Here is a 68,918-nt window from a genome sequence, read left to right as displayed (position 1 = left end):
CAAGATCAAATACAAAACCCTCTATTTAGTGTTCAAAGCCCTTCATATCATGGTTCCCTCCCACTTTTCTTATACCTTATTCCCTACCATGAACTCTTTTATCCACTGACATTGGACTCCTTGCTGTTGAACCCCCATCTCTCAGCTCTGGGCATTTTCTTTCTGGTTATCCTCCATGCCTGAAAAACTCTACTTCCTCATCTCTACCTCCTGGCTGCCCTGGCTTCCTTCAAGTTCCAACTAAAATCCCATCTTCTACAGGAAGTCTCTCTTAATTCCAGTGGCTTTTCTTTCCTCTTCATCCTGTATGGAGCTTGATTGTATGTAATTGTTTGCTTGTTGGAGACCAGGGATTGTCTTCTGCTTCTTTTTGTATCCTCAGTTCTTAGCATGGTGCCTGGTCCATAGTAGATGCTTAATAAAGGCTTGACTGACAGACTGATTCTAGGCCCAGCCTCCACTGTGCCATCTGGATGCCTTGGAGTGATATCTGAGCTCTATCTAATGTGAGTTCAGCTCCCAATAGAGCAGAAAAAGCCTAAGTTCTGGAGACAGGCAGAGTACCTGGGTGAATCCCAGCTCTGCCACGCAGTACCTGAGTTCTCTTGCCATGTCAGTTAACATCTTTGGGCCTCAAGTTCATAAATATAATAATAGTTAACATTTATACAGTGCTTATGATGTGCCAGGCCCTGTGCTAAGGGTTTTACAAATATTATTTCATCTGATCCTCACAATAACCCTGGGAGGTAGGTGCCATTATTATCCCCATTTTACAGATGAGGAGACTGAGGCAAATAGAGAGCAATTGACTTGCCAGGATCACACAGCTATTAAGTGCCAGAGGCTAGATCTGAACTTGAGTCCTCCTGACTCCAGGCTCAGGGTTCTATCGATTGTGTCACCTAGTTTCCTAGCTGGAACAGATATTTCATCATTTATAATATCAGAGAGCTGGACAAGATGACCTTTAAGAACTATTGCTGCTCTAAATCTGCCATCCTAACTCTATTCCTTTCTCAATAGGGTTACTATCCTGGCAGATTAGGGGTATACCAGAGATAGCCAACACAGAATTTGACAGGGAGAAATGTGGGATAAGCAATAGTACTTAGGTATATTTGAACTGGTTAAATAATCTCATACCATGAACGCTAATCAACGAATCAGTGTCAGCCCAGCAGAAGATCTTTAATGGCATTCCACCGGACTCTATATTTGTCTCTGTTCTGTTCCATCAGTTACTTGGATAATGACATAAGAGACACGTGTTTCAAATTTACACACATCTGGGACAAAGAGCTAATGCAGTAAATGACAGAATCAAGTTAAAAAAAGATCTCTTCAGACTAAATTAACCCATACTAAGGAGATGAAATTTAAATAGATGATTCTATGATGTTCTTCCAATTGCACAGTCTTTGGAGCCTTGAAAAGAGAGGAGGGGAAGAAGGATATAAGAAGAAAGCTGTGAACCCCCTTGCCACATTCTGGACTCTCAAACCTAATTTCTTCTGAGTAAAGTGAACTGCACACAGGGGCCTTGAGTTATTTGTCAGTTTCTGTCCCTAGGGGGATGCTTTGGGAATGGAAGGGATACTTTACAGGTAGCTGATTCTACTACTAACATCTTAGAAGAGACAGTGGCTCAAGCCAAGGCTCATAGTGGCTGGCTTCCATCAGCAGTGATTGCTTAGAGGTACTATACAAGTAGGATTTCTGGTGTATCTCACCCCTCAAAGCACTCCTATGGTCTGTCTGTACCTCCTCCAGAAGACCACTAATGACACTGTTCCTACTGGACCAAATGCAATATTACCAGGCCCTAATTGTTGTTATTATTACAATGTTATCTGAAGAATTGCTCAAGCTAGTACCACAGACTTTAGATAATAGATCCCCTCTGGAATCCACCCTTCATTTTGCTGCCAGAATAGTTTTCCCTATGCATACAGGTCTTCCACTGTTTAAAAACCTTCAGTAGTTCCCTATGGCCTACTAGGTAAAGGTTGAACTACATTGTCTGGCACCACCCTAACTTTTCAAGCTTACTATGGTTTAATCTCCAGGTATTCTATGCTCCAGGCAAACTGATCAACTCTCTGCCCCTCTGAACAGGAACTATTCTTTCGTAATGCCTTGCCTTTGTTCAGGCTGCTTCTTAGACCTACAGTGCTCTCTCTTACTTTCTTCACAATGAATTCCTCCCCAACCTTTCAAGTCCAGATCAAGCTCTACTTCCTAGAAGAATCCTTCTCTCATCAGCATCATGGTGATAGGACCAAAACTCAGAGTGGACAGGATGATGATAACTGTGATAACAACGAACTTCATATTGTTTGATGTTATGGTTATAGTTTGATATTATATTCGTAATAACAGGATTCCAATATGAAGTCACTTAGGCTAAGTGGTCCTAATACCCATAGAAACATATAAGCAGAACAGACATTTTATCCTTTTCCACTGTTAACTCTGACAGGAGGATAAGGTTTGCAGCTTTTGATTGGATGAACTCTTGGCCTTTTTCCAGGGCCTTGAGTCATTCTCTTTCAGCTGTCTGAGACTGTTAATGTTAAATCCTCTTACAGTTTGTGGTCCCAATAAAGAAATTCCCCTTACCCAAACTTCACCCAAGCCTGGCATCAATAAGAGACTCCAAGAACTTTCCCACCACATCTGGGTCTAATTAGGCATTTGCCTTCCTACGTCTGTCATCAACTACTTGTTTTCAACCAAGCGCATTTTTAGCACATATAATCTTGTCTCTTGAACCCCAATTTTTGATCCCCAACACATTTACCTCACTCTCAGGCTGAGGTTTATTTCTTGTATGTGGGAGGAAATTTGTCTGTCTATATTGTTACAGTGCATGTATATGCTTTGTTAGCCTGTTTGCTGCATCACATAAAAACAAATCTCATGATTATATCAATTGTTTTCTAGAAATCTCAAACACAGATGTTTGCTTTAACCTGAGCAGTAAGGCCAAATAAGTCAATAACTGACAACAAAGGGCAGCAGAGCTGTTCAAGTCTGATTTTGCTTCTTTTTTTTTCTACCACGGAAAATTACCTTTGAACTAAAGAAGACAGACTACATACGGCTAATAGAGTCAATACATATTTGTTTTTAGGTGTGTATGTTGTATCCTCTACCCCCGCCCCAAACAGAATGTAAGCTCCTTGAGAGAAGGGATTGTTTTATTTTTGCCTTTGTAGCCCTAGTGCCAAACACCATGTCCAGCACATAGTAATTGTTCAGTAAATACTTGCTGGTATATACACAAAATAAATGCAAGGTTGGGCTTGGGAGGGGGGGAGGCATTAATAACTAGTGGAGGCAGGAAAAGCCTTTTTGATAAGTAAGAAATCATCTACTTGATCTTGATAGATTTGAATCACCTGGACCAGATGAATTTCACTTTCAGGTATTAGACCTACTGGATATGATTGCTAAGCCACTGTTAGTGATTTTTTTTTATTTTATTTTTTTAATAATTTTTTTATTTTTAGTTTTCAACATTCACTTCCATAAGATTTTGAGCTTTAAATTTTCTCTCTCTCCCTCTCCTCCCTCCCCAAGACAGTGTGTAATCTGATATAGGCTCTACTTATACATTCATATTAAGCATATCTTCACATTAGTCTTGATGTACAGAAGAATTAAAACTAATGGGAGGAACCACAAGAAAGAAGAAACAAAACAAAACAACAAAAGAAGAGGAGAGCAAATAGCATGCTTCCATCTGTCAGCAATGTTTGAAAGAGCCAAGAGCACAGAAGTGAACCAAAGGACAGGAGAAGGGCAAACATTTTCTCAATTTAAAAGAAAAAGTGAAGGTCATCTGCACATCAGACCAGTGGTTTTGATTTCAATTCCTGACAAAACTATGCGACGTATTATTCAAGACATTGTTAATGAATAGCTAGAAAAAGAAAACAGTAATAACAAATAGTTCAGATGACTTCTGCAAAAATAGGTCATGCTAGACTAGCCTTATTTTCTTCTTTTGATAGGGATACTGAAGGTGGTAGGTCAGGGGAATGCTATAGATAGTTTACTTAGATGTTAGCCAAGCATTTGTTAAAATATCTCATGCTACTGACATGGAAAAGTTGGAGAGATGTGAGTTAGATCATTGACCCATATGGGGTTGTGACCCACAGTTTAAGAAATACTGAAGGGGTCTCGAATGAAAAAAGTTTAAGAAGCCCTGGCTAGATGATGGTCTAAATATAAGGATTCAGATCTGGTTGAATGTCAGAGAGTAGACATCAATTATTCAATGTCAATTTGGAAACAGGTCTCTAGTGGAGTTGCCTAGAGATCTGTGTTTGGTCCTATGCTGTTTATTTTATTTTATTTTTAAATTAACAAGTCTTTATTCTCTTTATTTCCATCGATTAAAAATGAAACAAAAACAAAACCATTGAAACAAATAAACATAGTTAAGCAAAACAGACTACTGTATTACCATGATGAAAAGCATATCTCTCATTCTGCGTTTTGAGTCCAATCACCTCTCTACTAGGAGGGAGGTAGCTTTTTTCATCATCAGTCCTCTGAAATAATGGATGGTTAAGTCTTTCAAAGCTGTCAGATTTATAAAATTGTTGTAATTTTGCAAATTGTTTTCCTGGTTCTGTTCAATTCACTCTGCATCAGTTTACACAAATCTTCTCAGCTTTCCCTGAAAGCATCTGTCTCATAATTTCTTACAGTACAATAATATTCCATCACATTCATATAACATGATTAGCTCAACTATTCCCCAATCGATGGATACCCTCTAAGTTTCTTAATTAAAGGTACAGATGACAACTTTGCCAAATTTGTGGATGGCACAAAGCTGGAAGGGACAGAAAACAAACTGTATGAAAAAGTAAAGATCCAAAAAGAGGTTAACAGGCTAATAAGCTGAATCTCATAATATTGAACAGAGATAAATGTGATCTTATACTTGGGTTTGAAAAATAGTTTTTAAAATATGTGAGTGAAGAAGACTGATTAGACAACAGTTTGACAAATATCAAGAAAGGTGATTGGGGGCCTGAAAGCTTGAACAGAGTCAACAGTATGAGATGACAGTCAAAAAAATTAAGAAACTGATAGCTTCCAGGAATTGGAAGTTAAGACCACACCTACCATACTGTGTTCAATTATGATCACCACAGTTTAGGAAGGACTTGTGTGGCCCTGAACGAGTCACTTAACCTCTCAGTGCCTCAGTTTCTTCATCTGTAAAATGGAGAAAACCAGAGCCCCTAATGCCCAGAGTAGTCATGAGAATAAAAATGAGATAAAAAATGTAAAGCACTTTGTAAACCTTAAAGTGCTAATTCTAGTTATTATTACAAACTGGAAAGTGGCCAAAGGAAGGCAATCAGAATGATGAAGGATTTGAGTTCATGCCTCATAAGGATTTGTTGGAGGAATGGGAATGTGTGGCCCATAGAACAGAAGGCTCAGGGAGATGATCTCTGTTTTTAATATTTGAAAGACTGTCATGTGGAAAAAGGACAAGACTTGTTCGGCTTGGCTTCAGAGGGCAGAATTTGAAGCCGTGGATGGAAGTTGTAAAGAATCAAATTTAGGCTTGATATCTGTCCAAAATAGCTGCCTTCAAAGGCAATGGATTCACCTTCACTAGAGATCTTCATGAAAATATTGTATGATCCCCTAACAAGTGTGTCATGGGGGATACTTTTTCAGAGAAGAGTTAGACTAAATAGTCAATGAATTCTGAAGTTCTGAGATTTTGATCTGATTTAAAGAGTGATTCTGGGCCATTATGTGTGAAACATGATCTTAGCAACTCCTTACTGCTATGCGCTGTCAAAATATTCTCTAAGGGTGTTTTTCCAGGGCATTCTTCCTCCTGCCAATGTCCAGATTCAGGTATTAAAGGAACTTGCCTATAATTCCAAATTCCTATTGCTATGCATTTCCATAAGAAACAAGGGCATATATGCAAATTAGGTTTCAGGATAATCGCTGAATACCTCCTAGTTCCTCATAGTAGATATGCCAATTGTTGGAGGCAATTTAATGCTATCTCTCTCTTTGTTCAGGTTTGGTGTTGGGATGAAATGGAGTACTCATAAGTCAATGAACACTTGATAAAGGAGATTTACTTTGCACTAACACAGCAAGATAATGCAATGAGGATATAGTGGAACTTACTTAATTCCTTTAGGCAAGGTTTCTCCTTGTCTCCATATGGAAACTTGTCTGGTTACCAGGGTAATAAGTGGTAAAAAAAGATGGTGATTCAATAGTTTTCATAAATCTGCCACCTTGGAAGAGCCCTGACTGCATCTGGTGGGATTTTTGATGCCCTTAGGTAACCAGGAAGCTGCATCAGGGAAACAGAGGCCAACTAGGGCCTGTGACCACTTCTCCTCTTTTAAGCGAAAATTAATCCCTGTTGCAGGAAGAAAGAGGGGTTGGCCTTATCCATGTTTTAGGGAAACCCTGGTAGATATTAGTCTTATCACATCAATTAACTTTATTGAGAAAGACAAATGACAACATGGTATATGTTGTGAATTCAATCAAGTTTTCTTATGTCTTCAAGAAATGACCATATCTGGTTATTTGGCCTGGATAGATAACTAAAGAAAATTAGAACAGTATTCCAATGCAGTAAAATTCCTCTCTACAGAAATCGCCTTTTATCTTGTCAATTTTTTATCAGAACTTTATGCCTCTCTTATGGTCATATTCTACTCATAGTGTCATAGGTTTAGAGCTGGAAAGATCTTAGTCTTTCAAGCCCAACTTCTCCATTATACAGATAAAGGAAACTGAGGCACAGATTGGTTAAGTGAGTTGGCTAGGGTCACATAACAAGTAGATATCTGGGGTGAGATTTGAACCTGAGTCCTCCTGGTTCTAAATCCATTACCTTATCCGCTAAACTATATTGCCTGTCTTATTCTGAATTGTATTGATGTATATCATTGCATCTCTGTGTGTGTGAGAGAGAGACACACAGAGAGAGAGAGAGAGACATAGAGAGAGAGAACAACAAATGGCCTGTAAACTCCACAAGGACAGGGGACATGTCTTAATTACATAAGTGCTATATAAAATAACTAATATTGTGAGCAACTACCATAGCTATGTACCATCCATAGCACCTAGCCCATAGTAGGTGCTTAATAAATGGTTGGCAAATGAATGAAAGTAGTTGTCTATTATTTTCTGTGCATTGCCATGCTCTGTAGGGCTTTTAGGAAATCTCTTACAAAGAAAAATTTATTCTGAGTTCTAAAAATTGCAGCTCTCTAATGCTCTTGAGAACAAATCTGACAAGAGCATGACTAGCAGATGATTACTCATCCAGTCTACTCAATTCAGAGGGTTTCTTTGAAGACACGGTTTTTGATTGAAAGCATTCATTTGAGTTTTGGTGGGGAAGGATTATCACATACACACACAAGGATTTTAATGCCATAAATTAACTTGGTACATTCCTGTAGGACTCTTAAATTAACTAGGGGGAAATGACATTTGAAATAGCTTCTTCAATATATTGATGGTTAAGTCTCATCAATGTGGGTACTCCCTCTAATGGTACAAAACATAGGTCCATACCCTTTTATCCTGAATGTCTCTTGTCAATGTCCTATAATTTTTCCATAGTGGATATACATAGAAAAATAGATATGTATAGATATACATGTATATATATGAATATACACACATATATGTGGAGATATATATACACATAAAAATTAGCTAAGGCAGGTACAACAATTTGTGGACCTTAAATTGCTAAATAAATGTTAGCTATTATTACTATTACTGAGAGGCAGGATTTTCTCTAGGTCTTTTGCAGCCCTGTGGGAGACAATTTCAGAAGAAACTGGGAAGCTCCCTATGAAGTGAAACAAAGCAAAGTGAGCTGAACTAGGAAAATGATTTGTGCAATGGCAATACCATTAAAAAAAAAAAACTTCTTAAAGACTTTAGAACATTGAACCATACGATGATAAACCACAAGTCCAGAAGACTGCAAATAAAATATACCACCCACCTCCTGCCAGAGAAATGAGATTAAAATATAGAATGAGACACACATGTATGTACACATGTATGTATAGGTACATACAAATATGTATAGATACTTATGTATGTGTGTATATACACACACATATATAGAGATGGCCAGTGCTGGGCTATGCATGTTTATTTATTTTTCCTTGTTTTTTAAATTGTTCAATGGGGGGAGAGGAAGCAGAAGGGAGATATAATTAAATCTATCAGCCCTTTTGGGCTGATTAAACTATCTGTTTAACTAATTAATTAATTTAATTAATTAATTAAACTATCTGTTAACACTCTCATCTTGCTAATTTGCCCTATCCACCTCTATTTCCAATCATGTATTTACTGGATGATATATTTTACAGCTTTTAAGTACTACTGATGTTTCATCATGATGTGGAGATGGAGGTTTCCAAAACCTCTATTTGCAGAGGGTAAGTTCTGGTGATACCTGCCCAGTTAATAATAATAATAAAAATAACAATAATAGTAGCTAACATCAGCACCTAGCTCTGTGCAAGTGCTTTTCATCACTGGATCCTCACAACAATTCTGGAAAGTAGGGGCTATTATTATCCTTCTTTTACAAATGAAGAAACTGAAGCAAACAAAGGTTAAATGACTTGCCCAGGGTCACACAGCTAGTGTGTGAGGCTGGATTTAAACTTGGATATTCTGACTCTAGGCCTAATCGTCCATACCATAAGACCCAGCAACACCGACTGAAAGGAACTTCACTCATAGATTGGAGATTGATTGGATGATAGATTCTTTTGGTCATGACAAACCATGAATTAAAGAAAAAAATTTAGTACAACTTTTAGTCCTATGTGGGTCTTTTCTTCTGTCACAGTGATGGTTACAGACTGGAAGAAAAGGGGCTCATAGGGTGCTAAGAAACCATTTTAAAATCATCCAGACTGTCTAAACTCTAATTTGGTAATCTCATTAACCCTCATGGGTTCAGTTATCATCTCTATGCAACTGACTCCTAGATCCATGTATCCAGGCCCAATCTCTCTCCTGTGTTGCAGTCCACTGCCTCTTGGACATTTCAAACTTATGTCAGTCAACAAGCCTTCATGAAGTGCTTACTATATGTCAGACATTGTGCTAAGCACTGAGGAGACAAAGAAAGCTAAAACAGGTCACCTGCCCTCAAGAAACTCATACTAATGGAGGAGATAACATACAAATAATTATGCAGCATATACAGATAACATACAAATAATTATGTAGCATGTATATAGATATATAAAGAAGATCTATCTATCTATGATAATTTAGTAATTTTAGGAAAGAAATCTCAGAAGAAACATCTCCAGTAAATCATGCTCCAGACAGAACTCATAATCTTTACACTCAAACCCACTCCTTTTCTGAATCTCCCTTTTCTAAGTCTTGATGACACTACCATCCTTTTGGTCTCTCAGGTTTACAACTTCATCATTACCTGTGACTTCTTACTCTCTTTCACCCCATATATTTAATCACCAAATCTTACCATTTCTATCCCCACATCATTTGGCACAGCCATTCTGTTCTTACTATTTGCACAGCCAGCATCTTAATGTAAGCCCTCATCCTCCCTTCCTTCGACTATTACAAAGGCCCCCTGACTCCCTGCCTCAAATCTCTTAATTCCAATCCATTCTCCACTCAGCTGTGAAAACAATTGTCTTTAAGCATAGGTCTGCCACTCCCTTACTCAATGAACTCAGTAGCTACCTGTTGCATTTAGGATAAAATAACAACTTCTCTGCTTGACTTTTAAACAGGAGCCTTCATGACCTAGCCCAACCTATCTTCCCAGCCTCACTTTATGTTAGTTGCCTTCCTTTACTCTATTGCTTGGTCAAACCAGCATTCTGGTTGTTCCTCACATACAATACTCTATCCCTTCCTCCTGCAAGGTTTTTTTTTTCTCCTTACTTCTGCCTTGAAGAACCTCTTCCTCCCTTCAAAATTCAGCCCATTGTTTTCTACATGAAGCCTTCCCTAATCCTAACTATTAGAGCTCTCCTTCCCAAAACTCACTTGTGATTATTTTATATTTATTCTATGTGTATTTATATATGTACAAAGTAGCTCCCTTGAGAGAATGTAAGCTCCTTGAGGTCAGAGACTGTTATAGTTTTGCCTTTGTATCCCTAGCACCCATCACAGTACCTGGCATGCAAGTAATTATTAAGTGCTTGCTGATTTTGATCTATAAACATTTGAACACTTGGTACTCAAAATGTAAGATCGTTGCCCGATTACTAACAAATTGATATACTCCTAGAGGAACTAAATCACAGTAATATTGACATTCTCAGTGTAAATTAAACCTGAAGATATAAAGAAGTTGCAACTCAACAGAAGGATGGCTCTCAGGTTTTCCTTGTTATATAATTAATAATGATTAATAATGATCTAGCATTTATTTAGCACTTTATAAGGCTTGCAAAGGGCTTTACAAATGTCATTTCATTTATCTGCACAACTGCCCTGACAGAGAGGTTTTATTATTATCCCCATTTTACAAATAAGGAAACTGAAACTGAGTAAGATTAAATGAATTTGCTCAGAGTCACACAAAGAAAGGAGTTTGCAGAGTTGGTTACCCTGTGCCAGGTAGTTAGTTGGTACAGTAGATAGAGTGCTGGGCCTCAAGTCAGGAAGACCTGAGTTCAAATCCAATCTTGTGGCTGTTGTTCGTCCTTTGTTCTAGAAGAGGACCAATGACATCAGAAGGATGATGTCTTGACTCCCGAACTGGATTTAAGTGAGGCAAGGCTGTGCAAAGTCATCAGCTTCACTCTCTCTCCTCCAGAGTCATCAGAGTCAAGTGGCAAGACATAGGTCAGGACAATTGGAGATGACCCCAGATGCAGTGGGAGACCTTGGCCTTTTGGTCTTACCCACCTCTCAGTTTGTTGAGGCAACACCCATTCATTGACTGATGGGCAGGTAAGAAATGAGGCAAAAGATGACCAAGTTCTCCTACTCAAAAGAAAAAAAATTATCAATCTGGAAAGGGAAGACCCTCAGGGTTTCTGGCCAGAGCAGAAACAATTGCTATTTATACTCACTCTGAGCCATCAAAACCCAAACAAACTTTGGGTTTAAAGGCATAATCAAGTAGCTTCATTTGAATCCCAATGGGCTTTATCAGAGCCTGGTTTTCCAGAGCTCAATTTCAAGAAATCATAAAGGAAACTACATGAGACAGAAGAATTGATTGTCCCAGTTTTAGAAAAATGATGGAATAAATAAATAGGGAAGAGAAAAAAGAATCTAGCTCCCAAACCCCAAGATATCTTGTGAAGTTTAAGTGATCAAAATTTATATTGCTTTGAGCAGAGCACCCACATGTAAGGGTATGATTCCCCATGTGGACAGAGGAAGGAAGGAAGGAAGGAAGGAAGGAAGGAAGGAAGGAAGGAAGGAAAGAAGGGAGGGAGGGAGGAAGCAGCATTGCCCATCTGGAACTGGCCGGTTGAGTCCCCAGTGGGGCAGCTACTACTACTCACAGATTGTTGTTCATTTTTCATTCTCAAAAAGAACCAACGATATCATGAGGGTGATGTCTTGACTTACAATTGATGTCTTGATTTGCAAGTGAATTGTCAAATCCAATCTCAAACACTTTCTAGCTGGGTGAACTGAAATAAGTTGTTTAATCACTGTTTGTCTCAGTTTCCTCAACTATAAAATGGGGATAATTATAGCACCTACTTCCTAGGGTTGTGTGAGGGTGAAATGAGAATATTTGTTTAAAAATGTTTATATTTTTAGCACGGTACCTGGCACATAGTAGACACTATATGAATGCTTATTCCCTTATCTTACCACTGTGCCTTCAAAGGAAAAATATCTCAAAGGAAACTTGATCATCTCTCTTTGCATTGCTTGTCATAAACATAAGCATAATTATAACCATAAAGACAGCTTATGTTAGCATATATTTGAAAGGAAGAAGTAGAAGAGAAATTCCAAGAAGAAGTCAATAAAATCTCCCAAATAAAGTCTACATAGAGAGAGTAGATAGATAGATACTTGGTGAATTTGCTTTTTGAAGGTAGGCTTAGAGGAAGAAGGTGAAAATATTTTGTAAAAGATGGTTCAGGATTAGAAAGTTTAAGAGGTCAAAAGTTTATATACATCTTAGGTACCTTATGCTCATTTATCATCAATACTTCACACAGGAATCAAATTAGAATGCACTGGATATGAAACAGACCAAACATTACACCAAAAAAAAAGCGCCCCATGAAATCAACTATATCTTAACTGACAAGAAACAGCTGATTATAAGGGATTCAATAAAGCCAAACTGTTTACTTCTTATATGTGAGAAAATATTATCAGTACTTTTATGATTGTCATCATTATTTGGGTAGTTTGAAAGAAAGGCTGTGTATGATGGGGTGATTCTAAAAAAATAAAACTATAAGGAGAGATAAAAAGATACAAAATGAGTCATGAAAGGAAGAATTAATACAGAAGAGGCAAGTGGGGGGTAGAGGAGGGGAGGGTGGGTAGCGCTGGAACCTTACTCTCATTGGAAATGGATTAAAGAGGAAACAACATATACATCTAGAAGGGTATAAAAATCTTCTAAATTTAGAGAGAAATAAGAAGGCAAGGGGATAGGGTGGAGAGAGAGGATAAGGGAGGGACTCTTACAAGGGTGAATAGATTAAGGAATAGGAGGGCAAGATAGTGGGCAGAAGTAAATTCTAGGAGTGAGGAGGGATAGGGTAAATATGGTGAGAAGGATAGTGAGGAAAAATAGAAAGGAGGGAAATACACTAGTAATTATAGCATAGAATGTGAATGGCATGAATTTACCCATAAAATGGAAACTAACAGCAGATTAAAAATCTGAATTCAACAATATGTCGCTTTCAGGAAACTCAATAAAAATGAGATATATGCACAAAGATAAAATAAAGGACTAGAGTAGAATTTATTATGTAAAAAAAAAGCAGGGGTAATAATCATGATGTCAGACAAAGTTAAAGCTAAAATAGACTTAATTAAAAGAGAAAAATGGGGAAACTATACTATGTATCACCAATGTTATTCAATATTGTTTTAGGTCATTTAAAATAACTAGACAGTATAAAATACCTGAGAGTATACCTGCCAAAACAGACATAGGAACTACATGAACATAAACATAAAACACTTTTTATACAAATAAAGATTTAAATAATTGGAGTAATATTTATTGTTCGTGGGTAAATAAAGCCAATATAATAAAGAAATTACAACTTTACCTAACTAATCTATTTATTCAATTCCATCCCAATTAAATTACTAAAAATATTTTACTGAGTTAGAAAAAATGATAAAATTCATTTGGAAGAACAAAAGGTCAAGAATTTCAAAGAAACTAGGGGAAAAAAGATGTAAAGGAAAGAGATTTTGCAGTATCAAACCTTCAAAAGTATATTATAAAGCAAGATCATTGTTGAAGCATAAAATGGATAATTTTGATTATTTTTAAGTTAAAATTTTCTTGTATAAGTAAAACCAATGTAGCCAAGAATAGAAGTAACGCAGAAAATTGGGGGAAAGGAACTTTCACAAACAATCTCTCAGATAGGATATGATTGGGTTGGAATACTACTATGGTGTAGGAAATGATGAGCTGGTTGATTTAGAAAAACATGGAAAGACATGGACCTGTGAAGGAAGATGCTACCTACCTCCAGAGAAAGAGATAACAAGTAGAAATATAGATAATATGGTCTTACGTATATGTGAATGAGTATATGTGTGTATATATGTATATGTTTATAGAATCTACATATATATGTATCTATATCTACCTCTATGTCTACATATCTGTGTTTAATTGTAGCTTTTTTTTTTTTTGGAGAGAGGGAAGGAAGAGAGAAAAAAAGTAAAGTAAAAAGTGAACAGCAAAAACAAAAGAAAACCTAGAAGGAAGCAAAGAAAAGCTGCGTAGCTTTGAAAAACAAGGTTTAGTATTTATTACATAGGTTTTGTTAAAATGGAAATTTTTTTTTTATATTGAATCCTCTCTTGTGTTCTGCTCTGCATACAGAAATGCTCTTATTTTTTTCTTTCCTCATTTTGTATTTTAATTTACAAAAAAAAAAAATGCCCCACGAAATCAACTACATCTTAACCAACAAGAAACAGCTGATTATAGCTGGTCATTTGCTGTCTGTGTGCAGTCAGACCACCAACTAGTTATGGCAAAAGTTGGAATCAAATATAAAAGGAAAAGGTAAGGAGAAAACACGTTGGTTTTGCTCATGTAAAATTTAGGAGAACATATTATAAATACATAAAACAGGAGTCAAGCCTGTGTATTTGCCTCCTCATTGGTAGAGAGAATGATTATTAATATTTTCCACATCTGTATGGAGAAGGGAGTTGTCAAGAGTCTGGGAGAGGAATGTTCTTCATGTGGCTTCAAGAGAGGACACACACAGTCCCAAGCTCTCTTCAGGGACGCCCTGGGAGAGAAAGACTGAGAAGTCAACATGTAGAGGAGCTGGCACCTCCAAATGTCTCTGACAGCCAGCTTGTTGTACTAAAAGATTAGGGAATTTACCCCTTGGGTGAATCTGAGAACTTTCTTTCTGATGAACTGAGATACCTCACTCTCAGTGGGAAAGCTCATCTATTTTTTTGTATTGTCTAGTATATTCTAATTTATATATCTGATTTCTGTTTGCTATCACCTTGGGCTTATTCACTATTATGATGATCTTTGTGTAACTAGCATTTGATGGGAAGGGAATTAAACCTTTTGATATAACTTGGGGCCCTCCTCCATTAAAAGAATAGAAACCAGGAAAATAGCTTAAACTTAAAAATCATTTCACTAGATAGCAATATTTAGAGGAGCAAAGAGACATGATTATAGTTCTATAGCCCCTCTCTGAGAAGAACAGAGTAGGCCAGCCTCATAGCCCCATTCCTCTGCTCCCCTCTGGGTAGGAATCAAAGTCTGACTTGGAGATAGGTAGGCAAGGTTCTAGAGATAACTGTTTACTCCCCCCATGAGCTATATTTAGACAAACCCATATGGACATACCCATAACTTACATGAGCAATATATACTTTCCAAATACGTACAGGCAGTCCTTGAGTCACAAACAACCATCTTTCCAACATTCCTTGCATAAAAAGCCCTTCTTTGTGTCGCAGAGAGAGAGCTTAATATAGGCTTATGGTTAAGTGAATAAATGAATGAATGAAAAAGGATAAATTAAATATTTATTATGTGCCAAGCATTGTACTAAGTACTAGGGATACAAATAGAAAAGGCCAAGGTAGTCCCTGCTCTCAAGGAATTCAAACTGTAATTGGGAGAAACAACAAATAAAAGAACATTTAGCAGCAGGGCAGATGGAAGGCCCTAGGACTAAAGGTTCAACTGTGGAGCAGCTGGCAAGACCTTAGTTTACTTAAAGAATTAAGATGACAGTGAGAAGAGACTTTAGGACACTGAGGCAAGGCAGATGATGAGGCTTTGAGGAAGACCTAGTGACCCTTTATTTCATCAGAAAGAACAGAATTGTTGGCTTTTATATTATTCGAATTCTGTGATCAGTCATGCAGCTCAGGCTAGTGAAAGACAAGGAGGTACAGGATTTCCTACAGGGCCAGTTTAGGTGGATGCTGTGACTGCCTAGAATCAACCATATGAGTGTGGAAGTCTAGTTGGACTGCTACCTTTACCAGAAAGTATTCCCTTAACCCCTCCCACCATATCCCTCATATATAATGAGTATCACCTTCATATCTCATTTAGCACTTTATAACTCTATAATGCAATTGCCTGTGACAGAATTATGGAGGTTGAGGGCTTGGAGATCACGATCTAGACAAAGAACAGATTTTGGTAAGCAACGAGAGAGGGAGAGGTGAAAAGCCTACAAATTATGGTCAGATAAGGGGATTTCAGAATTCTTCAATATGGAGATGATGCATTTGTGGGTGATGGTAAGAAGAAGGATATGAACATCTTTGAATGTGACTGAAGTGAGATGGAGGTATAGGTCATGGGAAATGAGAAGGTTAAGAACTGAGTGGTAAGAGTGTTTGATAGAGTCAATAGGTATATTGAATCCCCAAAGTATAAGTATATGTGAAAAAAGGATTAATTGTAGCCTTGGGGTTGGGGGAGGAAGGGGGGGCAAGAACAAAGTGAAAAGTGCCCAGAGGAGAACAAAAGAAAACCTACAAGGAAGCAAATAAAAGGTGGATAGCTCTCAACACAATGTGTAGTATTTACTATATAGGCTTTCTTGAAATGGAAATTTGTTGCTCTATATTTTGAACCCTTTCTTACATTCTGCTGTGCACATGGCAATGCTTTTTTTTTTCTTCTCTTATTTTGTATTTAAGTTTCAATATTTAAGTTTATATAGGCAGCTAGGTGGCACAGCGGATAGAGCAACAGCCCTGGAGTCAAGAGGACTTGAGTTCAAATTCAGACACTTGACACGTACTAGCTGTGTGACACTGAGCAAGTCACTTAACCCCACTGCATAGCAAAAAGCAAAGAAAAAAATTTACATTCATAATGTTTCTTTTTATTTTCTTATTGTGTATTTAAGTTTAAGTATTTAATACTTTAAAAAAAAAAAGAATTAACAGCTTAGAACAAGGATTACTCAAAAAAACAAATTCCTGAAAATTAGAATTAACCAAAGAGAAGCTGATGACTCTGAGACATCAAGAAATATTAAAAACACAGTCAAAAGACTGAACAAAATAGAGGAAAATGTGAGGTATCTCAACAGCAAAATCAACTAACCTGGAAAATAGATCAAGGAGAAGCTAAGGGGCTTTTGATTTTGATTTTATAGAAAAGTGGATAGAGGTTATCTCTAATGAAGAAAACAAGTGATCCAAAATGGTGCACAAGGATTATAAGGACAACTAAACCACTTCTGCCTAGTCACATCCTCAATTGAAAAGTGAACTGTTCTGCAAGAGGCTAAGGAAATGTGACATATTCCAACTTTTCTTTCTATCCACTCGTTGACAAGTGCCCCAGTTCCATGTAACCCATCAACATCAAGTGGCCTTTATAAAGGGATATTTACTGCAAGCATCTAGCAAAAAAAAAAGTATAAACCTCGGTCCCTGGTGAGATTGAGACAACTTCTATATAGCATTTGCGCCACTAAATTCATTTCCAAATGCAGCATGGTGAATGGGTGGATGAATCTGCTACTGCTCAGGAAAACTTTATTTCATTGCTGCAAGTAAAAAAGATCTATAACTGAAACATAATCAAATAAATTTAAAAGTGTAAAACAAAAAAAGGATCCAAACACAAGATGAAATGGGTAGATTTCACTTGCAATGAATTATATAGCATACTTATGTTCAATGGAGATAGATGCAATTTCTCCAATTTAAACTGCTAGAGCATATGTTGTATAGATTTTCTCAGGCACCAGATGAGAAAGTCAATCTAAAAAAGCAATGCGTAATGCAAATGTAGCCACAATGCCTACTCATTCAAATCCTAGCAAGAATGAAACTAAGTTTAATGAACTTCTAAGATTATAAATAGCTTGAGGGTGCCCTCAAGTGGATGTAAGATATTAATTTAATCATGCTTTTCATGTCTTTCTTTACCATCCTGTCTTCACAACAAAGTATCCAAGTACTTTAAAATTACCTTGCCAATATTAAAAATCATCAGCTAAATTTGTGGTTTTGCTATCCATGTCGAGGATGTGTTAGGTGGAATATGGAAATCAAAAAGTAGGTCAGAGAAGGAACTGGAGTGTGTGGATATACTTAACTCTAAAACTGCCACTTGGGGAAAATGAACAAATTATGCCCGGTTTGAAGTGTAAATTTAGAACCTGGGAGAAGTGATGTGTAGATATGTATAAGATCATTCAAGAAGGCCAAAAATTAAGGTGTAAAAAAAAAATCATTTCCGTTTCTAGTCTCTCTTGAATTTTTCTGAAATAAATTAGAACTTGCATAGAACTTGATGTGTGTATGTATGTGTGTGGGTGGACACAACAAAAACTTACAGTTTTTATCTATCAGCATTTAATTTCACTTCCCCGTCTCCATTTTTTTGTTATAAGCTTTGGCAAATGAAAATGAATCGTGCTTTTGTGTTAACATGCATAGTCTGAAATTAAAAGCAAGAAATACTCATGCTGTTTAGTCATTTTCAGTTGTATCCAACTCTTCGTGACCTCTTTGGGGTTTTCTTGGCAAAGACACTGGAGTGGTTTGCCATTTCCTTCTCCAGTTCAATTTACAGATGAGGAAAGTGAGGTAAACAGAGTTAAGTGACTTACCCAGGGTCACACAGCTAGTGTCTGAGGCTGGATTTGAACTCCAGGTCTTCTTGACTTCAGGCCCGGCACTCTATCCACTGTACCACCTAAATGCCCTGTAAATACCCGTATGGGGTATTATGTATAGAATGTCAAAAGACCTGGTTGGGTTCAACACATGACTTTTGAGATTTTATCAGTGAGTATACACTCTACTTGTACACCTTTTAAGTGTTAATAAATGGCTTTGAGCTGCTATGGCCAAACTTTTGAGGCAGTGAGGTAGCACAGTGAAGAGTGTTAGACCTAGAGGTCAAGAGGACCTGAGTTCAAATGCTACCTCAGACACCCCCTAGCTTTGAGACTTTGGGCAAGTCACTTAATTTCTTCCCACCTCAGTCTTCTCCTTTACAAAATGGGCATAACAACAACACTCATCACCTATGATTGTTGTGAGGATAAAATGAGATATTATTTGTAAAGTGTAACTGCAATCATTTTGTATTATTTTGGTGATGAATCTCTCCACACTTGGGCTGGTCCTTGGAAGACAAAAATGCTAGAATCATAAAAGCCTTGCCAGTCTGGAAATACTTGTCAGGGCTTATGCTGTCCTAGCAATCTCTGAGAATCTTAAGTCACCAAAATAAGGCATCACAGTAGGACTTTAGCTGAACCCAAATACATGTAGAAAAAAATAAAGCGAGAGCCCCACATAGGATAACAGACATGGAAAATCACGATTTGCTTGAGTAAATCAATGCCCTTTTCAAAGTTACCATACTTTACTGAAGTAGGCTAGTTGAAAACACCTTGTAGCCTTCAACACCCATTCAAGCATCATTATATCTCAGTTATGTTTTCATAGATTTTGACTCCAAATTACACAAGGTCTTGTTGCTCAATTGTCATCTGGTCAACAAGCAAAGCTCCCCTAAGGCTGAGATTGCAACTAATGACAGTTTGTGTAGCATATTGTGGGAACTTAAATATTAATACACTGAGAAAAAAAATCTGTACACAGGTCAAGATAGTAAATTGTTGCCTTAGTCATTATTCATCAACACTGACTGACGGTCAATCTAACTTACTGGGAAATTTATAGTTTTCGGTTAATCACATTCCTAATTTATGGAAGTCTTCTATAACATCTACGCAGAACATATTCAATGATGGCTTTTTAATGTGCTAGAAAGTCTTTTAGGCTCAGCATGTGTTACTTCTAAGACCTAAAGCTGACCTATACTTTCATAAACAAGAGTTAAGAAGGTCTTTCTCCAGGATCTACCCCAAGCTGAAATGCAAAATACTTTATGAATAAAGAGGAAAAGCTTAAAACGTGAAGCCATGGCAGGGAAAACTGGAGAACTAAAGATGGAGTTTTATGAACATATATGCTGTTGAGATTGCCTACATTGGCATTACAAATAATCAATGGCAGTTAAATAAAAATAGTGGCTACTAGAGGTGGAAATTTTCATGGAAAGCCCTTATGAGTTTTTGCCATTTCTCTGTCCTTTCCCTACTTGAAACTCATGTATTTTGCAGAGACTTCAATACATCTAAATCTATGCACTACTCAGAACATGTTGAAACAGAAATACTCAATGAAAGACAGTTATGCTCCGATAACTAGTTCATTGACAAAGCCTGGCTTTTAATCTATGGAGTTCGTTTGAAAATATATTTGCCTAGTTGGTAAGGACAGAATGCAATGCATATTCAGTCCGAGTTCTTTTATCAAGCAGCAATGGGTTAAAGTTTATCACCCCATCCAGATCAGCAGACAGATCTGATAAAAGAGCTGTAGAATTATGGGAAAGCTGATGACAGTCATGGGTTTTTTGTTTGTTTTTTTACCTCATAATTACGTTTCTGTAGTTTGGCAATGCTAGAGGTTTGATCAAGATTCATTACAGGCAAGAAATGAAATGCACAAATCATGCCAAGATGTTGTTTCTTTACTTGAAGCAAAGGAGTAAATTTTTTTTTAATATATAGCTATTACTAGAATTTCATATTGATGGCTTTATTTAGGAGTGTTTTTCCCCCCACAAGAGAATCTCAATAGAATGCCTTGCACAAAGAATACATCTTTAAGTATTTTAGTGTTGAATAGACTTAAGTGCATGTGAAGTGAAAACTTGTGACCACTGGAGCAAATTAGCATCACACCATTACCATAGGGCAACCTTTAAAAGACAACCTGAAAATGTCAGCTGAACACTAATTCACATTTATAAATCAATTGCAAAACAATAATGGTTTCTTATTTCCCCAATGAAAAGCACTGAAGCCTTTACATTATCTCACAACAGTGGTAACACAGGATAATGTGATGCTGAAATAATGTGACTAATGAGTATTTTAGCGTCTAGCATGATAATCCAAATGAGAAATTAAAGATCTTGCAGTCACAGGTTGCATGTACAGGAGGCATGAGTGGCTCCAGAGAAACAGTCCAAGTTAGCACTACTGCAGAGCAATGAATTTGAACACCACTTGCAACTTATTTTTCCCCTGAGTTATTTTTAACATAGGAGTCCAGAGTTGGAAAGGCCCTCAGAGTTTTACTCATTCAAACTATATGCCTAAAACTTCTAAATAAACTCTTTATTTTTACTTTAAGAATTTTAGACTTTTTAAGCTATTATTTTTCTCCCCAAATCAAAACTTTTCCAACTTATTAGTAGAAACTTTATTACTCAGCAAAGAATATTTTTGTTTTTTGTTTAAGAAAAAAAAATCACTTCACAATTTTGAAAACATTCTTTATACAGCAAAAATTTATTTACATAGTTCTTCAAATGTTTTTTGATATTCAGGCTCTGTGTTTCCAACCACTAACAATTCCAAGTGTGAAATGACAGCAGAAGACAACTTAGATTTACAAATAAAGACAAAAAAATTCTACAACTTTATATACATATATACATACATACACACATACACAAACACACAAAAAAGTAGTTGTTATTTTAACATGTTTCTGTTCAGGATCCTTCACAGAATATTTCTGCTGACAATCACAATTCAATTTGTAGTATAATTCATTAGACTACAAGAGATTTCAAAGGGTACCAAGAGCAGGGCATACACCATATATCTACAAAAAGTGGCAGGTTACATATCAGAGGTGGTTTATCATTTCTTTTTCCATTTTTGGTCATATGGTTTGGTAAATGAAGATGAATCATGGCTTTCACCACTGCTGTACTGTTCATATAAAGTCTGAAATAAAAATACAGATACATAAATAACTAGGTATCTTTACATGTCAAACATGTCAAACAATATTTTCAGGGAACTTCACATTTCATTCCAAATAATCTATTTGTAAAGTACTATTCTGGCACTTTACTGCTAATTTAAAAAGTACTGATAGAACCAATCTATATTATGTATCAATTATATTAATTAGTAATAGTTATCCAAATTTCTATTATTTAAAGTAAAAATAAGCAAAGAAATAGTCCATTTCTACCTTTAGAATATATAAGGATATTGCCTGGTACTTCATTAAACTCCACATAGACAACGGCAAGTTCAGAAGTCATGGTTTGCCTAAAAATAAGCTTCTGTGTGCTGTTAACAGCTGAGACATTTACTTTGAATATTATTCTATTTTATATATATATATATATGTATATATGCACACATACACATACATACACACACAAGAACACAAAAGACATGTTAAGAAATATTCTACTTCTTACAAATTGGTCCTGAAGATAGACCAAGTACATAGAGACACTGGTAGGTTAGGAATGATCTATTTAGAGTTTGTAAAAGGCAGACTCCCACCATGTATTCATTCCAACTTGCACCTAAAGAAGTCCATTCTAAGTACAGCTCACAGAAGAATATTTATAGTACTTCAAGAACTATAAACTATGTCTTTAGCCAAACAAGTATATGTTTCCCAACTAAGCAAATGCTAAACAGACTTAAAAGCTTTAAAGTTGGAAAGGCTATCTTCTTATAGATGAAGAAATGCAGGCCCAGAGAAGTCAGGGGCCTTGCCCAAGGTCACAGTACAAGCAGAGCTAGAATTAGAATCCAGGAATCTGTCTTCTACCTCTTAGGCAATTCCTCTATACCATGCTGTTTCTCTATGCAGAGAATCTCTACATCTCTAAATGTAGAAATATATTAGATCATTAGATCACATATTAGATGATAGAGAGATGGAAGGAACTTTGAAGTTTGTCAAAAAATCTGTACCCAATTTTTTTGGACTATATTCTTTGTAACTTTTTTGACTAGACAAGCTAATCCAACTAACTATAATTTATGACATTGATTTTAATCATACTCACTCTAGCAGCTTTCAAAATGGAATTAGGAGAATTCAGGCCAACAAGGTGGCCAAGAACATGTTTCATTTCCTCCGTGGTTCCCTTAACCACCTGATTACCTATAAAAGTTATTACATCATTTAAAGTCAGTAACTACTAGCATAAATAAGAAAAAACCCAAGCACTGATAGGAATATATTTTTTATTAACAGCATAGTAACCGAGATTCTAATAGTCTAGCAGACTGGTCAGATAGTGAGAATGAGAGATACCAACGGAAGAGTCTAAGCGTTATACCTCTGAGATGTTAAAAGAAGAAAAATGGCAGAGTTCTTTATGTAGGATTTATTGAAAAATAGAGAAAAGTTCAAATAGAATAAGGCATGAAGGTGTTATGATTTTCATTGGTGGAGAGCACCTAAAATGATGAAATAGTAGACCTAAAGCATCAAATTATACAGAAGAAGGAAGGCTGGGGAGAATGGCAAGTTATTAATTTTCTACATTTATTCATAAGTATGTTTTCATCAACTACTTGGTATTAACAAAAATTTTTATTACCTGGGTGTGACTGAGTTTGAATCTGAACATACGGATGTACCAAGAGCTCAGGAACAGATATTCTCTGTTTAGGGTCCCTTATTAAGCAACACTATTGGGAAGGAGAAAAAGGCAATATTTAAAAATAATTATTCTTATATAAGGTGAAGCTAAATTCACACTAGAAAAAAATGACTGATTTGCATCAACATTATAGAAATTGCTTACCTGAATACTATTCACCCTAACTTGTACAAAATTATTACAACATGACTATCTCCTCCAAATTATACATACAGAGTTCCTTAAAAATCCACAAAATTTAAAAGCTCCTTGAAAGCGGAAAAAGTTAATGTGCCACTAAAAATATACTGAGTTGGGGCCTTCCCAATTAAGATCAGGGATAAAGCAAGAATGTCTATTATCACCAATTAATTAAAGTGTTAGGAAATGTTAACTAGTAGTAAGACAAGAAAAAAAATGATGGAATAAGTACAGGGAAAAAGTAAGCAAAATTATCACTTTTTGCAGTTCAAACAGTTTACTCAGAGAAGGAAGAAAAGAAACAAATATTTAATTAGCATCTAATATGTGGCAAGTCCTGTGCTAAGTGCTTTACAAACATCATCTCATTTGATCCTCACAACAACCCTAGGAAGTAGGTGCTATTATTATCCCCTTTTTATAGATAAGGAAAATGAGGCAGACAGAGGTTGTTATATGTGATTTGCCCAGGTTCACACAGCTAGGAAATGCCTGAGGCCAAATTAGAACTCATATCTTCATGACTCCAAGCCTACTGTTCTCTCTTAGAATCCTAGTAATTCAGCTAAAGTTAACTGAAATAATAACAAGCAAAGTTGCAGGACATAAAATAAATGCAAACAAACCATCAAGAATGTCAAGGAAAATGATGGAAAAAAAGTGGAGAAGTGGTCCCAGCATTACATATGAAGCTAGAATACAAAGCAGTAATCATCAAAAATTATTTTATCCTGGTTAAAAAATAGACAGATCAACCAGTAGACCAGACTAGGTATACTGTATACAGAAACAAGTGAACAAAGTAGTCTAATACTTTAATAAATTCAATGACCCCCAGCTCCTGAGGTAACAATTCATTATTTGACAAAAACTTCTAGAAAAACTGGAAAGTAGTCCAGCAGAAACTAGCTATAGATCAACATCTCATACAATATACCAAGATAAGTTCCAAATGGATACTTGACTTAAGACATAAAGGATGATAGCATAAACGAATTAGAGGACCAAGGTAAAAATCACTACTATTCAAATCTATGGATATTTGGAGAGTTTATAACCAATCAATGGAAAGACAGAATAACAGAAAATAAAACGGACAATTATGAGCACATAACATTAGAAAATTTCTGTGTAGAACTTATTTAGCTAAAATCAGAAAGAAAGCAACAAACTTAAGAAAAAATATTTGTACTAAGTTTGTTTGATTGGATTCTCATTTCCAAGACGTATATGGAACCAATTCAAATTTATAAGAACAAGAGCCAATGCCCAACTGGTCAAAGGATATAACAGGCAAGCTTTCTAAGGAATAAATCCAATTTATCAATAGGCATATGAAAAAAAAGGCTACAAATCAACAATAATTAGAGAAATGCAAATAAAAGCGGCCAAGGTTTAACCTCACACCTGTCAGATTAGTAAAACTGATTTTAAAAACCAGAAAATGACAAATGTTAAAGCTCTACCTATGGCAAAACAAGCACATTAATGCATTGGAGGTGAAGTGATAAATAATTTCATCTATACTAGAAAGCAGGGGCCCCCAAAATTATTAAACTATGCAAACCCTTGGACCCAGAAATACTTTTTTTCAGCAATGGAGGTAGAGGTTGGGGAATATGGGAGGGAGAGAAAATAGATATTTGTTCACTGAGTTTTTTAAAATTCAATGACTCCATTATTAAGTTATGCTATTTCTAACAGCCCACATAAATTTTTAAATTAGAAGACAATGAACCAAATTTTTTTCAATCTTCATCAACCACATATATGTACAAACATACATGAAGATAAAATTTTTTAAAAGTTACCCGCAGCACATCTTGTAGATCTTTTTCTGCAATTTCAGGGAATTTTATTTCATGATCAGGATCAATTATAGCATGCAATTTGGTGATCTGATTTATTATATGCTGAAATGGAGTCTTCCCATAAGTCATACAGTATAAAATGCATCCTAAAGACCACACATCACTTTTCGGGCTTATCTAAGAAAAATACAAACCCCCCCCCCCAAAAAAAGCAAAATTCAATTTAATTGCATTTTCACCAAAGGAAGGAAACAAGCATTTGTTAAGCATCTATGCCAAGCACATTCATTCTCATGACAACACTGGAAGGGAGCTGTTATTATTATCATCCCTATTTTATGGTTGAGGAAACTGAGGCAGAAGTTGAAGAGCTTGTCCAGGTTCACAAAGCTAGGAAGGGTCCGAGGGTGGACTTGATATAAGGTCTTCCTAACTCCAGGCCCAACAATCCATTAGGCCATTTAGTTGTCAGAATTATCAGGTGTCACACAATTTAAAAAATATTCACTTTTAACACATATTTAAATTTCAATAAGTTCCAAGAAGAAATACCATCACTGTCATAAATTACTTTATTTCATGAACATTTTACAAAGTAAAATGATTCATTAGTAGAGCTTGTCAAAACTCTTGACAAGTATCACCAAAAACTTTATTTGGCTATTCCAACCTAATAACTATAAAAATTGAATAAATTAAGAAATCTACAAATCACAATTTTCTGGCCTAATAAAAAACTGAGAACTCATAGAACCACATAATCTCAAGAGCTGGAAGGGAACACATGGAGATCATTTAATCTAAATCTCTCATTTTACAAGTGAAAAAAAGTGAAGCCCCAAGAGATTATATGATTAGCTCAATGTCACCAATGAAGCTCCTTAAAAACAAATGACACACTCTACTATGCACGTGATGTGACCAGATTATTATTTAAAGCATTCCTCTTAAGAGAAACTCTTTGTTTTAACTCTGGCTTAGGTCAGAATTTAATATTGCCACAACTGTGGCTATTTTTGAATGTAGTCTATGTTACTACCCTATTCACAGTACTGTAATTATTTCAAAAAGGAAAAGAAATGAGATTTCTGTATTAGAAAAAGTAGTTGAAAGATCACTAAATAACTTTAAATAGTTATCAATTATTTAGAAAGTTCATTTAACAGCTCAAGTTCTAGTGATATTGACTATTTGCTATTAAACTAAATAAATACGACAGTACCTTTGATTTGGATTTCCCATTCTCTCGTGAAGAAGACATATCTCTGATGGCTTCTGGTGGCATATAATTAACTGTACCAACCTATTTGTCAAACAACAAAAATTACAAAATGAAACATTTTTAGTCTCAATTTCATCCCATTGGCAATTTCAATTTTTATATGAGAACATAATTTCCTAATATAATTTGAAATTTGAAATATTTTCCATAAATAAAGTAAAGCCCTCAGGAATCACGGAGAGTTGAGAAACTAGTTACCAAAATATTTAAATTTAGATAGTTTATAAATGAACTCATGTTACTAAATTACTTAATGCCTACAGATAAATAAATACTATCCCATGTACTATGAACAATACTTTTTTTCTTACCTGAGAATCTTTAACAATGCTTGTCATATCTGGCTGTATTTGGTTTGCAATACCAAAATCAATTAGCTTTAGCATTCCATCAACTATCAGAAAGTTAGCAGGTTTCAGATCACTGTGAACAATGCCTCCAAAATAAAAATCCATCACACAATTAGATAACACAAACCACGCACATATTAATTCTTCTTACCACTTGCTAAAACAGGTCAAGTCTTTTTCAATGAATCATATGATTATTCTTCAGTATTTGCTATGTAACCTTGGCATCATGCCAGACAATTCAGGGTACAAAGAATTATAAAACAAAAAACTCACACAAAATAAATTAGTGAACAAAATCATATTGAATATAAGCATCATCCAATCCTAATAACAAAATATTATATTACGTAACTGACAACAGAACGGCATATAATAATTACGTTGTTTAGCTAAGTGCAAAAAGACTTGGAGAAGGGAAAATATTACCTTATCCCAAGAATGACACATTTTCACTGTCTCCCATGCCTGAAATACTTTTCCTCCTAGCTTCTACCTTCCACCTTCCTTCAAGTCCCAGCTAACATCCCACCTTCAACAAGAAGCCTTTCTTGATCCAGCTCAATGCCAATGCCTTCCCTTTGTTGATTATCTCCAATTTATCCTTTGTACATCTTGTCTGTATATAGTTGCTTGCATGTTTTCTCCCCCACTGGATTCTGAGTTCCTTGCAAGCAGCAGCTAATTTTACCTTTCTCTGTATGCCCAAGATTGGAATATAGGAAGAGTGGAATAAATTCTTACTGACCAATGTGTATTTCCATTTCACCTTAGATGAACACATCTGAAGTGTTAACATTCTGATAAAGAACAGGTTTACACAAATGAATATCTATTTAAAAATTACCATGCTGGTGGATTGTATGAACTGCTTCCAACATGTTTTTCCAATAACTTTTCCGTTCCCATGGATTGATTGTTTTTTTCTTTTTAAGCCAACTGTTAAGATCAATATTTCCACATTCCATCACCATATAGATATGGTGGCCAGTGATTTCACTATTAAAAAAAATCAAGTTACAATGTAATGCTATACTAAAATTAAAGTAACTTCAGTTTCTCTCAAAGTCTTAAATTTTTTTCTCTTACTAATCATAAAGTCGAATGATCTTATCACTGTGCTGTTGTAGTTTACTTAAGAAAGCAATTTCATTCCGATAGCTCTCAATGGTTTGAGAGTCTGCTTCTTCCAAATTCACATATTTTATAGCATAGATCTGCTTCTTTTCACTCAATACTTGAAATACCTGTGAACGACAGTACACACACAAATATCATGTTCTTTCTGTAAATCATCAAAATCTACTCTCACATCCTTAAGAAAGTTGGACAATTTTTTAATTGAAAGAAATTCTTAATAGAACATTGAATGAAAAAGAGTGAAAAATCTGTCACGATGATTATTTTGCCTAAAGGATTGAAAACTTATACTCAGGCGGTATTGTGTGAGAGACATAGTTGTGAGGATCAAATGAAGGATAAGTTATTAAGTCAAAAATCATAGGACCATAGGTTAGAACTTCAGAGTTGGAAAGGAACTTGGGAGACTGATGATCTAGTCTAGCTTTCTCATTTTACAGAAGAGGAAACTGAGGCCCACAAAGGTTAGAAACCCTGGTCAACATTACATAGTAAGGAAGAGAGCTAGGAATTTAAATTTAGATCATCAGGTTCTAAATCCAATACTTTTTCTAGGACACCATACCTACTAGCAGGTGGTGTCCCATTACACAGATGGGAGAATCAACCCCTGAAATCAACCCGAGTAATTTAGAGTTCAATTCCATCCTTGCAAATAGGATTAACGCAAACACTTCAAACAAACAATTTATTTCAGAACCCACAATTCATTTTGTTTTGCTTTGCTGAGAGGTAATGCCAATCTAAGAAGCACAAAAAATTTTAAAATTCATTAAGTTTTAATCTGTGGAAGGCAGCAGAAACATCAGTTCAATAAGGACTCTCAGTGCTGATCAGAAGTACTTTTTTGTCTCTTACTGATTCCCTACTAATATTCTCTACTGGAATTTATTCAGATCAATTCTCTTCCTTTTCAGCATTTGACTTTGACTGATTACTAAAACTGAGCTCATCTGATACAAGCTCCCTCAATTCCTCCTCTTCATGTCAAAATCTTCTACCTCTCTCCTTCTAACTCCCTGATGAGAGGTAAAACTGGACCTCCTTTCTCAAAGCTAAGCTTTCCACCTGTCTGTTTAATCTCTCTCTGCTCCTAATAGGCCTTTCCCCCTCCTCCATTATTATCCCTTCTTCTTCCCATGTCTTCCACATCTCTCTCCAATCTATCAACTTCCTTAGGTGACCCCTATCTTAAAAATAATATCAACAATAAAGCCCTCCATTAACTCTGCCATGCCATCTCTCAACCATTTCACTGCCAAACTGCTAAGAAGAGCAGCAGCCCACATTTGTTGCCTCTTTTGTCTTCTCCATTCTAATGAAACCCCTTTCTCAAATTTCACCAGTGACCTTTTCATTACCAAATTCAATAGCCTTTCCTCAGTTCTTAATTTCCATGACCTCTGTGTAGCATGTTGTTATTACTAATACAGACTCCTTGATTGGCTGTGCTTTCTTAGCTTTTAGGATGACATATTTCCCTCCTTCTCCTCCTACCACTCTAACTTCTCAAGGTTCTGTCACTGGCACACTTCTTTTTATATTCTTCTCTTCACCCAATGCTGCAACTACCTCCTCTATACAGATGACTCTTATTACCTAAATCTTTAACCCTAACATCTCTCTCAAATTCCAGGCCTGTATCTCCACCTAGAAAGTTAACACTTTAAACTCAATATTCCAAAACAGGACTATGTCTTTCTTTCAAAACCTAGTCCTCCTCCTGACTTGCCTATGTTGTTCCTAGCTCAAAACCTCATAGGAATCTTTGCCCTTTAAAGTACCAATCACTTTGATTTTATCTCCAAAATCTCTTTCATTCCCCCTTTGTTCAATGCTACCACCCTGCTTCAGGAAATCTTAACTTCTCCATGTACTGCAACTGTTTTCTAATCAATCTCTATACACAATCTCTATACAGTGTTCTGTACACTAATTATCTTGTTAATGCAGACATCACTCACCAGCTGGTAGGTAGACGGGAAAGGCTTTGATGACTTCATGAACAAAGGGATAAAGATGAAAAAATGAGATGTTTGAGAACTAGGAAGCTGGTTTGGCGGAAGCACATGGTACTATAATACTAAATAGGACTAGAAAAGTAGATTAGAGATAGACTAGAGGTCTCTGAATTTGGACTTTACAATTCGGACTTTATTCTTTATACAGTAAGGAGGCATTCGAAGGTCGATATAGTCAAATTCTATAATGTCATTAAGACCAACAAGGAGTAGGAATACCAAAAAAGGTGGCACTTAAGCTGGGTGTTTAAATAAACTAGGGATTCTAAGAGATAGAGGTGAAGAGAGCGCATGAGGGACAGCCTGCAAAACGGCAGCGAGATGACAAATGGTGTTATTCGTGGGGAACAGCAAGAAGACAAATTTGGCTGGACTGTAGAGTATATAAGGGGGAGTAATGTATAATAAGGCTAGAAAGGTAGGCTGGAAGTAAGTTGTGAAGGGTTTAAAATGGCAAACAAGAATTTATCATGATCATTCTATCAAGATAATTTATTAAAAATTGCCATTATACTACTAATACTACACACACACACACACACACACACACACACACACACACACACACAAAATCTCACTGTATCTTAAAGGAAGCAGGGCAGGACAAGTTTTATTTTAAAACGATTAATATCAATTCTATATCATCTTATCGATCCTATTGACAAGTAATTGATTTTGTCTTATAACAGCTTTTGTCCTGTAATTGCTTAAGTCATGTCTCTTTGTCTCTGAACCTGGTTCAGAGATTCAGCTGGCCTGTAATGGATTAAGTTTAAAAATCCAGGTCTCCTAATCACTGATCTATTCTTGCCTCAAGAATTTAACTGACCATTGGGAATGTGTGTGAATGCAAGGGAATTGGGTCTAATATGTTTACACCACCAAACCCTCCCCTTCAAGGATATATGGCTTATTTTCTTGCGCCTGGACTCTCAGGAGGGAAGGAGGCAATTTATTGCTAGCTCCCATGACCATTACCAAACTTTCAACCAATCACGTTGTTTCCTGCACCTAGCTCTGTAGCTAATCATGTTCTCCTCAATCCTATGATGTCTTCTACCCTGTTTTGTTCTTTGTTCTGTACTCCCCCAAACTTATTTAAGGGGAATTGTCCTTTTGCTCAGGGTCTATGGCATAAATGGAAGCAAACCACTGACCCATTTATTGGCAGGCAGCATTCCCTTGTTAATAAATGTTATGTTGCTCAGAGAATTGCCTCAGTTTACCTTCTTATTAAATTTCATCTATGACAATCTCGATTTAAAAGTTGAAGAAACTAGGATCAAAGAGGTTATGTGACTTATCTACAGTCACACAACTCACAGACTGGAACCATTATGATTTTAATCATTTTAAACTGGCTGTAAAGTTAGAACTGTCCTGGAAACCTCCAATCATCTCAAAAAGGAATTGCAAAGAATCACAGGATCACAGACTTCAGAGCTGGAAGGGACCCCAGAGATCAACAATCCAAATTTCCTCATTTTACAGAGAATGAGCCCCAAAGAAGTTAGGTGATTTTCTCAGAATAACACACTTAGTGTCTGATATGTTATTTGAACCCAGGTCATCCTAATTCCAAGTCCAGCATACCCTACCTGTTTTGCACACTGCCAGTTAAAAGTTAATAAAACATTCTTCAACCCTGTAACAATCCAATTTCTTTTCTCTACTCATAATTAACACATTAGCTCACCTCCTTATCAACTCTCACCAGACTACTGAAACAAACTTCCTAATTGGTCTTTCTCCATTCTAATCTATCCTCCACACAGCTGCCAAAATGATTTTTCTTAGAGGCAGCTGGGAGCACAGTGAATAGAGTGCTGGGCCTAGAGTCAAAAAGATCTGAGTTAAAAACTAGCCTCAGATACTTACTAGTTGTGTGACCCTGGGCAAGTCATTTAACCTGTTTGCCTCAGTTTACTCAACTGCAAAATGGAAATCATAATAGCACCTACACTGCAGCATTGTTGTGAGGATCAAATGAGATATTTGTTTAAAAAAAAAAAAAAGAAAAAAAGAAAAGAAGCACTTAGTACAGTACCTTGCCCATAGTAAGCTCTACATAAATGAGTATTTTCCCCCTCTTTTTCTCCCTTCTCTTTAAGTACAGGTCTGACTATATCATGGTGTTACTTAATAAATTCCAGTGGCTCCCTACTATTTCTAGGATAAAACATAAACAACTCTATTTGACTTTTAAAGCCTTTCATAACTTGCCCCCAATATAGCTTTCCAGACTCTTTATACATTATATCCCTTCCTGAATTCATCTAGCTAAACTGGCTTTCTTGCTATTTCTCATACATGTATGCCATCTTCCACCTTCATACCTTTGCACTGGCCATCACCCATGCCAGGAATGCTATTTTTTTCCCCTCACCTCTGCCTCACAGAATCCCTCCTTTCCTTCAACATGCAGCTCCAGTACCACTTTTTTTTTTTTTTTGGTCTAGGCAATGGGGTTAAGTGACTTGCCCAGGGTCACACAGCTAGTAAGTGTTATGTGTCTGAGGCCACATCTGAATTCAGGTCTTCTTAACTCTAGGGCCAGTGCTCTATCTACTGCGCCATCTAGCTGCCCCTTCCAGTACCACTTTCTACACAAAGACTTTGCTGACCTCTCACTAATAACAATAGCTAGAATTGATATAGCTTTAAGGTTTGCAAAACACTTTACCTGTGTTATCTCACTTACTTCTCACAACAAATCTATGAGATAGGCAGTATTATTTCCACTTTACAGACAGGAAAGTGGGGCTGAGGGGTTAAGTGACTTGCCCAGAGTCATGCAGCTAGTAAGTGCCTGAGGAAAGATTTGAACTCAGGTCTTCCTGCTTCCAAGTCCAACACTGTATCCATTATGCTAACTAGTTGTCTAACTTCCCTATATTTAACCACCTAGTATTTATTTTATATATATTTATATATGTACAATTCCAGATCTAGAATTGTCTCTTTATATAATGGGCTGTATTTTATCTTTTAATTCATATTTAAACTACTATAGAACTCTCACAGGGTTAATTTCTGGCATCATACTATATTGGTGTGCCTTTTCTTTTCAAGAGAGCCTGTTGTACATAAATCTAAACTGACCAAACAGACTGAATTTAATTCAACATACATTTATTATGTGTCTTCTAAATGTTTGGTATTGTGCTGGGTGCTGGGCATACAAAGACTGAAAAGAAAATTCTCTACCCTCCAGGAGCTTATAATATACAGAGATACATGTACACAAGCACACTACAAGGAAAACCAAGGACAGAAAAAGAAGTAACATTGTGAGGATCAAGAAAGGCTTCTGAGCCCTAAAGAAAGAAAAGGTCTGAAGGAAGGAGATAGGAAACGGAAGGGGGGATGCGGGGGATGGGAAGGAAGGGAATAGTGAAGAGGGAGAGAATAAAGTGATAAAACTGGGATACAGGTCCTTGGATTCCAAACCTAGTGCTCCTTTGACCACATCACATGGCCTCCCAGCCACATGCAGTATCATAAACTAAATATAATATAAAACCAAATATATGAAATGTACCTTCTTTTGAACTTTTTTCTTTGCTTTTTATCCTCTGGCAGTTATTTACTATATCATTTATTTGGCAACTAATTTTAGTCAGAATTGTTACACCCTTTCTATTGTTATCAAGTTATTATTTACATCTTGCATTATTTTAATATTAAAAATTTCTATCTTGGCTCTCCAAATCAATTGAGAATGCATTCAGGGAAGGGATCACATCTTGCTGGAAGACAAGGTGTCAACTACAATATGTTGTACATAGTAAGTGCTTACTAAATATGACTTGATTTAATTACACATAAAACTTATTACTTACCTTACTTGAACCTCCACTTCCTATCTGCTTTAATATGGAATAAATTCTTCCTTTAACTGAAATGTATTCATTTGAAGAAAATGATCCTGAAATCTGAAGAAAAAATGAAAGGAGTAAATATAGCTTCTAATATTCTGGATTCACTCAATAAAACAGAAACTGCCTATTTTACTGCAGAATATTACATTTTGTAAATACGACGACTTGTCTTTTTTTTTTTTTTTTTGCTTTTTTTTTTTGGTGAGGCAATCAGGGTTAAGTGACTTGCCCAGGGTCTCACAGCTAGTAAGTGCCAAGTGTCTGAGGCCAGATTACAATGACTTTCTTGACTAAAACCTTTTTAAACAGCTCTATATGTTTCAAAGAGTAAAACAAAATAAAGAACCAAACCCAATTATCCCTAAAATCTTTTCCAGCTCTAAACTTACAAGACTTTAAATCATCAGATAAAAAATCTGAGCTGTGATTTCAATGATGTGGGGGAACTCCTGGAGGAGGAACTTCTACCAATGCAATCAGGCACCTTGAGAGATTAGATGACTTGTACAGGATCACACAGCCAATATATATCAGGACAGGACTGGAACCCAGGTCTTCCTGACTCCAATTCCAGCTTTCTATCCACTAGACCTCACATTATAATATTTAACTAGTTTGTTTCAGCTAGCTAATTAAGTGTCTTAAAAATAGATCAAAATAAGGAGGAAAAACTAGAGTCAATAAGACCAATTATGTTTTTAAACTTTAGGCACATAGGGATTTTATGTTGGTATAGTCCAAACCCAGAATAGATAAAATTAATGACTGCTTCATCTCTAGAAGGATTCAAGTTATGATCATATTACTATCAAGAACCTGCAAAAGTAAGTCCTATATTGAAACGGTTTGCCTAGATGAGGTCTCCATTTTCTTCCTACTCTAAGATTCTATGAAAAAAAAATAACAGTGAAATATATTTGTTATTATCTTAAGTGGAAAAGGGAGGGAGGGAAGAGAACATGCATTTATATAGTGTTGGGCACAACATTAAGTGCTTTGCAAATATTATCATTAAATTAAATTCATTATACCTGTAAGGTCTGAAACGGAGTAACTGGTGTTTGTTGTTGCTGCTGTAAGTAGGAAGGTTGGCTGTATGGAGTAGAAAATTGATGGACTGGTGGAAAGTCATTCTTCACAACTGGAGTTCTAAAACTAGGATATAAATCATTGTATTGCTAGAAATATTAACATTTTACATATAGTTTTTAGTTTTCCTATACAAGAAAATAAGATTTTACATGTAGTTTTTAGTTTTTCTGTACTAGAAAAGTATAATTCCAAACAATGAATATCAAATTATAATCTCAATACCAACTGAATCAACAATTTTGTTGATTATTTGAACAAAGTATTTATCTGGTTAAATATGTGCTATAGTCCCTGAACTATTTCTCCTTGATGACAAAACAGATATGCTAATTGTCAAACAGGCAATCACAGTGTCATGAGACTTATGTGAAAACCAGGTTTATTACAAGAGAAATGAACATGCATGTGGAACCCAAAGAGTTTACAATCCTTACAGAAGTTTGCATATTTAAGACAGTACAACAAAAGAAGAAAACAGGAAAGGGCATTGCAATGGAGGGGAAAAGAGCACTAAAGGCAGGGCAAAAGACAAAACCCCTCCCAAAGAGGAGGAGCAAGGCGATGGCAAAAGTAGTATTCTTTTCCCTTGGGAAACACTAGATCAGGGGTGAGGAACCTGCAGCCTCAAGGCCACATGTGGCCCTCTAGGTCCTCAAGTGCTGCCCTTTGACTGAATCCAAACTTCACAGAACAAATCCCATAAAATAAATCCCATATAAGGATTTGTTCTGGTCCTCAGTTTCCCCACCCTGACTAAACTACGTAGCTAGGAGGGTCCACTTATCTGCAAAGGACCCCAGCTGCACAAGCATTTTTCCAGCTGGTCACTGACTGACTGGCACCTATCTTGCCTCCCAAGGACACACAGGGAATCCAGCTTGGGATGCAAACAGCAAATTATGTCAGCTGGGGCAGGAGGGGGTATTTCAGCCTTGACATATTCAGGGCCTCCTGCAGGCTCTGGGTTCAGTGTTTCAAAATACATGGCAACTCAAAAAGACAAATTCAGGGGACCCCTTAATACTACCAATTAAGATACTCTTTTATATAAAGACTTGGCCTTGGAAAAGAGCTAAAAAGTTGATTTACTACCTATCGATGTATTTTCTGTTTCGGTATCCTACTGCTGTTAGCATTTTAAGAAGTATTCCCAAGGCAGGTTATTTCACCAGTCTGACTGCTCTTTATATCCTTTGAGCTGTAATATAACATCACATACAGTATTACCACTGAGCTAAGACAACAGGCCTGCTTGGAAAAGCTTATTTGACATAGATGTGTGTTAAATCCATGGGAGGGTAGACTGGATGATTCCTAATTTCAATTCCAACACTAAGGTACTATGATTCTATATTTAAACTATTTCACAAGGATGATCAGTTACAGTGACATGTAATGGAAACCAGAGGGCACTGTGGCATTCAATCTGTTCCCAAAGCATGTTTTTTAAAAAGCATAACTAGATTTATAAGTTTTTGTAGAGTTGGATGTTTTCCTGTCCCACTCCCCAATAATTAATGTATTGTTTCTTTGCTCACTTTCTTTGAAAAAATTAACAGAATTGCCTAAGTCCTGGAAATTACATTCTTCATTATATCTCATGAGTCTAGCCAAAGCTACACATCTTGTATTTAGTAGCCTTCCATGGGCCATGGACTCAAGTTGTGACTGTTCTCCAAAGTAAAAATATTATTATTATTTAACAACTGACATGTATATAACTTTTTAACAATCTAAAAAAAGTTTTACATATATTGTCTTATTTGAGCTTGTGATCCAAACACCACAATTATTATTATCTACATTTTAAAAATGAGAGGCTCAGAGAGGTTATGTTACTTATCCAGTGTAACAGAGTTAAATAAATGATAAAGGCAGAATTTGAACCTGGGTCTCCCTGACACGACGACTAGAACTCTGTCCAGTATACCATCCTTCCTTCTTATTCACCCATGTTCAGAGGTTATCTTTTCCCATTTGGATTGCCACTATTATAATGGTCATTATGAAAAACCTCAATTTGTTTGTCTTAATTATAAGCACCTTGAAAGCAGCAATGTCAGGTACTTTTCTGAGTACTTGGGACAATACTGAACACTTAGAAAATATTCAAATTGAACCACCTACATAGTACTTTTTCCTCTTTCCCATTTCTCAATTGTCCTATCCCTCAAAGTTAATATTTTTCTTTTCCTTCTGATTTTGAGTTCGTAGCTTGGCTTGCTTTAGGGGGAATGAAAAATAATCTATAATTGTTTTGAAGGAAAAATTTAAAAAGCTTAAAGAAAGCAACAAAAGTATTAATGTGGTTGCGCAAAGCTTTTACAGATCAATCACAAATAGCTTATCAAATTCATTAGTCATTGGTCAGCACCATCCTTGCTTCCATTTGTACCTTAAAAAAAAGGCACCTGGCCATATGTAGTTACCATAAAGAAAAAGATTTTACACCCTTCTACTCTTTGAGTATAGATTTTAAAAAATAAACTGAGATGAAAACTCCTTAAAAAGAAAAATACAAAAGGAGAAGAAATTACCAGGCCATGTAGTCATTTAGTGTGCTGTTACTGCTGGGCGTGTTACACACAAATTTGTTATCAATTCTTTTAGGAGCTGTTATAGGTGAAGATTGTTTCGAAATAGTTAAGCCAGGTTGTTCAAAACTGGAACGTTTCTGCTAAAACAAAAACAAACAAGTTGAAATTTAAAATGATTTTCACATTTAACCTCTCTTATTAAATTCTACAACTAATCAAAATAGAAAACAGAAAAAAGAATGCTGAAGCAAAACAAAACAACATATAGATATATATAGATATATATAGTATACACTTATACAGTCATCTAACAGCTATCTTGGTCCACTTCTAAAGTCTTGCTAATTTTCTGCAGTTCTTGTTCAGTTACTTTCAGTTGCATGTGACTCTTCATGACCCTATTTGGGGTTTTCTAGGCAAAGATACTAGAGTGGTTTGCCATTTCCTTCTCTAGCTCATTTTAAAGATGAATTAAGGGGCAGCTAGGTGGTGCAGTGGATACAGCACCAGCCCTGGAGTCAGAAGGACCTGAGTTCAAATCCCACCTCAGACACATAACACTCACTAGCTGTGTGATGCTGGGCAAGTCACTTAACCCCAATAGCTTCACAAAAAATAAAATCAAATAAAATAAAGATAAGCTGAGATGAAACTGTGGCAAACAGGGTTAAGTGACTTGCCCAGCGTCACACAGCTAGTGACTAAGGTCAGATTTTTGAACTCGGAAAGATGAACCTTCCAGACTCCAGGCCCAGTACTCAATCCACTAAACCACCTAGCTGACCCTAATTTTCTACTCTTAACTGAAAGAGTCAACTGAAACTTAATTTCCTAGTAATATAGGACCATATGTATCCCAACAATAAGATATCGACACTTTCTAGTCTCAATAATCTGTTCATAAAAACTTCAATATTCTAGTCAAAAGTGGTATGTTTACTATCTTTACATTTTTAAAGATTTCCCAAAATATGTAAGACCATTAATTATACAGCAAAAATTTTAACTGTCCAATATTATCTAATATCTAATAATAATCTTTACTTTTTAATTGTCAATGCCATTAAGTATAATACACCAGCAAAGGAAATCTCAAATGTAATATTATGACATTTTGGAAATGGCATTCTAAATAAAGACTGTCTTTCAGAATTATACATTTATGTTCTTGTATAATATACATATACTTAAAAGGAATAATTATGTTCAATGGACAAGAAAGTTACCTCTGGTAAGGCATTTCGGTTTGGCTCTGGAATCTGCCACTGATTAGAAGATGCAATAGGATTTTGATTTAAGGATTCTGATTTTCTGTTACTACTACTGAAATTAGATTGTCGAAGAATCTGGTTATTTTCTGGTACTTTTGGTTCTTGATAATGCACTTTGTTTTCTGAAAATTGTATTAATATACAATGTTTATATAAACAACTCCATAATAAAATCTCAACATTAACAAAATGTTACCAAAATTACTTCTATTTTGTGCAGAGGCTTCTCTTTGCTCTAAAAATTCATAATAGGCTATTGGCAGGCCATCTTATAAAAGACTAAGTATTGCTAAAGAGAACTTTCAATTTATTATCACTTTTGATTTGAATACCTCCAAGTAATTACTAAAAATTTAAATATGCAACCATCATACTAATGAAGAAATATAAATTCTTCATTTTTCATTGCCCTTTAGCTGATTTTCACCTAGACACCACAGAATTCCCTAAGATAAAGTTTATATAATACAAGAAAAGTCCTAATAAGCATAAGGACCATGATTAACTGTTGTCCAATTTTCTATCAGCTTAAAATGTTACTTAGTATTTCAGTTTTGACAAACATTAAGCTCTCATTATATGTCAGGCACTATTTTGCCGTATGTATAAAACAATGATCACTGATATTGATAAGTATAATCCTGAGATACTGCTAGATCCTCAACTGGCTTCTAAAAATTACAATATATTGAGTATAGTTTTATTTTATTGTATTCTACCTTCAAATACTGATGATCCACACAACAGCAATATATGAACATTCTCAGTCCTATTTTCCAGACAACAGGTTTTACTATAAGATACTATGGAAACTAATAAAAATATCAGTAATTCCCCCACTAAATATATCAAATCTATACTCAAGCAGAACACTTAAGTACAAACAGGGCAAAGCAATTGTATCCAAATATCGTATTGTTTGGTGTCAAGTGCCCTTCGCCTATTTGATGCCTTTTATTAGGAAAATTTGTATAAAACCCACAACTTGAACTGAAAGATTACTCCTAGGGCTAACTCTTTCATTTTGCAAACTATACACATTGCAGAAGAAACCACAGTGGAAATAAAGAACAGAATTCAACCACAATGACAGGGGAAAAAATACTGGTCGACTATTTTATAGACAGTTTCAGTGTCTCTTGCAACAAGACAATTCATTAGACAAACTGCATTACAATCAAGAATCACTGCAGTACCTAGTCCATCCTTCCTTTCCTTCAAATTAAATAATCTTTCATCCAGTGTCTATCTGAACACTTCAGTAATATAGAACCTGCTACCTCCATGGAAAGCCATTCTTCTTTTGGGCAGCCCTAATTATTAGAAAATTCTTACACAATACTTTTTTTCCCCCATTCTTACACAACTGTCAACAAATGCCTGTTTACCAAGATACAAGAAAGACAGGGGTGGTGAAGGAATACACAAATATCCCTCGATAAAAATTATTCCCTCTATTATTATTCAGCTAATCTTCATTTACTTATTTTAGACAAGAAAAAATTTGAGATTTTTGTTTTTTAAAAGAAAAAAAAAACAATAAATTGAAATATTTTATTCCCCATCTTTCTCTACTTCGCATCCCTTACCTTCTTTTTTGGTTGGAAGACAAGATCCTGTTTTATTCCTTAGCGTTAGAGTTGAATCAGGGGTAAGCTCTGAACTCTTCTCACCTGACAACTGAAAATCCATGGAGTAGATATTTTCAAGTGTCTACATGAAAAGATTGAAAAGCTTCAAAATGCTAACTAAAGTAAACTCCTGAAAGATTTTAGTAATACCCTTTAACACTTTTTTCAGTTTAAAAAATCTTATTCAACTAAGGATCATCAGATATACTGCCTAGCATTTTCATGTGTACACCCCCCCCATACACACTTGCTTGTAAAGTTTCAGTAAAGATAAACTTGTGTTTAACTAGTAATTGTAGCTATACAAATGGACAAATCATTTTTACTGAGACTGAAGTGTATTAGCTAAGAAAATGGGAGAAATTTGAATGTATATGTAAGTTCCAATTATTCTTTTTAGTATTAATGTAACTTTACTAACTCAAAATAATTACATTAACTTGAACATTTTTGTAAATGTGACACTAAATCATTGTAATCCTAAATACTATGCTTCTAAAATATCACTTATTTTCCAGGAGAGGTCAAAGATTATCTTTAAACACAAAACTATAAAAATTATGAACTATCTAGGAAGAACTGTTTTCCTTGGCTTTAAATACTATAAACCATGTGAAAAAGGGCAGAATATTTTTCTTTCTGTCTCCCTGCCCCCTAGTCTCTGTTCAAATTGCCATTCTAGATAGGGCATCTAAAAAGGGATGGTCAAAAAAGGACAAGGTTTGGACATTAAGATTCAAGAGAGACACTTGTTCATTTCTGTTTCAAATCCCTAGGCAAAATGTTCTTTTTGTACTCATTCAATATGTCAGTGGTTCTGTGAACTGATTCCTGTGGATATTCTGTCCTCATGCTCATCACAACTTATCCAAGTCTTCTCATGCTGTGTGATTCTTGTTCATGTTTTCCTATAATCCACATAGGATTTACCCAACACCCTAGAGGCTTTTTAACATCATATAAATGCCAGGATTGTGGACAGGTTTCCATACATAAGCAATCTGCCATCTTTTCCAATCACCTATTGCCCATCTGCTGGTTAAGAGTCCCTCTGCTTAACAAAGCTGATTCTTCAAGAAGGGGCCAAGATCTGTTGCTGGGACCACATGAGACCATGTGAGAATATATGTCCTTTAATGTTTTGTAGAAAACTTCAGAATATGGAAAGTTATTAACTTGCAATCTCATGACCAGAAGACCTCTAACAAATTAACCTTTAAGATTTTCATACTTTTTATATAAAGACTAAAAATATGAAATACCTTTATATTTTTTAACTCATATGAATCACCTTCACTTGGTTCTGGTTTAGGCACAATCAAATCTTGATATTCTGATCCAGGGGTTTGCCTGTTATTCGTGAAAAGAAAATAACTTTAACAATAATATTAGAAACATAACCTCTCACTTCTGTCAAGCACATAACTGTGTTACACTTAGCATACGCATAACTGCATAAAATAGTAGATGACCAATAAGAGCAGTATGGTACAAGGTAAAGAATAGTCATTCTGGAGTCAGAGGAATTGGGTTCAAATTTCCTCTCTGCCACTGACCTACATGGTCTTGGGCAAATCACTTAATAACTTCTCTGAACCTCAGTTTCCTTAAGTGAAAAATGAGATGGCCAGATTATGGCCTCCAAGATTCCTTCCAGCTCTAGATATAGGATCTTAAATAATTGTTTCTTTCATTTATTTATTTATTTGGGGAGGGGAGGTAACAGTTTGAGTTCCAAGTTGTTTCTCTCCTTCCTTCCCAATCCCACATTAGAGAAGAGAGAGAAAACTATACAATACACACTTCCACATATCAATTCTTTCTCTGGAGGAGTATAGCATTTTCCTTCATAAGTCTTCAAAAGTTAATTTGAATGATAATATTACTTAGAATAGCTAAGTCATTCACAGTTACTGTTTGAACAAAATTGCTGTTACTATATTCACCATTTTCTTGGTTCTGCTCATTTCACTCTGCATTATTTCATGCAAGTGTTTCCATGTTTTTCAAAAACCAACCTGTTCATCACTTCTACAGCACTGTAGTATTCCATTATAATCATATACCACAATTTATTCAGCCATTCCCCAATTGATGGGCATCCTTTCAATTTCCAGTTCTTTGCTACTATAAAGAGAGCTGCTATAAATAATGTAGAACATATAGGTTCTTTTCCTTTTTCCCTGATCACTATGAGAAACAGACCTAATACTAGTATTGTTTCGGTCAAGGGGCATACACAGTTTTTATTACTCTTTGGCCATAATTCCAAATATTTCTCCATAATAGTTGGATCAATTCACAATTCCACCAACAGTGTTTTAGTGTTCCAATTCTTCCCCATCTCCTCCAGCATGTCATTTTCCCCTTCTATCATTTTAGCCAATCTGAGAAGTGTGAGATGATATCAAAGTTGTTTTAATTTGCATTTCTCTAATCAACAATGACTTAGAGCATTTTTTCATATAACTATATACACAGCTTGGACTTTTTCCAAAAACTGCCAGTTCATATCCTTTTACCATTGATCAACTGGAGAATGACTCATAGTCTTATAAATTTAACTCAGTTTTCTCTCTCTCTCTCTCTCTCTCTGTTTACACACGCACATACTGAGATATGGGGGCTTTATTTGAAAAACTGGCTATAAAAAGTTTCCCCCCAAATTTTCTACTTTCTTTCTAATCTTGGCTACATTGGTTTTATTTGTACAAAATTGTTTTAATTTAATATAATCAAAACTATTTTACCTCCCACAATGTTCTCTATCACTTATTCATAAATTATTCTCTTATTCATAAATCTAGGTAATATGTTTCATGTTTTTCTAATTTACTTATATCTACCTTTTTATGTCTAGGTCATGAATCTATTTTGACCTTATCTTGGTAAAGAGTATAAGATACTGATCTATATCTAGTTTCTGCCAGACTGCTTTCCAGTTTCCCCAGCATTTTTACCCAATATTGAGTTCCTACCCCAAAAGCTTAGATCTTTGCACTTCTCAAACATGAGGTTACTATAGTCATTTATTATTGTGTAGTGCATAGCTATTCTTTTTATTTCAAATGAGCAACCATTCTGTTGCTTAGCCAGTACCAGACAGTTTTGATAACTGACTTATAATACAGTTTAAGATCTGGTACTGCTAGACTTCCTTCCATTACATTTTTTTCCATTAATTCCTTTTATATTGTTGACTTTTTGTTCTTCCAAATGAGTTTTGTTGTTTTTTCTAGTTCAATAAATAATTTTTTGGTAGTTTAATTGGGATGGCATTGGATAAGAAGATTAATTTACGTAGAATTGTCATTTTTATTACACTGGCTCTGCCCACTCATGACAATTAATATTTCTCCAATTAATTAAATCTGATTTTGTTTGTATAAAAATATTTTAAACTACATTCGTGTAGTTCCTGGATTTGTCGTAGCAGGTTTATTACCCAGGTATTTTATATTGTCTTAAATAACTGTTGTAAATATGAATTAGAAATCTACTTCTGCTACCCCTCTAAACTGAGCATCAGATTGCAATAGCTAGGCAAGATGTAATAGTCATTTTCCTAATAAGATTCTTCCAGAATAATCTTTCAAACCAAAATTTTCATTTTAACATGTCATCCCCTCTCACTAATAAAGCATAAAGTAAAAACCAGCACATATAACTGACAAGCACCACTCCTCCCTCTCCACACACACACACAATATCCAAAAGTTTGGAAGAATTTATACATTTCCCATGGACACCTAGTTCATCCATAATATAATTAAACTGTTATAGTATTATTATAATTTCTATGGAAAAAAATGCAGAGTCCCAAACAGGAAATCTAGAAACAAAGAGGTATACTTCCTTGACCCAAAAATCTTAAGGTCTAGAAGAAAATCAACTCTCATTTGGCCACTCCAGTACTGAAAAAGAATTTCCTTCCTTTAAGACAGCTACAGAACAATTATTAAGCACCTACTAGGTGCAAAGCATTGTGCAAGTGCTGAAAATGATAAAAAATTTAGCCAAGATGATACTACTTGCCTCCTACATTTTAGCAGGATAATAAATTACCATAAATTACCAAAAAAAGCCATAACATTTACAACATAAGATATATAACTGTTAATACTGACTATAATTCACATTAGAGTTATGTGAGGTCTAACAGGAATAGTTGTTACCAAAACAAGAGGCAGTGACAAGAGATTCATTTATATGGAATATTTGAAAGGTGGGTGTTTATATCCTGGGGACTGCCTGTACATACACAGAGTGATCCAAAGTTATTTAAGCTTTAATAGCTTAAAAATGCACCAAGACTTTTGGGGTTTCCTACATTTACGTGTACTCCTAAATTTCACATGGACAAAAAGACTGTCTTTTCCATGCTTCCAACAATGAATCAGGATCACATATGATCATAGGGTCCTATCTTTAAAGCTGGAAGGCACTTTAGTGGTTAACAGATGAGGGAATTGAGGCGTAGGGAAATTAAACAAAGTGTCCATTCATATAGCTAATAAATGACTGAGGGAGAATTTGAACCCAAATCTTCCTAACTCCCTATCCACATGAAAAGAAAAAGAAAAAAAAAGTCTCCACAATTCCTTTGCTCCCTGACAATTTTTAGAGACAACTTCCTACTCATCAATTTCCAAAACTTCCACAATAATCTACATATCAAGTCCACCTTAGCCATACAAAGGGGTAGTCATAACCTTGAGTTCATCATCACCAGCGGTCTCATTTGAATATTCTAGAACTCTGAAGTTCCTCCTACTTCTACTCTTCTATTTCTCTATCTATCTTACTCCTTCTAAACATGTACCCTATCCTAACCTCATCACTGTAACCCTCACTGCTCTCCCAGGCCACCATTCATGTTTTCCCCCTTACAACCCTGACCCTCTATAGTTAGCCAGTGTCCTCTAGTCTCAAATCCCCTCCCTTTTTGTCTTATCATCTCTCATATTTTCATCAACCCCCAGTCTTGGGTTACTCTCACCATCTGCCTTTCTCTGCTCCTACTTGCAAGCCACTTATACCCTTGATACCGTCCCTATGCCCTCCAAGAGCCTGACCTGTCATTCATCCTCTTTCTTTTTCTAATCTTCAATTTGTCCATATATAATGGCTCCCTCCCCTGCTGTCTACAAACTTGCAGAGGTCTCCCCATCCAAAAAATAAAAAGCTTCACTTAATCTTGTTATTCTCTCAAGCTCTTACCCTCTATTTTACCTCCCTTATACTGTCAGAAACTTAGAAAAATCTTCCATGAACACTGCCTCCACTTCATCTTCCCCTTACTTCTTACTCCCTTGAAAGGTGGCTTCCAACCCCACCTACTTAATTAAACCTCTCTTTCCAAAGAACAAAGTACCATTTCTTGGTGCTCAAACTTTCTTGACTTCAAAGCTCAGATCATAAATCCCTTCATAAGGGCTGTCTTTAATCCAATTACTAAACATTCTGCCCCCCCTTTTATTTTGCATATATTTTGTTTACTTTCCCGTAGGTCTTTGAATCTCCAGTGCCTAGTAGCAGCACCATAATAAACAATAAATGCTTAAATAGGACTTTAATAGTAAATACAACTTTAATCATTACAATTAGTCTATAAGACTTAAAGATCATTTTAACATCATTCCTTAACATATTAAAAGTAAAATACACACACACACACACACACACACACACACACGAAAATTCTTACCTTTTTGTAAAACTCTGCCCACCTGGACCATCTGTCTCCATAGTTCCACCAGGGCTATTTATAAGGTTAACTGGGACCCTTCCAAATGGGCATGACTAGATGTTTTTTGGAAAGATTGAAGTAACTATGTGTGAAATTAAATAAAATCCAAAGCCCAACCCCTCACAGTCATCACAACCATGCCACACAAAACGTTTTCAAACTCTTACCGGCTTAGATTTGTTTAACTGCTTCAAGGGATTTCTACTACTTATTTCTGTATCCTGAGGAGGTATGTTCTCCCTAAAGAGAAAGAAAATACATCGTAATTTTTAAAGTACAATTTCTATACACTATCAAAGTAGATAGGTTATCTTCAATAATTCTTACCCATATAAAAATTTTCTTACCCATATAAAAATCTGGCCACATTAGATAGTCTTCTGGAATCACAATTAATATTTCTATTCTGTAAATTCCCAAGTGGGTTTTGGAACGATTCTTGGGTGTTTAAAATGGTAGCTGCTGTAAACAATTTAAAGAATAGTTTAATTTATATATGCACATGTTATCTATATGTAACTCCTGAATATAATTTACAGTTTTGTCTTTAGCTCCAAATAGTCCCTCCACATAGAAACCTAACAAGAAAACTGTCCCATTTGTTAAAATTGCTTCCATTAAGTATCAATGTTGTGTTGTTGTTCAGTCGTGTCCAACTCTTCACGACCCCATTTGGGGTTTTCTTGGCAAAAATACTGCAGTGGTTTGCCATTTCCTTCTCTAGCTCACTTTAAAGATAAAGAACTGAGGTAAACACAGTTAAGTGATTTGCCCAAGGTCACACAACTAGTGTCTAAACTCAAGGAGATGAGTCTTCCTGACTTTGTATTAACATATTATCCTATTCTGAGTCCCCTCCAAATCTGAGATTCCCTGTTCTTCCTAGATTGAAGTTTGAAAGTCACTTATAATGCAGCTTCTAAGGTGTTCTTATGGAAAAAAACAAAAACAAACAAACAAAAAAAACCAAGAAATTTCCCAAAGCAACAGCAACATATCATACTAAAAAAAAAAATCAAGAATCCTTTATTTACAAGAGCCAACCACAGACCAAATGGAAGAACATGTACTATGAGATTTACCTGAAAAGTTATTTTTTTCCTCCTCTGAAAGCAATTGTTTTTTCTGTAGATTTAAATTCCGTATGGCAATTTCTAACATTTCTTGTGGGACTGCACCACATTCTAGAGCTTTTTGAAGAAGTTGCTTACTTTTTTTGAAGTTGCCTAACAAGTAACGAAAAACAATAATGAGACCACAACCTCCATCCTCAAGCATTCACACAAAACAATTGGTTATATACATTTTTTTCTGACAACCTACAGTTCTATCAGTCAGTTATAGTTTATAATCAGAAAGTAGGAAAATGAATAGTTGGGGGTGATGTCTCAATATGATTTCAGAGTGAAAGTAGAGAATAGAGATAACTATAAGAGCTAGAAGAAATTAATCAAAACAAGCTATTTACACATTTTTAGGATTTTTATTAAAAAGGTTGGAATTTATGAAATATAATACATAAAAAGCATATTTCAGAAACGTATATTAGATTACAGTCTGATCACTTCACTTAAGTACTTCATACTACATTAATTTTCAATTCTAATTCATTTATATATGTTGCTTTCTTAACACGTCCTTTTCTTAAATTGATACATTTCTAACTAGATTATAAGGTCCGTGAGGATAGAAGCCACCTGAATCATCATCTTCCCCATCCCACACACACTCCCGCCCTTAGCATACTCTCAATGAATATAGACCAATGTACTATCCAGTCACAATCATGCAATTAGATGACTTTACTTAACTGTTTTCAAGGAATCTACTTTGTAGTTAGGTTTATTGGAAAGTACCATTAAATCAAATCAAAATGTATCAATAAATGTTGTTCAATTCCAGATTTAGACATGTTACCAAAACACTTCATAATTTGATTTTTTTGTAACATTTTTTTAAAAGGTAACTTTTGGAAAATGTAATGCTCTTGTATGCATCCAACAACCACTTCACAAACATGGGCACAGAGCTAACAATTATAAATACTTTGCTTTTTCTTAAATGTAGTATAGGCTATTTTTTTAGTTTCAGATTTGGTATAGTTGGACTTACTGATGTAGTATAATAGGTCCAAATAAAGAAATGTTCTGGAAGTGATCACCATGACCTCAGAGGGTGGTATCCATCTGGGTTAATCACAAATTCCATTAAAGTAGCAGTAGCAGTATGGCTAATAGTTCTATAGATAGCAGGGAAGGGAAGCAAAAAACGCAAACAATCCCCTAACCAGTCATGTATAAAAGTCACTTAGGCCTATCCATGCTATTGCTGCCCACAAGTCATATCTGATAACAAGCTCACTTACTTCTGTAGGTAATTTAAGTTTTGAAAAATGCCTATGTCCCAGATCAGTACCACTTATCACAGTTCCTGGCACAAAGTAGGCACTTTAATAAATGCTGTTGACTGACATTAAATATTAAATACTGTTTCACAAAGTACTACAAATATATACTTTATATACTACTTTAAATTAATTTAATGTATATTATCAACAATAAAATGAAAGGCATCAAAAATTTGTTTTAAGCATCAGTTGACCAGAGATGAAGAAAATATAAAATGTAGAAGAGTGGTCTCAGACTCAAATAAAAACTGACCCTTGTGGGTCACATATTGATTTAAAAAACCAATTAACATGATCTATATTGTATTTTTATTGATTTTATTAAATAGTTCCCAGTTACATTTTAATCTGAGCTTGACATCTCTGGTCTAAACGACGAAAGTTTCTATTCTCAAGAAATTCAAACACTGGATAGGGAGAGAAATACATAAAATAATATATAACACATCAAAGTGCTGACCAAATGGTATGTATGTAAAATGCTGGAAGAATTCAGAAAAGAGAATAATGATTACTGGGTAAGATTAGGGTTAATCAAAAGACTACACAAAGATTAGTCTTGAATGAAGAAAAGGAATTGAATTGACAGGGATAAGTGAGTAGTACTCTAAGCAAGACTAAACTGAAAGAAGAAAAAAAAATTTTGCATTAAGGATCTCTGACATAGTAAGAATTTCAAAAAAAATTATAAATTCTCAAAGGCCACATGGAAAATGTTCCAAATCATTAAAAGACATGCAATTAAGTTTTTTTAAATTCTAAACTTAAATACCAAATAAGTATTTCCATATCAAAAGGACAGAAGATTGCATATGAAAGTGCAAATCTCTATTACCTTCAGCTTATTTTCTTTTAAAGTATATAATAAATTCAACATGTAACTTTCAAAATTGTCTTCCTTGTCTATATTTATGTTTATTTATTTTTAAGATGCTTAATGTAAACAAGTTGACTTCAGAAAAACCGGAAAGACTTGTATGATCTGATGCTGAATGAAATGAGCAGAACCAGGAGAACATCATACACAGTAACAGACCCGTAGTGCAATAACTAATGTTGATAGGCTTAATCCTTCTCAGCAATACAAGGATCTAAGACATCTCCAAAGGCCTTATAACAGAAAATGCTATCCACAAAGAAGAAAGAACTATGGAGTTTGAATACAGATCGAAGCATATTATTTGCTATTTTTTTTCTTCTATTGTGTTTTGTTTCCTCTTTCTGGTGGTTCGTCCTATTGGTTCTAATTCTTACCTACAACATCACTAATGTGAAAATATGTTTAATAGATGTATAGCTTATATCAGACTGTGCACCATCTTAAGGAGAGAGGTGGGAAGGAGGGGGAGAAAAATTTATAACTCAAAAGCTTATGGAAGTGATTGCTGATAATTCAAAATAAATTAATTAAAAATTTTTTTAAAAAAATGCTTAATGACCTTTCCTTTTCTACCATCCTACTGCTATCTCCATCTCCCCTTCCCAAATGATTAAAATGTTTTTCTTTTTATTCTGATTTCAGTAACAGTTAAAATGAGTACTTCCATTATTATACACTAGAAAAAGGAGTATACAGCAAACTGTCTATTATGTACAGCTTACTTGTGTGTATACCCACAAAATTTTTTTAAAGTAGAAAAAAATAAATCTTTGTAATAAATAAACTACTCAAGCAATCAAATCCCCAAATTAGTCCTTTCCCAGTCTTATTTTGTAGCTAAGGCTATCATGTCAGGACAACAACAGGGTTTATCATCAATTCTCCTGAATTGTATTTGGGTATTGCATTGATCAGAGTCTTTCAAAGTTGTTTTTCTTTATAAAGTTGTTCCCATACAAATTGTTCTCCAGGTTCTATTTACTTCACTTCTAAAATTTCTTTTTAAAATTAAATTTTACTTTTTCAATTAACAAGTATTTTTTTGCTCTTCCCTCTCACTCTACACTGTAAAAAAGCAAAATCAAAAAAACAAAAACAGAAAAACCTTGTAACATTCAGAGTCAAGCAAAATAAATTCCCACACTGGCCACATCCAAAAATATACATCTTGTTCTGTCCCATGAGTCCATTACCTACCTTTCAATAGGGAGGTAACATTCTTCAATAGTACTCTGGTTGGAATCATGGTTGGTCATTGCATTAACTGGAGATCTTCGGTATCTTAAAATTGTTACTATTGTATAAACTGTTCTGGTACTGCTCACTTCTCCATCCATTCATACAGGTCTAACCCAGGTTTCTCTGAAATAATGTTTCATCATTTCTGCTCACATATTCCTGTGCTATAATTTGATCAGCCATTCTCAAATTATGTGTACCCTGTTTCCAGTTTTTCTTTTCCACCGAGGAGGTGCTAAAGTTTTTTTTTGTTTTGTTTTGTTTAATACACATGGGTCTTTTTTCTTTCTTTGATCTCTTTGGAGCGTAGGTCTAGTAGTAGTATAGCTGGGTCATTCCAAATTGTTTTCCAAAATAGCTAAACCAATTCACATGTTCATTAAACAGTCCATTAATGTGCCTATTATCCCAAATTTCCCAAACATTTGTCATTTTTCATTTTTGTCAGTTTTGCTAATCTGATCAGTGTGAGGCATAACTTGAGAGTTGCCTTAATTTGCATTTCTCTAATTATTAGTGATTTGTAGGATTTTTTTTTTCATATGGCTATTAAAAGCTTGGATTTCTTCATTTGAGAAGTACCTGTTCACATCTTTTGACCTCTTATTGGGTGTTTATTTCACTCTTCAACAATTCACACTAATCCTTCTGGGTTTCTCTGAAACCATCATTTCTTTTTTTTTTTTTTAAGGCAATTGGGGTTAAGTGACTTGCCCAGGGTCACATAGCTAGTAAGTGTCAAGTGTTTGGTCTGAAGCCGGATTGGAACTCAGGTCCTCCTGACTTCAGGGCCGGTGCTCTATCCACTGCGTCACCTAGCTGCCCCTGAAACTATCATTTCTTACAAATAGTAGTTTGGCCTGCCCCAAATAATGTACACCCCCTTATTTTCCAGTTCTTTGCTACAACAAAGAGATGCTATAAATACTTTTGTGTGTATGAGTTATTTTTCTCTTTCTTTGATCTTTTTGGAGTATAGGTCTAGCAGTGACATTACTGGGTCAAAGGGGCATAGTTCCAAATTGCTTTCCAAAACAAGTGGACCAATTCACAGTTCTACTAACAGTGGTACCTGTTTTCCCAGTCCCCCCCAAAATTGTCATTTTTTTCCCCATCTGATGCATATGAAATGGAATTTGGAGGTGGTTAGGTGGCACAGTGGATAAAGCACTGGGCCTAGAGTCAAGAAGATCTGAGTATAAATCCAGCCCCACACACTTACTAGCTCTGCAATTTGGGGCAAATCACTTAACCTCTGTCTGCCTCAGTTTCCCCACTTGTAAAATGAGGATAATAATCACACTTACCTCCAAGGATTATTGTAAGGATTAAATGAGATGATTGTAAGGGTTTTTGCAAACCTTAAAGGACTAAATAAATGCTAGGTGTTATATTGTTGCTGTTACTTGCATTTCTGCAATTATTGGTGATTTTTCTATGGCTGCTGATATTTTGTAGTACTTTCTTTGAGAACTGCTTGTCCAAAACCTTTTTGTCATTTACCAATTGGAAAATTACTCATTTTCTGATAAATACAAACCAGTTCCATAAATTTCTTGGAAATGAGACTTTTGTGACAGATGCTTGCTGCAAAAATTTTTCCCAAGTACCTGCTTCTCTTCTAATTTTGGTTATGTTGGTTTTCTCTGTGCAAAAATTTTTTAATTTTATGTAATCAAAATTATTCATTTTAATCTTTTGTCATTCTCCTTATCCTTTGTTCATGAACTCTTCTCCCTATACACAGATTTGAAAAGTAATTTCTTATTAGCTGCTCTAATTTGTTTAGGTTGTAACCTTTCATGTCTAAAGCACACATCCATCTGAAACTTATTGTGCGAGATTATAGTCTACACCAATTTCTGACAGAAAAATGAAAATTAAAACCACTACAGAATTTCACCTCCCATTCACCAAATTATCAGTTATAAAAGATGGAAATAGGGCTGGAGGGGCTGTGGGAAGACACAATGATGTAAAGAACTCTGACTTGTCTCAAATCTCCTGGAAAACAATTTGGAATCATGTGAGTAAAATTACTGAACTATTCATATCCTTTGATTCACTGAAATATACTCTAAGGAGGTCAAAGACAGAAAGATACCATACATACCAAAATATTTACTACAGTATTTTCTGGGATAACAAAACAAAAAATTAGAAAGAATGTAGCAACCTATCATTTAGTGAATGACTGAATAAATTACGGTATATGAACATAATAGAATACTATTGCATTTTAACAAATGACAAAAGCATGATTTTAGAGAAAACTAAGACTTCTATGAATTGATAAAGAGTAAAGTGAGTGGATCCAAGAGAATAATTTATACAACATTGTAAAGAAAAACTCTGAAAAGCTTAAGGCATAATTTCAAAATACTCCAATGTTCCAGCTTATCCATTGCCCTTTCCTAGACTTACTCTTGTTTGCCTCTGTCCTTTGAGTTGTTTACCAACCATGACCCAGAGCGCTGCTTGTCACCAGCTTCAATCTTGCTGCTGTTGCTACCCCATAAACTTTAGAGGATGACATAGTATAGAAGGGGCCCTTGGTCAACAAAATATGGGCCCAGAGAGTCATCAAGTGGAAGCCAGGGACTACAGGTGGTAGAACAAAGCTTAAGTCAAAATACATTAAATCAAGAGTGGGGCCCTGCCTGTTCAATTTAAAAGATAAAATACAAAGCACTGTGTTAGATTCGATAATCTTTAGGCACCAGAAAACTTTGCTCTATCCTAAAAGACAAATAGCTCAAAGAACCAAATGGATAGGATCAGTTCCTACATGGAGTCAAGCTGCTGCTTCTTTTTTTAAACTGATTACTCTGACCACATTTTATATTACAGAAAAGCGTGGTATTCCATTTCTAAATTGAGAGCCTTATTTCTCTTTTACCACACATACTCAGTAAAGTTATTTTAATTCCATGAAGAAGCTCCCTTTAATCAAAAAGATTAATACTTCTGGTTTGAGGGGAAAAAAAAGAATTTCCTCACAGTTCACCTCTTCATTTTTTCCCCTTGGAAGTTGAAGGACTCTTGGCCATAAGACATGTTTCTCTGATGTTTGCTCTTACACAGCATTTCAAATCCAAGAATTTATTACGCTTTTATACCTCTTGCCTCAAAAATTCACTTTGTATTATATTGATATAATACAAACATTAAATCATACACAGGTAAATAAAACAACCTTTTAAAGACTGGATATAAGACACATTTGCAACATCACAGATAATCACTTCTATCTTACCGTGAGATAGTTCAAACTGTGCAAAAGATACATGCACAAAAGCAAATCTCTTGCAGTTAGCCTTGGCCATCTGAAAGCAGTCACGTGCATCATCTGGTTCTTGAATACTGTTAAGATGTCATAATGAAGACTGGGATGAGATGGGAATAAAGAGCTAGAGAAAGTTAACTTCATTTATAGAAGTTAGTTCTTCAAATTTCTATCCAAGCATCTAGGGTCAGTAATTCTTAAAAATACGAACATCTCAAGAGTTTGTTTTCTCAGGGTGCCATGCAGCACTGGCATCATTCAGAATACCACATATTCAGTACAATACACTTTTCTAAGTAATAGAATAAAGGAGGAATGCAACCCATTATGTACATACCTATTGATATGAAGTTTAACTTCACATCAGGTATTTTTAGATAATGATCTTGGGCAAATGTTTTGGTAGGCATTAGTAGGCATAGGATTTTATTGCCATTTGTGTAAAAGATATAACAAAGATTGCTTACAGATAATTTCCATCCTATATTTTTTCGAATAACTTTCTATGAATAGTCTATATATCTAAATACATGGAAAATTTTAAATAGGGAATGAATGGGTAGGATTGCAGTGTTAACTATAGCTTTCTTTCTAAATAATTAGGCCTACTGTATATAAAGTCATTCCCTTAAGTTTAAAATAATTTATACTTGTTCTGTTTAGTAACAACACACCATAATGGAAGGTAGGGGAGAATTTCAGAAAAAATATACATGTTGAACTATTTAGGTATAAACAATTAAATTTGTAAATAGTAATTATTTGTATTTGTTTTGATACTCTGAAATATTTATAGTATTTACAAATAAAACTCACTATCAAAATGTATCTGGGTAACATAACAGACTGAACTCACAAGCAAATATTAATTGCCTACTACATGGGAAGAACGTATCAGTGGAGACACAAAGAAATGAATTTCCTGTCCTTACATATAAATACTATAGTTAATACTTACGCTTTCAGTTCAGCAAATCTCACTTGAATTCGAGCATAACTTTCATTTTGACCATATTTGTCTGGAGGAAGTGCTTCAATTGCTTGACTATAACGGCCAATCAATTTATTTAGAAATCCATCATCTTGAGGAACACTTTTTTTTTCTATTTTTAGCAAAAAACTTAACCAGTTCTCTGGGTTGTTTGCTGTCATCATAATTCGGTTAACAGTTCCTGAATTGTCTGAATAAAATGATTAAAATGTACTGTTATGAGAGATAGTTACATTAAAAAATGCTAAATATATTATTCTAAAATCACTACATCCAATAACACCTGAAACATATCTAACTCCTGAAAAACTATACAACTAAATAATAACCTATTTGTATAACGCTTCAAGATTTGCAAAGTGTTTTTATGTATATTAGCTCATTTAATTAAAAATCATTAGCACATACTAATATACTCAAAAAATGACTGTGCTTGCTGCCTTGACACATTGTCAGTTCTTTGCTCAAGGATCCTACATCAATTGCCTTGATAAGAATCAGTCTTTTTACAGTGACACTCAAAATCATCAACTTAAGCTACCATACTTACATAGGCAGTTTAAAGGTAGAACAGTGCATAAGAACATTGGACTTGAAATCAGGAAGACTTGAGTTGAAACTCTGCCTCAGACATTTACTAGTTTGTGACCTTGTGGAAGTAATTTAACCTCTCTCAGCCTCAGTTTCCTCATCTGCAAAAGGAGGATAATAACTATGCCCAACCAAGATAAAATACATAAAACATATTATAAACCCTAAAGTACTATATATATATGCTGTTATTCTGAATTCTGTGTCTTTTTAACAGGATACTTCTACTACCCAAAATATGGATCCTCATCAACTTTAAAAATAAATCAAAATACTTTCAAGCAGGAGAGATAGGGAACAGTTGCTTCCTTGTTGAATCTCATCCAATATTTTATCATTTATGACTTCCTTAATCTAGATCTTCTTAGTATCTGTACACTCTATTTGTACTACACTATTGGTACTTACTGATCAGTACTGCCTTTAAACAAAGATATGAATTTCCTTAAGCAGTATGTTCTTGAAAAGTTTTAAGTTAAATTATTTTAAATGCACTTGATAAGAAGATAGATTAAATAATATCTAAAGTCCCTCATAACTCTTAAGATTCTAGGGAAACTCTCTATTTAAAAGGAATCCTATGATGAATTCTTTAATCTTAATTTTCACATATAATAATACCAAATTTATTGAGCATCAGAGATTGAATTTCTCTTTTTTTTGGTTTTTGTTTGTTTTAGGCAATTGGGGTTAAGTGACTTGCCCAGGGTCACACAGCTAGTAAGTGTCAAGTGTTTGGTCTGAGGCCGGATATGAACTCAGGTACTCCTGACTTCAGGGCTAGTGCTCTATCCACTGAGCCACCTAGCTGCCCCCTGAATTTCTCTTAAATGAATTTTCTAGATAACTTTTTTGTTTATCATTTTCAGTTGTATCTGACTCTTCATGACCTCTTTCCAAAGATAATGGAGTGGTTTGTCATCTCCTTCTCTAGATCATTTTACAGATGAGGAAACTGAGGCAGAGTAAAGTGACTTGCCCAGGGTCATAAAGCTAGTAAGTGTATGAGACCACATTAGAACTCATGAAGATGAGTCTTCTTGACTTCAGGTCAGGTACTCTATCCACTGCATCACCTAGTTGCCCCCTAGATAATTTCCATAGGATTTAAAATTCAGAGAACTCTTAAAATGTCTTTTAACAGCTCACATTTTATAGCACTTTAGGGTTTGCAAAAGGTTTTCCTCACAGCAACCCTGTGAAAAGGGTCACAAAATATTATCGTTGTCTTACAGTTCAAAAGGCTGAGGCTCTGAAAGATTGAGACTTGCCATGACGATTCAAACCCAATTCTACAGGTTATGAGTGGTGCTCAATTTACTACACTTTGCTGACTTCTTAAATAGAATTGTTGACCCTTTTCTTTTTTGTGTGTAATTATGAATATACAGCATTACCCTGTCTTAAAATAGTGATATCCTCAGAAGCAATTCAGGTATACAGGGCTGCTTGCTCCTATAATAAGTAGCTTGAAAAAACTATTGCAACGTAGAAATTTTAGAGAACCATGAGATTTGTTTTTCAACCTATCTAAAAAAAAGGGTAGACATTAAATGGTTGATTTTTTTTCATTTTAGTATCATTTATGGTATAGTCTAGTTGTTGTTCATTCATTCAATATCTGAATGAATGAAAGAATGTCTATTCTTTGTGACTCCATGGACCAGAGGTGGGGAACCTGCGGCCTCAAGACCGTATGTGGCCCTCTAGGTCCTCAAGTGTGGCCAAAGTTCCATGAAGTTTTGATTCAAAGGGCCACACCTGCGGACCTACGTGGCCACAAGTGGCCTCGAAGCTGCAAGTTCTCCACCCCTGAGGCATGGACCATAATACACCAGACCTTTCTATCCTCCACCTCAAAAAGTCTGTCCAAACTCATGTTTATTTCTTCCATGACACTATCAATCTCATCCTTTGCCATCTCCTTCTCCTTTTGCTTTCAATCTTTCCCAACATCAGTCTTTTCCAACGAGTTCCATCTTGTCTTTATGTGGCCAAAATATTTGTCCTTCCAATGAGTAGGCTGAATTAATTCCTTCAAGTACTGACTGATTTGATGTCCTTGGTGTCCAACGGACTCTCAAAAGTCTTCTCCAGCACAATCTGAAGGGGTCAATTCTCAGGCACTCAGCTTTCCTTATAGTCCCACTCTCATAGGCATACAGTGCAACTGGAAAAATCATAGCTTTGATTATACAGACCTTTGTCAGCAAGGTGATGTCTTTGTCTTTTAGTATGCTGTGCATATTTGCCATAGCTTTTCTTCCAAGGAACAAGCATCTTTGAATTTCATGGCTTCAATTGCTGTCTACAGTGATCTTTGAGCCTAAGAATATAAAATCTGACAATGCTTCCATTTTTTTCTCCCTCTATTTGCAATAAGTGATGGGACAAGTTGCCATAATCTTAATTTTTTTAATGTTAAGCTTCAAGCCAGCTTTTACACTCTACTCTTTCACCCTCATCAAGAGGCTTAATTCTTCACTTTTGACCATCTGAGTAGTATCCTCTGTATATCTGAGACTGTTCATATTTCTCCCAGCAATTCTGGGTTTTGATTCATCCAGCCTGGAATTTTAAATGATGTACTCTGCATACAAGCTAAGTAAATAAGATGACAATAGACAGCTCTGTTGTACTCCTTTCCTAATCAAACCAATCAGCTGCTCCACGTTCAATTCTAAATGTTGCTTAATTTGCATACAGGTTCCTCAGGAAACAAATAAAATGATCTGGTACTCCTATTTCTTGGAGGATTTGACACATTTAGTTGTGATCCATACAATCAAAGGCTTTAAACTAGTCAATGAAGCAGAAGTAGATGTTTTTCTGGAACTTCCTTGCTTTCTCTATAATCCAGTGAAGGTTGGCAATTTGGTCTCTAGTTCCTCTGCCTCTTTGAAACCAGCTTGCACTTTTGGTAATTCTTGTTCACATCTTTCTGACACCTAGTTCACAGAATCTTAAGCATAACCTGGCTAGCGTGTGAAATAAGAGCAATTGTTTGGTAATTTGAACATTCTTTGGCATTGCCTTCTTTAGGATTGGGACATAAACTGTTCTTTTCCAATGCAGCATCCATTGTTGAGTTTTACAAATTTGCTGGCAAACATGTAGCACTTTAACAGTATCATCTTTCAGGGTTTTAAAAAGTTCAGCTGGAATTCCATCACCTCCACTAGCTTCATTGTTAACACTGTTTCCTAAGGTAGTGTCTAGTTTTATATTTTATTTTGCTCCCCCTTGTAGTTATTATTTTTGAATGTGGTTAAGTGTGCTTATCTCAACTCCTACTTCCTCTCTCACACACCCACATATCAAACCAGTAACCAAAGCCTTTCAATTCTTTCCTTCCTCATTGTCTCTTATATCTGATACTTCCTTTAGTTGCACTGCTATCACTATGTTGTAGGCCCTGATTAACTCATGATTGCCCAATAGCCTCCCTACTAGATTATTTGCCTCTAGTCTTTCCCCTCTCCCCTGTATACAGGCATTAATCAGATCTTCTTAAAACAATCACTTATCTAGGAAGTAGTGAGTATTGCCAATTTTGAGGTTGTACTAGATGACCTCTAAGATCTCTTGCAGCTCTAAATCTATGACCTTTAAATTCCTTTAATTCAAAGATTCTATACAAGTTAGTCCATAGAACTTTACTCTATAGAAACCCTGACAGACATACTTCAGACCGTACTAGCCCTTCCTTACACAGCATTTTAACAAGCTTGGTTATCTAATTTCTTGAATCATATCAAAGCAGTAGCTTAAAATGAAGTATATAGGAGTACAAGTGCTAATAGCACAAGTGACAGTTGACATAAGGAAGAAACAAGTGCTAGTACCGTCTAAACATTCAATGTCATCCTGGAAAGATGAAATTAAGTTTAACAACCACTGATTTAAGAAAATAATCAAGTATGTAATAACAGTAGAAATATTTCCATTTAAAAGACAATCAAAATATTTCCATACTTAAAGGGACAAGTTCTGTTTATCTGCAAAGTTTGTTGCACAGAACACTACATTTTCACATATACAAACTAAATAGATTGTTAATATACATAAGATTTAAAACCATAGGAAATCTTAAGAGATCAACTTATTTTATGGATGAGAAAATCAAGGCCCAGAAACCTAAAGTGACTTGCTAGAGACTACAGGTAAAAAGATGAATAATGAGGACCTGGCCCTGGGTACTATTTGAAGACAGCTATCATATTTTGCCTATATATTCTTTTCTTCAAGCTAAACTTCTCCACTTCTTTCAACCAATCCTTATACTGAATAATCTTGAGGCTCTTCATACAAGTAAATTTCTTCTGGATACTCTCCAACTTCTCACTGTCCCTCCTAAAAGCGACATCCAAAAAGGAACATACAACTACAGATATTTTCTGCCCAAGACAAAGATCAGTAGCACTATCACTCCCCTTGTACTAGACTCTACATCTTTTGAATCTTTCCCTATTGATTTAAGGAAGGCTAAATCAATAGCCAGGAGACCCTGTCATGAGCAGAGAGTATCTCATTCTACCACAGAAGACACTAAATAACATGCTTATTAATGAAATTTTAAAATGCTTACCAGAAGTATCTGCAGAGACTTTATTAAAATTTAACTCATCAGTAAGATCTTCATTCTTAATTTTATTTTTGATATCTCTGACTTTGTTCATAATGGAAGCGATTGTTGGCAATTCTTTACCACTTAGATCCTCGGCTTCCATTTCTAGACATAAAGGAAAAAAACAAGCATCTTAACTTAGTTCAACTGTACTGTTTCTAGGATCAAAGTAGAAAGATTATACTTTCCATATATGATGCTAGCCTTTTAATAACAAGCCCCTTTCTTCAGTCAATACCTGGATACCTAAGATGAGAATAAAGCCAGCAAAACATCATTAAAGTTTTATAAACTACACACACACACACACACTGCTTGAATCACGGAATTAAATAGGGAGATGCAATGAACTAGAACCGTATTCCAACCTAAGCAGATCACCAAAAGGGTCTTCTCCATTGTTGATGAGTTTCTTCCCTTCTGATGGGGTTTAAAACTTGGGCATTATTCCAACAGTCAAGAGTTATAGAACCATAATTGCTTTTTCTTAAGCTCTCCTGCCTCTTGTCTTCTAGATGATTCTTTTCCTCCATCCTTTCTTTTTGCCTCTAACCCCTCTCCTCTAATTCCATCCCTCCATCCTTTCTTCTTGCCTTCTTTTCAAATGCAATAAAATACAGAATTATCAAATGCTCAAACAACCTGGAATTTAAAGCTATTTAAAGCATTAAATGCATCAGGTTAAGTTTTAAAGAAACCTTGCCTTCTGTAAATAATCATACTGGTAATGATATCAATTTTCACGCAGCCTTTAAATACAGAAACACCTATATTGTGGGACCTTTGTTATACTAGTATTGAGAGGCAGAATACTTGTATAGGTAAACTGCTGTAACAGTTTTTGACAGTGTAACTTTGGTAGCATTATTTGACCATCAGTATCTCAGTATAGATAATCACAAAGTTCCAATATGCCTGAACTATACATAATTCACTCATATGTATAATTCTCCCATCTATACACATCACAACCCCACCATGACTTAGTAAATAATCTTTATGAATTGTTCTACTTAATTTTCTGATAATGAGACTCTCTGAACTTAATTAGGTTGATATTCTGATGACCAACACAAGGTCTGTTGCTGATCATATGCCAGCAGCTTTTCCAGATTGGTAGGACCTACCAAAGTCTATACTCTCCTGTTATTCAGTTGTTTCAGTTATGTCTGGCCCTTTGTAATCCTATTTGGGGTTTTCTTGGCAAAAAGATACCGAAACGGTTTACCATTTCCTTCTCCAGGTCATTTTACAGATGAGGAAACTGAGTCAAACAGGGTTAAGTGATGTGTCCAGGGTCACATAGCTAGTGTCTGAGGCTGGATTTTAACTCAGGTCTTCCTGACTTCAGACCTGGTGTTCCATCCACTGTGCCACCTAGCTGCCCTTTCACATGCTTTTATACATGGGCATAGCTTAAAAGAAGCCAGGGTCACTTCCCCATTCTGATAAGGTATCCAAGCTGGACTTTCATGAAGGTTCTGTATTACTGTTTATTTCTAATGGTACATAGCATCTAGTCATTCACATGCCCTCAGGCTCTCCAATGGTGGTCATGTCTGATTCCTTAACCATCTGTGTCTCAATTCCCTCACCTGTAAAATAAGGTGGGGGGAGGTAGACTGGATGGCCTTTAAGGAACTCTACTGAATCTATGCTTCCCCTATCACCAAGTCACCTAAATTGTACCTTTGTGGCACTGGATCCAATCCTCCTAAGATCATAGGGTCACCTGTCAAGGTCTCACCTAACTCCTAATCCAGCTACAAATACGAGCTGAATAAAACACTAGGGCTGACTTCCTACACAAATTGCAAAATAGGAGGACTGGACTACTATATGATCTCTAAGGTGTCTTTTGAGCCACCATCTCATCTAGATCAGGGGTTCTAAACCTGGAGACCATAAACTTGCTTTTTAATATTTTCATAATAGTTCACTTTGTAATTCTATGTATTTTATGAGTTTAAAAACCTTTTTTTCTGAAAAAGGCTCCACCATTCTACTAAAAGTGCCCATGACACACAAAATAGGTTAAGAACCCTTGATCTAGGTCCATACTCTCAGCTGAAATCTTGTCATCAATTATGGGGAGGAACTTCACAGCTTACGTAACCTCCAACAGCAAACATCAAGCCTCTGACGTCGGTGACGTGCTACGTACCCAGGCTAAGGAAAACAGGGCTGGGGCAAGACAAAACCAGTATCAGGCAAGTGCTGAATCTCACCCATTAAGCTTTAGCACTGGAAGAGACACCTAGACCAACTCCCTCGAGTTTATAAATGTGGAAACTGAGGCTGGGTGGAGGGGGGAGGGGGGGAAAAGAGTCTTACTTAAAGCCACACAGCTCTTATTAAGTGACAGAGAACCAAGCCCCTGGTGCTCTACTCATCACTCGGCCAGCTGCGGCAGCAGGACGTCTCCCACTGTAGAAATCCCCTCCTTGTCTCCCTTGAAGGGTCCCTGACCCACCTTCGGGTCCCTCTTTTCAAAACAACTTGGCTCTTCCCTCCGCCCCGCTCAGTCCCGAAATCAGGCCCACTCTCCTCGGGAAGATGGAGCGCCGAGATGGGGCTGGCGAGGGCAGAGGGGGCCGCGCTGCTCTCTGGTCATCCCAGCGCTGAGGCCCACGCCCCTCCCGCGGCTCCACCAAGTTGGCCCTGGGCCTAACTGGCAACGAAGACGCGGCAGCCGCCCCTCCACCCCCGCCTCTCGTGCCCACTCCCACAGCCCCCCTTCACCCCACCTCACCGTCCCCGGTAGCACCCGCGAAAGGGCCCCACGAACCGGCCGACGCCGAGGGGCCCCCAAGTGTCCACGAAGTAGAGCTCATGGTGCGCAGAATTACAAAAACGAAAGAGAGGAGGGAAGGCCTGACACAGACTCTCCGCCGCGGCGTTTGAATTTCCCCACAGTGGAAATCGCTGCTTCCTATTGGTAGATTCTGGCAAGCGGAAGAGCGCGTGTCGGGATTGGAACAGACGCAAGCGTAGACGCCGGCTCTGCCCCTCTCCCCGCTCGAGCGCGCATGCGCACGAACGCACGGACGCCTTTAAACTGTTCCAGTTTTGCTCAGGATACCGTAGGGAGTAGATGTCACTGGGATCTGGTCTCGTTGTGCCGCAGGCGACAGCCGTTCCTGGGAGGAGCTTGTCCCTGTGGGGGAAGCGTAGACCACCGCCGCGACCGACGTTTTGGTGGCTGCACCTTTCCCCAATCTCTCCAGCCCCCTCCGCGGTGGGGGACTGGGGTTATGCAAAAGCTGCTTCCTCCCCCGTTCCCATTTCGTGTCCCCGCCTTTGTCGTTCTCTTCCCGGCCTAGTGAAAGGCCTGGCTCCCTCTCCAGGGCGGGGACCCTTCGGGCGGAGGATGGTCCTATTAGGTCGCAGGTCCTGGTGTTGGCGGCCTGAGGCGAGAGCCCTTTCTCACGTTCCCCAGCCCTCAGGGCCGTCTCTGCCTGAGCTTCCTCTGACTGCATTCCTCAAATATCTCCCTCCAGTTCCGCGGCAAGCCAAGACTTGCTCCTTCCCCAACACATCCTTCCCATCCTTTTCTCTTATCACTCTCTAAGAGAACCTTCCCTCACTAAGCACCTGTTAATACAATAATAATATTTGTGTAATGCTTTCTCAACAACCCTGTGGGATAAGTGATAATATTATCCCAATTTTATACTTACAGAGCAGGCTGAGATGGGTCAAATGACTTGCCTAGGGTCACAGCTAGTAGACGTATGGGGCTGGATTTGAACTCATTTTGCTGCCTCCAAGTACTAGGGACTGCAAATTCAATCTACTAGGTTTCAAAGTCTTGTGGGACTGCCCTTATCACAGTGCCTGATACACTGTAAATGCTTGTTGATTCTAGTCACCTCTCTTGGTTCACTCAACTAAGCTCCTTTGCTGCTGCAGAGCCAATCAATTTGCTAGTCCACATAATTTTTGTTCAATTGTTTTCCAGTTGTATCAGACTCAGGTGACCCCATTTGGGGTTTTCTTGGCAAAGATGCTGGAGTGGTTGGCCATTTCCTTTTCCAGCTCATTTTACAGATAAGGAAACTGAGGCAAACTGGTTACCTGGCTTGACCAGGGACACAGAGCTAGTGTCTGAGGCCAGATTTTTGAACTGGAATATGAATCTTCCTGACTCCAGGCAAGACATCAACTGCACCACCTAGCTGCCAAATAATAAAACTGGATCAGGTATAGGAACCTTCCCCTGGAGGCAACACGTGGCCTTCTAAGTCCTTAAGTTCGGCCCTTTGACTGAATCCTTAATAAAAGGCCTCAGGTTCCCCACCCCTAGACTATATAAATTCTCACTTGCCCTGTCACTCTTTTTCACCTGGAACTTATTTCCCACTTCACATCAAGACAGTTCAATTTAATTTATCCTTATCAAGTTCCAAGAATTCCAGATGATCAGGAGTAAGATAATACAAGGCCTCCAAAAATGTCTCTTTTGGAACATCTGTATACTGTAAGGTGTTTTGCTAACTTGAAAGTGCTAGGTATTATCATTAAAATCCCTTTCCTTCATTTTCCCCCTTCTGGGTTTTTTATCAATAGTTTTGTATTGATAAAATTAGTTATACCTAGACATATTGTTTATAACATTTAAACATAATACAGTATTTCTGTTTGTCCTTTTCCCTTCCTTTCTTAATTTCCCTGACTCTTCTTTCCCAACACCTCCTCCCCACTTTCCCCCATCCCTCTTCCTTACATATTCCTGGAAAGCAAGAACTGGTACTATTTGCATTTAGTATCAAGATTAAAGTTAGAAGAGATTTTAAGTATCAAGATTTCAGGATTTAGAGCTGGACGAGATTTCAGAGATCATTTAGTCAAGCTTTCATCTTACAAGTCAGGAAACAGGTCTGGTTAACCTCCAAAGAGGTTAAGAAACTTGAAGTACTCTGGTTCCTTCATCTTACAGATAAGGAATACCCCTAAAGACTTAGACAGTGTTCTGTAGGTGCTGAATACTCTGTTTTTGTCATTTTTTGTCTGCTTAGGAATCTCAGTGACACCCTAGTGCTCTAGGATAAAATACAAATGCCTCAGTTTGATATTTAAAGTCCTTCATGGTTTAATTTCTGCCTACCTTTCTGGATTAATTTCACATTTCTTCTGTTCACATAGCCCTCACCAGTCAAACTGGACTAATGAGTAGTCTTCAAATTTTATTAATCCTTAATTATATTTTTCCAACATATTTTTTCCCATTCTTTTCCTGTGCCTACCTTCATATTGACTTATATAAACAGAAAGACAGTCTTTGCCCTCAGGAAACACAGAAAATGGTAGAAAACAACATAAAAGGGAGATGAAAAGGGTATGGGGTGGGTTTGAAGGTATGAGGCATGAGGATAGGAGATGGTAGAGAAAGAGATGAAGGAGCAGTGCAGCCTGAAGAGAAATAAAGCCGTGGTTAGCCTGGGCTCCTCCCTAAAATGAAGATTCTGGGAAGAACCAGCTAATCAGAGGGAGGGGGAAAGGTTACTTCTTGTGTTCCAAGTAGTCCAGGAGTGGAGTAAGCTTCCAGGGAGAAGTTAGTGAGATGATCAATTATTCTAAAAAAGGATGTTTTCTTTTTGCCTTTTCCTATCAGGGATGGGGAACCTGTGGCCTTGAGGCCACAATTGACTATTGAGTCAAAGGGCCTCACTTGAGGACCTAGAGGGCCACATGTGGCCTCAGGGCTATAGGTTCCCTACCCCTGGGCCCGACACAGTTAAATCAGCTCTGCTAATTCCTTTATTTACTTCTCCATGGAGAACCTTTGAAATATTCTTCCATTTTGCTTATGACTTCCTTTTGTTTCCTGGTTTTATTTCTACAGAGATTACCCATATTGATACAGTTCAGTTATTTCAGTGGAATATCAATTTGTCAGTTATTGGATAAGAATTTCACGTTTTGAGTACCAACAGTTAAATTTGTGTTTATAGTCTAAAAACAATGATTGTATTATCCTCTTACCCCTAGTTCTACTACTTGGCTTCTGTCATTGCAGAATTAGAATAAAGCTACATGGGACTGAAAGCCACTGTATATTGTCTTCATTCTATGAGTTACTATGGTCAAAGAAGTCTTCACTTAATCATCCACTCTCTAGTGATAATCACCCTTTTGTTTATCAGGTTCTTAGACAGTATAGTCTTCTCACCAGGACTGCACTTGAAACTTTCTGAGCTTTGGTGAAACCTGGCAGAATTTGTGTTCTATTTACAAAGCCACTGAGAAATCAGGGTCATTGCCACACCATGATGAAGTATGAGCAGGGCTTTTGTGGAGTTTATATATCCATGTAAGATATGGTAAATTATTGTCAGACATCAAACTTTGGGAGAGACAGGCAGCTAAACTATCCGTATGGAAACTGAATAGTACCTCTTGGCCTGTGGGGCCAGAGCTGACCAGACAAGGCAGGCAAGAACAACTGTGCAGAGACTAAAACAAAAGTTTATTTTCTATAGTAAGGGAAATGGCTTGCAAGCAAGGAGGGAAACTGAACACATGTGCCCCTTTTAGTGAGGACAAATCTCAATACTTATACCAATGGCTATGCAATGAGCTGTAGCCCTTACAATAAGGAGTAACAGAAACAATGAGACAAGTTTGATTCACAGTAGGGCTTCATGACCAGAAAACATGGATACAGCAGGTGCTTGTCCGGGCTCAGAGAACACCTGGTGCTGGTCAAAGCAATATAATAATTATGTGAAACAGTTCTGGGATTTTGCTGTAACTGAGTTCGTTGAGAGGGTAAGTACAAAGGATTGTTGTTATGCCAAGCTCAGGACACAGCTTGCTTGCTGAGTCTTAGCTCTGGAAAACAGGGTGTCTTGACAAACCAAAACAACTATATAGTCTGGCAACAATGAAAGTTATCATGATTATGGGATTAGAGTATTTGTATGCAGAAAAAGCTTCATAGTCAGGCATAGTAGTGTCACATCATAGATTTATAGATGAAAGGACCCTACAGACCCTCTAAGTCCAACTTTAAGGAAGAAACAGGCCTAGAGAGGTTAAGTGTCTTGCCCAAAGTTATACAGGAAAGTGACAGGTACTATTTAAATCAATTTCCTCTAACTCAAAGTCAATATGCTTTCTTCCATAATACACTGCCTCAGTGGCTCCCTTTGTATAGTGTAGCTTTAGTCAATTTCTCTTTCCATTTATGTCCTATGCACTTATTACTAAGTAGGACATTAAAGATAATGGAGGAGAATTTGTTGATCGATATTTCTTCAGACAGGCACATCAAGAGTCAGTTTTATAATGTGTGTACTATGCATTTGGTAGGATTGACTGTTGCTATGAAACTGGGAACCTGGGAATTTCCTCTAATTCCTCTGTCATCCAGAGAATCTGAATTTCTTCTTATCCATTTCCATATTTTTCTGGTTCCTGTGTCACTTAGGCTGGTCACAAGGTAAATTGTCCAGAAAATATGCAGACTCAAGAAAGTAAAAATTCCCCTGATAGTGGCACTGTCAGTCCATGTTAAGATAATGGATCCTGGGTTCCAGCTGGAGTTGGTCAAAATATAAGAGGGCATGCATAAGTGACTTGGCCACAGTATATGTTTGATAGTGGAGATTATAGGAAGATAGCTCAGTGTTAGAAAACAAAGGATCCCAGATCCCCTCTTAAACACTCCATTGAGGTTTAGGGATGCACCATTCTACTAAGCCATAGAATGAATCCTCTCTAGATTCTCCCACCCAAATCATAAATCCACAGAAAGATCTCCCTAGAGTACCATTAATATCTCAGGATTGATAAGCCTCCAGGTCAGTTTGACAGGTGAACACAGAATGGCTGCCCCTGGAGACCTCAGGGCAGCCTCAGCATAGTCTGCCTGAGCTCCTCCAAGAAAGAGACTTCTTTTAGGCCTGCAGCTGCAAGAAAGTGACTTTGGGGCATTCTGGGAAGATGTAGCACCATACTTCTTGCCCAAGTCTATTAGTGGCCCTAAGCCTTCCCCAAGCCTGAGGAGCTGAGTGTGAGCCTAGATGCCTGAACTGGCTCAGGAAAGGAGCAGCCTTCGGGCATTCCAGCTGGACCCAGCTCAGCTCCTTAGGAAATAAAGCTTAAGGCCTACCAAATCCTCATTAGACCCCAAACTAGCCTTGGTCTAGCATAGAGCCTCAAAACTTTCTAGGCAGGATTGAGGTGGACACCTAGTCTCCAAAGAAGGTACAGGAACAAGGTCCTAGGTAAAATTCAGCCAGAGCAGTCCCAGAAGCCTGTGGTGAGAACCCCACATGTCAGTAACCCCTGGTAAGGGGAGGGAAGGAGCAGGAAGGAATCCAGGCAGAGCCTAGATCAGACAAAGGTCCTGAAGCTCTGTTACAAGAGGGAGCCTTTAGCCAGCACTCAGCTTCCATTGTCCACTGTACTCATGACTATGCAGGCTCTGCCCTGCCCATACCATACAGTTTCTCAGATGTTTCTGTAGTCTCCTGGCTGTCTGCAAAAAGGAGAGTAGTGAGTTTCATCTATTCCACAAGACCATTATTAGTTTTTAAATCACTTTAATATGTATACATATTGTTCTTTTGGTTTTGTTTACACTGTACATAGCTAGGATTATAGGTCTTTGAGAAAGATTTAACTCTAGGCACTGTTTCAGAATCCAAAGATAAAAAAAGACTGATAAAGGTTTCCT

General features: G+C 36.4%; 1 protein-coding gene across 5 annotated transcripts; it reads right to left on the bottom strand.

Moving 5' to 3' along the window:
* Positions 1–21,148: 21,148 nt before the first annotated feature.
* Positions 21,149–63,144, bottom strand: TTK (TTK protein kinase). Of its 5 annotated transcripts, none has more exons than XM_027854619.1 (22): positions 63,024–63,144; positions 60,197–60,340; positions 54,985–55,207; positions 53,997–54,103; positions 47,297–47,440; positions 46,562–46,676; positions 46,382–46,454; positions 46,173–46,267; positions 41,728–41,815; positions 40,424–40,547; positions 38,790–38,956; positions 37,564–37,703; positions 34,966–35,089; positions 33,896–33,988; positions 27,982–28,139; positions 27,740–27,891; positions 26,854–26,978; positions 26,483–26,563; positions 25,261–25,437; positions 23,207–23,297; positions 22,667–22,764; positions 21,149–21,575 (listed from the first exon to the last, which is right to left on the bottom strand). In XM_027854619.1, exons 1-22 carry the CDS (start codon positions 63,067–63,069, stop codon positions 21,489–21,491), a joined length of 2,652 nt encoding a protein of 883 aa, XP_027710420.1. In that variant the 5' UTR covers positions 63,070–63,144; the 3' UTR covers positions 21,149–21,488. The 5 variants fall into 5 exon arrangements, with proteins under 5 accessions (XP_027710420.1, XP_027710389.1, XP_027710397.1 ...); XM_027854588.1 differs by having other exon boundaries at positions 62,988–63,139; XM_027854596.1 differs by having other exon boundaries at positions 37,564–37,700; positions 62,988–63,139.
* Positions 63,145–68,918: the final 5,774 nt, after the last annotated feature.

Source organism: Vombatus ursinus, unplaced genomic scaffold (genome assembly GCF_900497805.2).
Source record: "Vombatus ursinus unplaced genomic scaffold, bare-nosed wombat genome assembly UNPS02000582.1, whole genome shotgun sequence".
Lineage (NCBI taxonomy): Eukaryota > Metazoa > Chordata > Mammalia > Diprotodontia > Vombatidae > Vombatus > Vombatus ursinus.
The sequence above is the reverse complement of the archived record's forward strand: the minus strand, read 5'-3'. Positions and strand labels throughout refer to the sequence as shown.

What these genes read in the sequence shown, in the direction of transcription:
- TTK (XM_027854588.1), bottom strand. Translation starts at nt 63,069, where the DNA reads ATGAGCTCTACTTCGTGGACACTTGGGGGCCCCTCGGCGTCGGCCGGT. An exon ending in AGTTAAACAAATCTAAGCCG is followed by an intron (nt 46,268 to 46,381) that starts GTAAGAGTTTGA and finishes AAAAACATCTAG; the next exon opens with TCATGCCCATTTGGAAGGGT. An exon ending in GGGCAGAGTTTTACAAAAAG is followed by an intron (nt 41,816 to 46,172) that starts GTAAGAATTTTC and finishes CACGAATAACAG; the next exon opens with GCAAACCCCTGGATCAGAAT.